Below are 64,248 nucleotides of genomic sequence, written 5' to 3'. Positions count from 1 at the left end.
TTTATACAGTTTTTTTTTTTGTCAGTAGCGTTTCATTACCAGATAAAGTCAAGCACAAAACAAACATGCTGTCTTAATCACCCAAAGTATAGGTACATGGTCATTATTTTACATTTTGAAAATCTTGAATGATTTCAAGAATGAGCTTAATGGTCCTAATGTTTTATCTGTTCTCCAGACAGTGGATTTTTATGTTGCTAAATGCACAGTTGCAATGCAAATCTCTCTTGTCTGGTTTAGTCGGTCCTTGGTTATTCTGTTCAGCCATTGGGATCAGGTCATCCCTGCCAGAAAACTCAGCTAGGGGCTTGACGTACATTGCAGCAGCAAAACTTGATCAAGAATACAACCTCAGCCTGCTGATTGGTGAGGGAAGGAGCAGCAGTACATTGAAAAGCCCTTGCCTTGTTTGTTCAGCAAGGTCCAACATCACCACATACACCTTTTTATATTGGCCTGAAGTTCAGGTTTAAAGCCCAATTGTAGTTTCATATTAATGAAATTAGGTAAACTGAGGATGCATAAAAATATACATTTTTAAATGTCTTAATTTTCCTTGATTTTTATTTGGATGCCAGTACAAAATTGAGGATTACTGCAGGGGGCAGGTTGCGCTGCTGTAGACAGACTTTTGTACATAAACAGAGATGTGGTATTGTCATCCTTCTCACAGATCCTGAATTTTGAGCTAGCTTTGGAGTGAACTGAACAATTGTAAGGCATTTTGGGACATGCATAATATACAAACTAGGGGTGCAGAAAAGTATATATCAGGGCAACCTCTGCTTTTGTGTCAGAGGACTACTCCACCTGCTCATTACTATTTATCTTTGAAAACCCAGGCTGGTTGTAAATCCACTGCTGATATCTAGACTAAATGGCCTTCCCATTGGCTAATGTCATTGTTTTGTAACCAACAATATGACCACACTAAAGTTCTAAGGCCCATGTGGACTTGCCACAGGTAAACAACATAAACTAAACGTGTAGTTCAGCTGGCCCCATCCAGGGAGCCAGGCTTCTTGGCTGGCCATGAAGCAAAGGGACATTTGATGGCGAACCCGAATTTAATGGTAGCATAGTGATGAACAATTAGAGCTGCGCTTAACACAGGTAAGGGGCCTGCTTTGGTTGTGCTGGTGTGGAGAGGATTATGCACATGCTCCATGTAAAAAGGCAGCTAAATTGCTAACCAGGAATGGGGAGTGCAAGTTAGAAAGTTTGGCACTGTAGACCATGGGAACAGATGAGTGGCTTATGCGCCCTCTAGGCAGCCAGCAGACACCCTGCAAAGGTCTCTCCACAGGGATTCTCCTGATCTGGAGGTTCAGTTTTACACTTCCAAGAACTGTGGAAAGACATTGATTGGCTAATTCAGAGTCCAGTCCAGAAGGTGCAGCTGTTGGCTCAGGAATCTTCTGGCAGGGACAACCTTTTCTGGTTGTTTTCTAAAATGAGAATCATGATTTTTTTTGCTTAGAAGATAGATCACAATTCTCGTGGCGTAACATTATCTGTCACTTTTAAAACCCCCAAAAATTGGGCTAACTTTACTGTCACACACCCCCCCCCTTTTTTATTAGTTGAAGTGTATTTTTCCAAAATATTGCAGTAATTGCCATTTTATTCCCTACGGTCTCTGCTAAAATATATATGTTTGGGGGTTATATATATATATATATTTTTACTTAAACAAGTGTCAAGTAAGTGTCAAGTGAAAAAGATTTAGACTTTAAAGGGGAGTTCCAGCCAATTTGTATGTTTATTAAAAGTCAGCAGCTACACTTTTTGTAGCTGCTGGCTTTTAATAAACAGACACTTACCTGCTCCAGCGACGCGCCGGCCGGGGCTCCGCTCCTCTAATCCCACCCACCCCCGGCATCTTCATTCTCAGTGTGGGCACCCGGCCGTGACAGCTTTCGGCTTCACGGCCGGGCACTCACTGCGCATGCGCGAGCGGCACTGTGCGAGCGGCGCGGCCCGGCGCCGTGTAATTGGCCAGGAGATCGCCTAGGACCTGTTACGTGTCCTAGGCGATCGCCTACAGCAGCCCCTTCCTGTAGGCGATTAAGCTTAGTCGCCTACAGGAAGGAGGAAGTGGGACAGGAAGTCCCACTCTTCCTGAAGCCCCCACTCCCCCCCCCCCCCCCAAAAACATTACATGCCAAATGTGGCATGTGAGGAGTGGGATAAGCGGAAGTTCAAATTTGGGTGGAACTCCTCTTTAAGTGGTTAAACTTCCTGAATTTACACACAGAAGTTTGATCCAAGAAGGAAGTGTTTATGTACAATGTTTCCTATTAAAAACTAATCAACAATATCTGGGCAGTCTGACAAGTTTCTCCACTTCACTGAAAGAATCTGCAAACTCTGCATTGGAGATCTCAGGGGGGTTGAATCAAGATCATGTGTTTTTTGTTTTTTTATTAACGATTAATTGTGCAGCTCTAGTTGAGAACCAGTGTTCTACACACAACGCACCTTTTTATTGCAGCGTTTTCACTTTGCACCTCAAGTAGCCCCAACAGGCCATGTTTTGGGAAATTTTCTTAAATAAAATGGCTGTCCTAAATGGCACGCCATTAACATTAATTTAAAGGAGAAGTTCACCCTTTGACAAAAAATAATAAATGCACGTTTTTCTGCTGGTAAAGTCCGTTTGTTTTGGGAGCCTGGAATGCATTGCACCAGTGATCACTGATGCCGTGCAGGTCTTGTGCGAGGAAGATGATACATTCTGACAGGAAGATGCCATTAAGGGTGAAACAAGTTATGAAAGGTGAACTTATCCCTTTAAAGTACCTGTGCAAGGTGAAGGAAATCCTGAAATGACCTGTTTTGGGGTACTTGAAGATGTTTGGGAACCACTGCTTAAATGCATCCCAATGCACAAGTATGAAAACGCATGCACTGTGTTGCATAGAATGGGAAGGCCTCATAAGAAGCAGTAATTGTGAAGGAGTCCTTGGTGCATATCCTCCTATGAGCAGGGTCTATACTCCAGATATCTGCTGTGCCCTCCAGTTTGTCGCCAAAATGTGTGTAGCCTAAAACTTTTAGGTTCTCTATTGCTTTTCTAATGTGCTCTAGACCAGTGGTCATCAACCCTGCCCTACAGGGCCCACTAACAGGCCAGGTTTTATGTATTACCATGGGGAGATGCAGACTAGAATACTGCAATCACTGAGCAGCAAATGCTATCACCTGTGATGTATTTCAGTTATCTTGCAAACCTGGCCTGTTAGTGGGCACTGAGGACAGGGTTGATGACTACTGCTCTAGACAAACAGAGGAATTTGGTTGTAGTGGGTTTTTATTTAGGGAGGCCATTTATGTATTGTAAGTGGCCAGTGTAAAATTAACTGATTTAAGAGCTTTTTGTTCTATGAATGTATGAACATTTTTTTTTCCCCTGAGCTCCTAGACTAGACTGTTGTGATTTCATGAATCTGTTTTCTGAATGTAAAGGGCTTTGTGCACATTTTAGACCATGGGTTTTATGTTCCTATATTTGGGGTGTAACCTAAAGCATGGTCTCGTGCTTCCTCCCCCTTGCCCCACTGCTTTCCTGAATCGCGTGCCACTTCTCCCTGCAGAAGCACACTGTCATCCAATGTTTGTAAACAATACTACACATCCCATGCCGGCGATCGCTCCTCACTCACCACTGTAATTGCCTGGTGCTTCCGCCAGCCAGGTCTGCACCTTCATATGGACCTAATCCTGATAATTTGGAGGAGCCTGAGCATTGCACTTGTGACACACTGATCAGTTGCAATGCTATACAGGCCTGAATGTGAGAATTTAATAAATGCACATTTTTAATTCTATTAATGTGAATGCATTTATTTTTGCAAAATGTAAAATCAGATGGTCCGTCTATTGCTCAAATGTGTCTGTGACTGGCCAGAGTGAGTTGTATATTGTACAATATTGATATTGTTACCCATATTTTGCTGTTTTATGTAAATAAAATTGTTTTCTAACAAAGATTGTGTTTTGGTGCATTTATCCCCCCCCCCCCCCCCCCAACCATCATAAGCTTCTTGTTTTTAAAAATGTAAATGTCTTGTGTGAGAACCTGTACAGAGAACCCGGATGGGCTTCCCTTTGCCATTGTGGGTTTTTAATTGTTTCCTACAACGGTTGCATTCAATGCATACCTTGAATGATAACTGTTGGTTACCAATATGGTTATGTTGACTTTTCACAGAATTGTCAAGCCATCAAATGGCTGATGTCATAGCTGATCAGGTGCAGCACCACGGGAGCTGAAGATCAAATGGCGGCTAAAGCCTCGTACACACGATCGGATTTTCCAACAACAAATGTGTGATGGAATGGTTTAGTCTGATAATCCGACCATCTGTATGCTCCATTGGACAATTGTCGGAATTTTCAACAAAAAAATGTGGGATAGCATGCTCTCAAATTTTCCGACAACAAATGTGTGCCATTAGATTATCTGATCATGTGTACACAAGTCCGTAAAATAAAATCCAAACGCGCATTCTCTGAAGCAATGCTAACCATAGCACAACATTAGCAGAAGTTGCCCAAAGGGTGGCGCTAAAGAGCTGAAACGCTACGTCATTTTGTGTATGTTGGAAAAGTTCTGCCATCTGTATGCATACCAAGTTCACGGCCAACACCCTTCGCACAAAATTCCACAGATTTGTCCGATGGAAATCCAATCGTGTATACAAGGCTTTAGATGGTCCCCATCCTTGGCTGTAAAGGATAGGGAGGGTTTCATTTCACTTTGTTTCTGAACTGATCTATTGGCTTTAGTACTTTCTGTGGCTCATATGCAGATCCAGTTTGACTGGCTTTAATCCAAATACCTTCAATAATTTCAATTTCAGGGTGCACCAAACTAACAGACACACACACCGTGCCACTAATGCATCTCGTCTCCCCCCACCACCAACCTATTAAGCCTTCCTTCTGTGGCTGTACACACACAGAACAATAGTTTGCAACCAGCAGGGAGCATAAGCCTTGTTCTGATGGGGTGTTCCAGACTGCTGCTCCAACAGAGAAGCTGTCCTTAAGGCTACGTTCACACCAGCCCGCACTGCAATGCAGGTGTGGGAATTGCACTGCTCTTGTGAGATGTTTGGGGCTGCCATTCTTTCGGAATGGCACCCATTCATGATGTGTAGAGGGGTCGTCTCATACTGCCAGGGAGGGAAGACTCGTACTCCCGGCTCGCTTAAACCAGCAAGCACGGAACATCTCTTCACGCCTGCTGCTGTCCCGAGGCGGCAGAGAACGAGTGTGTATGGCGGGGAGCCAGTCATAGGGGTCAGGCAATCTTTGCACTCCTCATCAGACGGGGTTGGAGACTAGGTTTTCCCGCTACGTGCTCTAGGTCTCTTCCAGTGCCATTGCTAGACTCCTTCCTCTGCAGCCACCTATCGGGTGATTTCTGAAGACTATTGGTTCCACTAAATCTTAGTTGGGGGTATCAGCATAAAGAGGGCTGAATACAAATGCACGCCACACTTTAAGATATTTATTTGTAAAAAAAATTAAACCATTTATCATTTTTTTTTTTAGTATGTGCCACTTTGTGTTGGTCTATCAAATAAAATACATTTAAGTTTTTTTTTTTTTTTTTTTTTTTGGTTGTAACATGACGAAATGTGGAAAATTTCAAGGGATATAAATACTTTATGAAGGCACTGTAGTTCAACAAATACATAAATAATTTTATGAATGAACAATATCTCCCGGAATGTGTTTTTATTATGATAAATCTTCCAGTGCCGTTACAGGAATCTGTAAACCACAACAATATGGCCACACAAAGTTGTAACTGCAGGAGTACTACATGCGCTTATATTATGCCCCTTTAAAAATGATACCTCTTTGCTGCTGGGGAGTGAGGGCACTGCCCTTCTTCCTGTCCCCTATTTTCATGTGTCACATGATATGACTAGAGCCAGAAACAAGCAGTGGTTGTTAAATTGCAGGACACAATACAGTCTGAAATACGACAGCCTCCCTATAATGCCCCCATCATTCACCCCATCCCCCATGGAGCACCCTTAGCTCCCATGTATTAGTGTGTAGCCCCGAACCTGGTTCTGCCCCCTGCGATGAGATAACTATTGTCACCAAAGTCATATTAAGCCAGTCCTCTTATCACTACATTAGAGTACTGGCCTCCTTTGAAGTTGAGGCAGCAGGTAGAGGGGGAAGAACTGTGTGTAGTAGACGCACAGACTGTCAGATGCAAGTAACAGATGCTGGAATGAGCCGTTTTTAGCTTCTAGTGCCCCACGAGACCTATGAAACGGTGACACCCCCAGGAAAAAAAATCTTGGGACAGTGCTTCAAAATCAGCTATGGGGAGAGGAAATGAAGGTGGCTGCTATTGGGGGTGCTAGAAGAATGTTTCTGGGTGCTACACTACACCCATCACCCCCCTTGACCCTGTCCATGAGAGAAACCAGGCAAACATTCTGCCTACACCTAATAATACATTGGTTTTTAAGTGGAGTGACCCTTTAAAATACCTTCTTTTAGACTCCGTTCTTTATATTTTCCATTTGGGAATCCAGAGTTCTCTAGAATATATACAATATTTGGTAGAAAAAAGAAAGGGTGGATAATACAATGGACAGTGTAATGTGTTGCTTCATTTTATTTGAATTATAATACACTGTAACAAATGTCATTGAAAACATATTGTAAAACAATTTTAATATAAATTTTATGAAAAAATTATTCAGCATAACATTAGCATTCTTATACAATAGAAAACAATGTACTTTTATTTCCTGGGTTCAAAATTGGTCTCTGATCTCTAGGGGGTGTTAGGTGGTTAGAATAGAAAGTCAGATCAGTAACCACTGGCAACTAAAAAAAAAATACAGACAAGTAACCTTTAAATGGGAAAAAAACACTTCTGTTCAAAATAAAGTAATTCAATTCTTTCTAGAAGAAAATTTTGTTTTGTGCACCCTCCGGTGATGGTCATGTGATCAAAATTCAAGGCGTTTTCTCTGCAAACGTTCAGACTGGCCAATCATCCCCTTCAGTTCATCAGGAATCTGTCCAAATTACGATCTATGGGCAGGCTGGTTGAAAAGATGTCAAACCACCAATCCGCTTCAGTATAACCAGCCTGTCTGTCTTTTTTTTTTTTTTGCCCAGTCATTGCCCGCGGCTAAAGTCACAAGCAGTGATCATTGTATTCCGGTGGGGAAGGCTCCCTGCCAGCAGAACCCAAAGGGGCTGCAGAAGGGATTCCCCAATCAACATTGCCTGTGTTGATGCAATTTTCTTTCCTTCAACCACCGGTTGAAGGAAAGAAAATTGCTTGATGTATGGGCATCCTTAGACTTTAAATTACTCCTTATGTATGAATCCTAGCAATGGAAAAACAGGTTGTGGGTATACTGCGCTGCTTAAAAGAAAGTGAAACCAGCTGCCAACACAGCTAATGTAGACAAATCAGCAGGACAAAAATAGTGGAAAATAGTGTAGCGCTATGGTCAATGATATCTGTGAAATTCAAAACCACTAATTGCTCCTGTAAAGAGTATATAATAGCAATAAATTCACATGTAAATTCCTGCATGGAATCTACTATTACAACGAAAAATAAATAAATAAAAGTCCAATATGTGTATTAAAGTCCATATAGACGAATCACCACGTGAATAAAATTGAGGAAAAATCTTGATGTTGTTCCAAATATGTATATTCAAATATGAGTGATCACCACCACCGATGAGGATAAATGGAGGCTTACTGGAGCTGGTGGACTTGAGCTGACATACGTCACTACAAGTCAGATTAGGCTTATAGTACTAATGTTGGTACACAGGATCTGGTGATACGGACATCCAGGGCCCTGGTTCAGCTGTTAGTTCAGATATACCGGTATGATAAGGAAGCCTTTGATCCATATAGCTCCACATGAGCCGGGTAATTCAAAAGAAACAAGAGAAGAAAGATAGCCACATAGCGTAATCCAGTAAAAAACTATGTGTTTTAATTGAAATAAAAATCAAGTACACTCACATGTATCCTGACATAAAATCGCGTGGCATATAGGTTTGAGGCGGCAGTGGAGACGACCCAACGTTTCGCGTTAAAAACACATCATCAGATGATGTGTTTTTAACACGAAACGTTGGGTCGTCTCCACTGCCGCCTCAAACCTATATGCCACGCGATTTTATGTCAGGATACATGTGAGTGTACTTGATTTTTATTTCAATTAAAACACATAGTTTTTTACTGGATTACGCTATGTGGCTATCTTTCTTCTCTTGTTTCTTTTGAATTACCCGGCTCATGTGGAGCTATATGGATCAAAGGCTTCCTTATCATACCGGTATATCTGAACTAACAGCTGAACCAGGGCCCTGGATGTCCGTATCACCAGATCCTGTGTACCAACATTAGTACTATAAGCCTAATCTGACTTGTAGTGACGTATGTCAGCTCAAGTCCACCAGCTCCGGTAAGCCTCCATTTATCCTCATCGGTGGTGGTGATCACTCATATTTGAATATACATATTTGGAACATCATCAAGATTTTTCCTCAATTTTATTCACGTGGTGATTCGTCTATATGGACTTTAATACACGTATTGGACTTTTATTTATTTATTTTTCGTTGTAATAGTAGATTCCATGCAGGAATTTACATATGAATCCTAGCAAGACTGTTGGTAAGAGAATGGCTAAAGCTCCAAGTGTTTGATGCCAGCTCTCTGGCGAGTCAAATGTACGTATGTAAGACAATAAAACGCTAGATCTGGTATTTCAGGTATTGGATGACTATTTTTCAGGCTAGATTTAGAAGGTGTCTTTGCTTTCCCAATAATGTAGAATATACTTTGACAGTAGGATTCCTCAGTAATCATGGAAGGGAGATTTGTATTGTTATGCAATCACTTTATTTTTAATACTTGCAATAATAAAAATACAACACCAGCCTTTAAGGCAAACGCATGGCAATGCCAAACGTATTGAACTGATCTATGCCTGACAAACCAGAAGTAACCGCCACCCGAGTGCCCGTGTCGTGCATCGATAACCAGTCATTATCTCCAGAAATGCACCATTGGCAAAGTGTAAGCAGTGGAAGGTCACCTTTTTGCATATTTGATTACCGAACTGGCAACTTTACCTCCACCAAGGTGTCTGGAATCCCCGGTACTCAAATCTCTGAAATCCCAAAACAACCTTCTTTTTTATTTTATTGGATTAGATAATTTTGTAATTAACCACCAGAATTATCAAAACCTCCAGAGGTCTTTCATGTTAATGACTGAATACAAACGTATCTATTATGTGGAAAGCCAAAAGGCAGATCACTTTTTTGCATACCAATTTCTTAAGGATTCTGGGTGGCAATACACAATCGGCTCAGACAAATAAAGATAAACTAAAGCCTGAGCTGACAGCACATACCCTTTTTTATTGCCATAGGTTTACTAATCCTGACCCTAAAGTCCAGCTTTCAAATTATTGGCTTGTTGCCCTAAAACTGCCCCAGGTGCCTCTAATTTTATTGTAGCTAATATATTTTTATGAAATGTGTTTCGGCCACACTCTGATAATTCAGTACTGCACATATGTCAAGGTGACATTTCCACCGACTTCAATCGTGTCGATCTGGTTGGCAGGCAGACGATGGACATAGTTGAAAAGCTTTGATCCATTTGAGTAGACACCCATTACTCCTCCCTCATTCCTGATTTCCATCTGTAATTAAAAGTGACTGTTTAGTTAAGAAGGTCCTCGGATGGGAAATCCAGTCTACTATGTGTTTTTCTCACCTGGAAGTTTTGCCCTTGGCAGAAAGGCATGTATGCGAGCTGCCTCTCTTCAGGACCCCAGGCGCCCCTGTTCTGGGTGTTCCTTACTATTGTACCTTCATTAAAGCGAGGGTTCATATGCAGGTGGATATTTCTCGTTTTGTTATTCAGAAGGTTGACATGAAATCTACAAAATTGAAACGGTATAAAGTAAATGACAATATACTCCTTTTACATTAGTGTTCTCTGCACACAGAAAAAAATAGTGAGAGTTTTTCAAAGAAACTAAGGGTATGTGAGTAAGCAACCTAAAAGGAACATGGAGTTGTTTTGTTCAAAATGTGGAGCTTTTTTTTTTTTTTTTTTTTTTTTTTTTTTTACATTTGTATCTCTATTTACAGCCTATTGAGAAAACCTGCAATTTACACACACAAGTAGATGATTTATCAGCTGTGACTTATACCTCATCTTAAAGGAACACTAAAGGTTTGTTTTTTATTAGATCAATTGATTGCTGTAAGCTAGAGCATTTAAATATCACTTACCTCGTTTTTCCTTTTGACCTCCAAAATACAGTAATCCAGGTTTGAAAATGCCATTTCCTGTCTCTCCTCTTCTTGCTTTCCACCAGCATCTGAGCTGTTTTGCATGGTGGAAAGCAGAATGTGCTCGCCCCCTCCCTATGACTACAGCCCTGCGTGAAGATGCTCTCTTATCCCTCACAGGCATGGAGGCTAAGCCTAATGGGAACTGTAGTTCCCATTAGGCCGTGATGTAGCAAGAATGAATGCGCACCGCAAACCAGGAAGTCAGTGAGAATAATGATTCAGGAGTGACGGAGGTGAATAAAACAGCTCGATTTCAACAGTAATATTATAATGCAAAACATTACTTTTTACTTTATCAGCTACTGTCAGACTTTAATTTAAGAGGAAAATATTTTTGTCTTTAAAACCCCTTTAAATAATAACTTCACTTTTAATAAAAAAAAAAATAAGCATTGGGCTCGTTCTATATTCCTCTGCTGTGATTCCCTGTAACAAGTTGGTTGTCGCTTCCATTTGCCCGTTTTTGCTCAGAGCGTTCCTCTTAAAATTCCACATCTCACAGCTACAGTTATAAGGGCAGTGTATGGTCTATATCACAACTAGGATGCCTTGAGAATCTATAGCACTTCGTTTTTGGCACATTAATGTAAACCCTTTGCTGCCTAGAACCTATGCATAGCTTAGATATAACAATCTCTTAGGTGTGCTAATTTGTTTGTTATAGGGGCTGCTTGTGAATGCTCCTGGGCACCTACTTTGTTATTATCTGTACTGTAACGTGGTATATTTTGCAATAAAATATTTGCATTTATTTATTTTTTTTGAGCCTATAAAGCATTGTAGCAGTGATCAGCAGATTGCTGGTGCCATGCAGGTCTCCTGCAAACCTGTCAGTGTGTCTGTGTGCCCGTACATCCCCTGCGGGCAAGTGGATACACTGACAGGAAGAATCAAACTACCATGGCATCCACAGCACCATGGTACTTCCTTGAGAACTGCAAGCCGACATCCACAAAGAATGCCGGGACTTGTAGTTCATTCACACACACAGCTCTGTGTAAGAATGATGTGGCCGATTTCAAAAACTGACAGCTAGTCTGGGGATCGCCTCCCCATACTGATGTGAGGGGGGGGGGAGGAAATCGGGCAGTGGATGCAGCGTTGGAAACATGTTCTACCCTAAAAATGGGTGGAACGTGTAACATATTCCCAAAACTGAACTTGTCCTTTAACCTGAATCTTCAGTCTGTTAAAAGGAGACACAGGGCAAGCAGAAACTGATGTGCTGTCTCTGTAGCTACCTCCATAGTGCTTTCATAGAATAATCAAAACCCATAATCCATTCTAGTTTATATTCTTTATTATGATTGAAAATAAATACAAATGATCTTTTTTTTTCTCTCTCTATACCATTTCATTTGGATTAGTGAAACAGTGTAATTTAAGTGCTTACCTAAACATCTATTCAATTTGGCCACTGCACTTTATAATTATGGGAGATTGTACAATTGGATTATAACACGTAGTGTTAAAACATAAGTTGTCTTTCACATAAAGTGCACCTATGCTTTCTGCCTTACCCCCTGACCTAAAGTAAATCACCCACCTCCATTCAAGAGGCATACTGACTTAACCACTTCAATACCGCCATATAGTCATATGACGTCCACAATGTGCCTCTGCCATCCTGGGTGAATGTCATATGACTTCCTTGGGCCACCCGGCCACTAGGGGGCGGGCGCGACCACTGCGTCCTGCGGGTTCTGATGTGTGTTCCTGGCGGCCACGATGTCGCCAGGTAGCCACGATTGGCGGTTAGAGCCAGGGACGTGGATCTCTGTGTGTAAACAGAGCTCCACGTCCTGTCAGGGAGAGAGGAGACCGATGGTGTGTCCCTTGTACACAGGGACACCGATCAGTCACCTCCCACAGTCAGTCACCTCCCTCTACAGTTAGATTCACTCCCTAGGGAACACATTTAACCCCTTGATCGCTCCCTAGTGTTAACCCCCTTCCCTGACAGTCACATTTATACAGTAATCGTTGCATATTTATAGCACTGTTCGCTGTATAAATGTGAATGGTCCCAAAATAGTGTCAAAAGTGTTCGAACTGTCCGCTACAATATCGCAGTCACAATAAAAATTGCAGATAACCACCATTACTAGTAAAGAAAAAAAATCATAAATCTATCCCCTATTTTGTAGACGCTATAAATTTTGCGCAAACCAATTACTATACGCTTATTGCATTTTTTTTAACCAAATATATGTAGAAAAATACACATCGGCCTAAACTGAGAAAAAAAAAGTTTTTTTTTTATTGGATATTTAAAATGTAAGAAATTGTGTTTTTTTTCAAAATTGTCGGTCTTTTTTTGTTTATTTCACAAAAAATAAAAGTCGCAAAGATGATCAAATACCACCAAAAGGAAGCTCTATTTGTGGGAAAAATAGGACGTCAATTTTGTTTGGGAGCCACGTCACACGACCGCGCAATTGTCATTCAAAGTGTGACAGCGCTGAAAATTTGCCTGGGCAGGAAGGGGGTGAAAATGCCCAGTATTGAAGTGGTTAAAGACCTTCTATGGTCACAGCATACATTCCCATTTTATAACATCAGGGGTGTGTGTGTATATATATATATATATAAGGAGATGCAAAATGGCATCGAAAGCCAAGACACAAGCTGAAATCTATCAGTAATAAGAATCCTGTCCCTTGTCAGTGCAAATTAATATCAGTTGGTTGAGTCTCAACTGATGGCCTATAAAAAGGTGTCACACAAGAAACAACTCATGATGGGTAACAGCAAAGAGCTCTTTCAAAACCTTTGCAACCTTATTGTTGCAAAACATACTGATGGCATTGGCTTCTAAACTTCTGAATGTTCCAGTGAGCACTGTTGGGGGCCATAATCCAGAAGTGGAAACAACATCATTTCCCTATATACTGGCCACGACCAGGTGCTCCTTACAAGATTTCTGACAGGATTGAAAATAATTATTTATCAGAAGATTTGTCCAAAAACCAATAACCACTTGTAGACAGGTTCAGAAAGACCTGGAATTAGGTACAATTGTTTCAAAGAAAACAATAACTAATGCGCTCAACAACCATGGCCTGTATGCACGCTCACCACACAAGAAAAAGCATGTTGAAGCTTGTTTAATGTTTGCTGTGCAACATTTAGACACGCCTGTGAAATACTGGGAGAATATAGTCTGGTCAGATGAGACCAAAATTTAACTCTTTGGATGCCATAATACACACCATGTTTGGAGGTCAAGTGGCACTGCACATCACCCCAAAACACCCCCATACCAACAGTGAAGTTTGGAGTGGGGGTGTTTTTTCAGTAAACGGTACTGGCAAACTTCATGTCATTGAAAGAAGGATAATGCTGCCATGAAGATAAAATGAGTGTGGACATTCCACCAATACAATAATCCCAAACAAAGCCAAGGAGACTCTCAATCGGTTTCAAAGAAAGAAAATAAATCGGCTAGAATGGCCCAGCCAATCACCCGATTTGAATCCAATTGAAAATCTATGGAAAGAACTAAAGAGCAAAGTTCATAGAAGAGGCCCACAGAACCGTCAAGATTTGAAGAGTGCGAATGGGCCAAAATCACACCTGAGCAATGCATGTGATTAGGTTATCCATACAGGAGGCATCTTGAAGCTGTCATTATTGACAAAGGATTTTGTACAAAGTATTAAAAAAAATTCAGTTAGTGAATATCTTTTCCCTGTTTCATTAAATTTTATTACACATAAGATAATTTCTGAACTTATTTGTTTTGGTTTCTATGTATGGATTGCATGGGTTGTTACCGACATGTGGTGAAAATGTAATGTCAATAGCAACTTTAGAAATATATTTACCTAGAAAAATGGTCATGTGTTCAATACTTATTTTACCCGCTGTATATCAATACATACAATCATTTTTGACACTCTAAGCTTAGCTGAAAATTCTTCCTTCATGCTATGAGTGCCATCTGCTTGCCATCTCTTTTCACAACTTCTCGGATTCCCTGCATGCTTTGCAGCGTCTCCTTTGCTGTTTAAATTCTAAAGACTACATATCCCATGGTACCTTGCTGCTTACAAGCTGTGATTTCTGTACCAACATCGCCTCCTAATACTCCGCCTCAGCACCTCTGTAGTTCAGAAGGCAGGCTGTTTCATGTATGACACTGTTTCAGATACTTTCCAACTCTTCATGAGATCTAGAGCAGCCTTTCTCAACCAGGGTTCTGCAGAATCCTCGGGTACCTCCAGAGGTTGTTATGGGTTCCTTGAGAAATTAGCAACTTCTGACACCAATTTTTTTTTAGCTATCTGTAAGGGAGAAATTCTTACAGCTGTAAGGAACATTCCTCCCCGTGACCTTCACATTAATGAACTGTACATATAGAATTATTAGCAGAGGTTCCCTGATCCCAGAAATGTATTTCCAGGGTTCCTGTTAAAGGTTGCGAAAGGCTGGTCTAGAGGGTTTTTGGTGAAGACTTGGAAACCTTAGGCCAGACCATCACATGTTTCCAAAGAAAAAAAGAGATGGTACACTGTAAGAACGCACCTGTCTGCACCATAGGGCACATTTCCTGTAAGCACAATGTTTCCAATATTGGCAAAACTTTTCGGGAAAGCAGCTTGAAAAGGCATCACCTAGACAAAATAAAAACCAGTTTTAATCACTGTATGGAGTTTTAAAAGGTTATTCTATCCTAAACTAATATCTTGCTTCATAATGGTGAGTCCAGTTACCTTCTGGATCCTTATATCCTTCATTTTGTCCAGCAGGTAGATCTCCCTGTATAAGTATGTGACCGCTTAGCTCTCTACCATGGAGCGTTAATGGGCCTAATGCAATACCCATCCACCTGCCATATTACTCATCAGGAAGGCTCTACCAGATACAATCCAGATATTTAACCCACCCAAATCTATCCAAAATAAAAGCTAAAGTGGAATTTCAGCTTCATCCTAACTAGCCTTAAAACCCATGCTAACTAACCTTTGTAAGAAAGATGTATATACAGTACTTGCCTATTTTCTGGCCGCTCCAGTAAAGTCATGTGAGGGGAGAGGAGAGAGTGCTCCGACAATGGCTGGTATTGCCTGGGAGCAGTGATGTCACCCATAGGCTTCAATGGCCCATCCATTGTCGTTGCTCCCTCCTCTCCCGCCACACTGGCTGAAACATGGGAGCTGGATCATGTTAGCAGACCAGAGCAGCCTGAAAATAGGTAAGTATATATATTTTTCTTATACAGGTTAGTTCGCATAGGTGCTAAGGGGGGGGGGGGGGGGGGGCGGGAGATTTAGGGCTAGTTAGGATGAAGCTGGAAATCCACTTTAATGCTATGATATTCTGTTATTGAGAATAGTTATACAGTATCCCACAAAAGTGAGTACACCCCTCACATTTTTGTAAATATTTTATTATATCTTTTCTTGTTCAATATTTTTATATTGAAATTTTTCAGGAATATGATAGTATGGCTACAAACATTCAAATGAGATAAGTACATTATGAATATCAGTAAAAGAAAGATCACGTAGAATTGGTTGAACTTGAACAAAACAAATCAATAATAGGTTGATACAGTTGGATCTCAAAAAGACTAGTACAGAGGGACTCTGATAGTCCAAAGGAAACGTTGAACATGCCTCCGGTCCACCCAACCACCCCTACTGGGAACAAACTTTGGACGGGTGGGGGCATATCCCAGATGATTTTATTTTCTAATTTAATGTCTTTGTGAGGTATGAAAAGGGAAACAGATAACCAATTCCCACGCAGGGGATATGGACATGAAACATAAAGGAGCTCACGCAAAAGTACATGATAAAATATATATTATAAGGGTACAGATTATAAACTGACACCGACCCACCAGCCAGGGCCGAGGGCCAGTGCGTTATGCCTGAGCCTAGAGACCCAGGGGCTAAGGCAGACAAGGGGAAGCAGAGTTGTCTGCTGAACGGGGGGGGGGGGGGGGGAGAAAAATAATAAAAAACTGACGAAAATATGAGAAAATAACATAAAAAAACAGAAAAAAAAAAAAAACACACACAACGGTCGGGGGAGGAATGGAGGTGTAGAACAGTACAGCAAGCAAGACACCCAGAAACAGAGAAGGGGTGGAAAAGAGACAGGAGGGTCCCCCAGGCTGGAGATGGGGCCAAATTAAATTTAGAGTCCTAGACTAGTCGGGTGTAGATTAGGGAGTGTATAGGACCACCAAGGGGCCCATACCTTAAGGAATTTTGCATTAGAGACGTGGAGGACGCTGGACATTTTTTCATGGATCATAAGGGTCGTCAAGGTATTCTTGACCTCTGGAAATGAGACAGAAGGTTTCTTCCAAGCCCTCGCTACCAAGCCCTTCCAAGCCCTCGCTACCGTTTGGCAGCGATAAATAAGTATGTGGCTAGTTACTGCTGGTGAGAGACCAGACCCGGGATCGGGCAATGGAGTAATGCAAATTTGGCCTGCTATCCTCCCTATTTCATGTTCCCTTCTGTAAGGACCCCAAAGACCCTTGACCAGATTATTATATCTTTTCATGCAACAACACTGAACAAATGAAACATTGCTACAATGTAAAGTAGTGAGTGTACAGCTAACAGTGTAAATTTGCTGTCCCCTCAAAATAACTCAACACACAGCCATTAATGTCTAAATCGCTGGTAACAAAAGTGAGTACACCCCTTAGTGAAAATGTCCAAATTGGGCCCAAAGTGTCAATATTTTGTGTAACCATCATTGTTTTCCAGCACTGGACCCTCTTGGGCATGGAGTTCACCAAAGTTTCACAGCCTGCCACTGGAGTCCTCTTCCACTCCTCCAAGATGACATCACAGAGCTGGTGGATGTTGGAGACCTTACGCTCCTCCACCTTCCATTTGAGGATGCCCCACAGATGCTCAAAAGGGTTTAGGTCTGGAGACATGCTTGGCCAGTCCATCCTCTTTACTAAAGTGGAGTTCCACCCATAAATATAACATTACATCAGTAGTTTTAAAAAAATGTCATTAGTCCTTTACGAATTTTTTTATTTTTTTTAGATGCCTTCAAAGTGTTGTTGCTAGGCAGAATAGTTAATCTTCCCACTTCCTGCACCTAGGTGCTTAATGCACCGCACAGACTCCTGGGAATGTAGTGGGTGTAACTTACCAGGAGTCTGTGCACTCCCCAGTCTCAAAGAATCATGTGACTTGGACAGCACAGGTGCTGAAACCTGATCTGACACTGCTTGTGCAGCAAGTGCGAGATCTGCAAGGCTGAAATCCAGGAAGTCGTACAGTCTGGCTTCATGATGCCCACACTTAAGATGGCCCCAGTCAATTTCTATTTTATAAAGTGTCTAAATGCTGTAACAACCTAACAAAACGGACCTTAGTTTACAGACTAACTTTACTAGAATGCATTAAGCTTGTGTATTACAGGGGTATTTATATTTAAAAAGTGAAATTGTGGCCGGAACTCCGCTTAAGGATGAGCTCTGGCGTGTTCGCATAGAACACGTGCAGAGCCCGCCAGGAAGTGAGCACAGCGTTGTGCTAATCACAGCCAGGGAGACATTGTCCCGATGCTCGGCTGCAGGGATCGTGAAATGTCTCCCTGGCTGTTATTAGCGCAGCGCCGTGCACACTTCCTGGCAGGCTCTGCATGTGTTCTATGCGAACACGCCAGAGCTCATCCTTACTCTTTACCCTCAGCTTTTTTAGCAAGGCAGTGGTCATCTTGGAGGTGTGTTTGGGGTAGTAATCATGTTGGAATACTGCCCTGCGGCCCAGTCTCTGAAGGGAGGGGATCATGCTCTGCTTCAGTATCTCACAGTACTTGTTGGCATTCATTGTTCCCTCAATGAACTGTAGCTGCCCATTGAAGGCAGCACTCATGCAGCCCCAGACCATCATGCTTGACTGTTGGCAAGACACACTTGTCATTGTACTCTTCACCTGGTTGGGCCACACACGCTTGACATCATCTGAACCAAATAAGTTTATCTTGGTCTCAACAGACCACAGGACACGGTTCCAGTAATCCATGTCCCTAGTCTGCTTGTATTCAGCAATCTGTTTGCGTGCTTTCATGTGTATCATCTTTTCGAGGAGGCTTCCTTCTGGGATGACAGCCATGCAGACCAATTTGAAGCAGTGTGCGGCGTATGGCCTGAGCACTGACAGGCTGACCCCCCCTCTCCTTCAACCTCTAAACCAATGCTGGAAGCACTCGTATGTCTATTTCCCAAAGACAAACCACTGTATTGTGTTGGCCACCGTGCTGCAGCTCAGTTTGCAGGGTCTTTGCAATCTTCTTATATTTTAGGCCATCTTTATGTAGAGCAACAATTCTTTTCAGATCCTCAGAGAGCTCTTTGCCATGAGGTGCTATGTTGAACTTCCAGTGAGTATGAGAGAGTGAGAGCGATCACACCAAATTTAACACACCTGCTCCCCATTCACACCTGAGACCTTGTAACACTAACAAGTCACATGACACTGGGGAGGGAAAATGGCTAATTAGGCCCAATTTGGACATTTTCACTTAGGGGTGTACTCACTTTTGTTGCCAGCGGTTTAGACATTAATGGCTGTGTGTTGAGTTATTTTGAGGGGACAAAAAATTGACACTGTTATGCAAGCTGTAGACTCACTACTTTACATTGTAGCAAAGTGTTATTTCTTCAGTGTTGTCACATGAAGCAATAAAATAAAATATTTACATAAATGGCAGGGGTGTACTCACTTTTGTGAGATCCTGTATATGACATTAAAATGATAGCCACATGCAGCTCTTGTGAAAGGAAGCCTTGGCCAATGGAAGAATGGATTCAAGTGGATGCTGATGGTTATGCATTTGAGTAATGTTTACAATTTTGGTGGGCCTGATTGGCTGTAATGTTGGTGGGAGGGGCCAATACTCTACTTTGTGATGTTCTGGGGGTTGACAAAGTGAACATAAATATTTCTAGCCATCCTGTTGTAGTTGTTCCCACACTTCCTGCTCAGCTATCTTTGTCACAGCTTTATTAGAGGTCAGTTGCAGTTACTGATTCATATCCTCAGCTGGGTTTGTGGGGAAGTTGAATCCCTGTACAGCACTCATGATGAGGACATTTAGGCTATGGTGATGTTATAATTTAGGTATGCTGACATCATACCTGTGACTAGCACAGGTTTGACTAGTAATGGATCATGATATGTATTATGCTGAAAAAGTAAATTTGTACTTATTGAATAAACATGGGTTGTTGGCCAATGCACAATTCTTGAGGTTTTGATTGATCGTTATTATTAATATGTTTTTTTGCAACTATCTAGGACCGTTTTAAAGAGCGAGGGCCACTTAAGCAACTTGGTAACTGGTCGCGGGCCACAATGAGTGTAGCGGGCGGATGGCAGGTCCATGTCCACTCTGCATATGTAGAGCAGACAAGGATGCAGGCTTCTCTACCCTAAGGGCCCTCCGATCCGCCCAGACAGAAGGGGACAGATCCCCTTCTGTTTTTTGAAGCAGATCGAATTGCAGAGAGGTGGGTGTAAACAGACACAAGTCTTTTTACATATGCCGCGCTATAGAGGTGAATGGAGGGTCCGATTGGCTGCGCCTGAAAAACAGACAGGCAGACCCGATCGGACCGATCGTGTGAAAGGGGCCTAAGGCTGCTTTCGCACTGATGCACAGCGGTTTACCTGCACCTCAACTGACCTCGATCTTCACTTTCTCAGGATTCCTGTAGCTGGTTTCTGCTGTTCCCAAGGCGGTTATGGCTGGTGGCTCCTGCCGGCTGCTCTCCAGGGCTGGTGCTGGTACCGCTGGTTGGTACTGCTGACAGGTACTGGTAGTGCTGGCTGGTACTGGTAGGTACTGCTGGTTGGTACTGGTACTGCTGGTGGGTACTGGTACTGCTGCCGGGTAATTTTGGCTGGTGCTGGTACTGCTGGCGGGTACTGGTACTGCTGGTTGGTACTAGTACTGCTGGCACTGGTATTTCTGGCTGGTTTTGGTGACTGGAACTGGTGAATGGTACAGCTGCTGGCTGCTGTCCCAGATCACGGGTTCCCGTGCATTAATTTGACAGAAGCATGCGGCTGCAGTAGAGAGCATGCTTCCTGTCATAGGCGGAGTACATTTGGTATCACGCCGCCTGTGAAGGAGCCGGCGCTATACAGGAAGCATCAGCTCTGCTTCCTGTAGCGGCAGCTCCATTCTTCACGCTGATGCTCGGAGATGGTGGGTCTGGAACCTGCGATCTGGGCTTACCGATCCGCCATCTGAAAACAAGACTTGGCATGCCACATCAGAGGGCACCCCTGGTCTAGGAGGATGCTCATTCAACAAGAATGGAATAAATCTGTAGCATGCAATACTAGTGCATATTTAGTATGTGAAAGCTAATGTGATTGGTAGAAATGGGCAAAACCCAAACTATCACTGAGTTTGTTACACCACCCCTGTGTCCCCAAAATATGTACCAAGAATAACCTAAACATACTGGATTATGCACCATTGTGGGTCCTTTCTGTGGCTGGAATGATAAACAAAATATATTATTATTGTCAAAGAATATATTTTTAAATGCTCAGGCTACTATAGATGAAATGACTTGTTATACAATTTTAACTTTATTTGTCATTATAAGAAAATGCAGTCACCTTTTGCATACAACATAAAAGCTTACCTTGGCTGCCCCCATCACTGGAAAAGCCACACTTGGTACCTGGAACAAATATAATTTATTATTATTATTATTCAGGATTTATATATCGCCAACAGTTCGCGCAGAGCTTTACAATATAAAGGAAAACAATAGAGCAACCATACAATTTAATACAAGAGGGATACTAGGGCCCTGCTCCTGCGAGCCTACAATCTAATAGGAAGGGGCTGGTGGAACAAAAGATAGTAACTGTGAGGGATGAACTGATGGGAGAAATTGAAGATTCGGTTATTAGCCAAGCCAGGATTTCCTGAAGAGATGAGTTTTCAGGGATTGCCTAAAAGTGGACAAGTAGGAGATAGCCGGACATATTGGAGTAGTGAGTTCCAGAGAATGGGAGAGGCTCTGGAGATGTCCTGAAGACAAGCACGGGAGGAGGAGACAAGGGCGCTAGAGAGCAGGAGGTCTTGCAAGGACGGTTTGGGTGATATTTTGAGATAAGATTGGTGATGTAACTAGGGACAAAGTTGTATATTATTGTTAGTGTTTTGAATTTTATTCGCTGGGCAATGGGAAGCCAGTGAAGTGATTGGCATTCCATCCTCTTTAGCAAGACAGTGGTCGTCATGGAGATGTGTTTGGGGTCATTATGTTGGAATACTGCCCTGTGGCCCAGTCTTCCTTCTGGGATGACAGCCATGCAGACCAATTTGATGCAGTGTTCGGTGTATGGTCTGAGCACTGACAGACTGACCCCCCACCCCTTCAAGAAATGTATCTGCAGGTCCCCGCAGCACCAATACCCCCACTTACCTTTTTTTTCTTTGTGAGAGGATTGTCTGTAGGAGACAGACAAGGGCCTGAAATGTAAGGCCTGAGCTGCAGTCATGCATGTGTAAGCCTGGAGGCTAATGACCAGTTTTTAAGATAGGTTAGATATCTGTACTATATTTTTATCCGTTTGCGCTTTTTCTTTTGTATTTAATTGTATAGATACCTTTGTACTAATATAAACTTTGTATAAAAAAAAACTTCTTCTCTAGTGGCTATTCAGCCCTAGTAAATCCATTACCTATCCAGTCCACCACAGGGAAGTTCTCATGAAATTGCTGTCTCTGGCCTTTCTGCGTGCCCTCATCGGTAAGCGATTGTATCTTTTTATTCCCCCAAATATTTGTTTTTCCTTGTACACATATGTATTATCTATTGGTGGTTAACATTTACACTCTATTACTCTATCCAAAGATTGTATTCTTTGTTCCTCCTGAAGATGCTGTTTAGAGCCACGAAACATGTAGAGGATGTTCGTGCACTGAGAAATATTACAACTTCTATGTTTCCATTACGGAGTATATTGAGTGTAATGTCAACTTTGTATGGTTTTAGCTATACTTATTAGTTTTTGTCATAAATTGTATTAGGATACTTTACTATGTTTTAACTATGTATTAATAAAATTCATATTTTTTACTTGATGTGTAATCTGTTCAAGGTACCGAGATAGTCTATTGTTTTTCCCCCTTCTTTCCCCTCCCTTGCTTTGGAGACTTTTTGTGGGGAATAGTCTCCTTGCACTTAATTATCACTCGTCTGCATTAGGGCGGGGACGTGATGTGACACCACTGGTTGCTAAATGCCAGGCGATGCCACCCTAGAAACCAGTCGGTAGTAAAACTATATGTGGAGCAAGCTACAGGTCTCGACTGCCTCTGGGTTGGCCTTTTTTGGGGTGGCTTTTTTGGGGCATTAAATCAGAGGACCAGTCCGCACCTGTTCTCTGCAGTCCTCGGCGGGAGGACTTCTCTCTAGCGACCCTTCTGCCTGGGGTCAGTGCTACCCCCCTGTAAAATGTCACCCAAGGCAAACGCCTTGTGATATGCCCCTGGGCCCAATGCCAAACATTTTTTGACTTTTTCCATCAGAAATTCCGACCGTGTGTATGCCCCATCAGAGTTTTTCCATCAGATATTCCTAGGAATTCTATCGGAGTTTAGATAGAGAACATGTTCTCTTTTACTCCGATGGAATTACGTCGGGATTCCAATGCGAGTTTGGCCGGGCAAAAGCCTGATCATGTAACACAGCTCCGTGGGGATCTATAGCTGTTTTTAAATAATATTGTATCATGAATATGATTAGTTATCCATTTCTCTTTTTTTCTTTATTGTAATTTGTTTTTTTTGTTCATATCCAATTTTTGTCAGTAAAGCTTTTTAGACTTACCATGGGTGCTCCATACATTGGCTGAGTCTAAAAGAGGAAGAATAATACAGTCAGTTAATATTAAGAGGGGGGGGGGTGGTATTATAATGAATCAGGTTTGCATTATCTTAGTAAGCAAGTTAGTTGTTTTTATTAAGCACCATGATTCAAAGGCAACATGGCTTGGTTATGCTTCATATACTATACTGTCCATTCACATATCATGCCACCAGTGAATTAATCTTTACATTGCAACACATGGCAGCTCTTGTTATTTATTAGGTTGTGTAAACATATTATAAAATACTGCTATAATAGTTTACCATTACAGTGGGGAAAATAAATATCTAATCCCCTTCAGATTTTGTAAGTTTGCCCACTTACAAAGAAATGAAGGGCCTCTTCCCGACAACCCCGGCCATTTGTTGTCGGGGTCTGCGGGCAGGGGGGCCCATCGTAATCTGGAAGCCCCTTTTAACAAGGGGGCCCCCAACCCTATGTGAATGAGTATGGGGTACATTGTACCCATTCACCCCCCAAAAAAAGTGTCAAAAATAAAACGCAGTACATAGGTTTTTAAAGCAATTTATTAAGGTAGCTCTGGCGTTGCTTCCGAATTCCTCTCCCCTCTTCAGGTCTTCTCCGCTAATGTCTTCTAGCCCTCTCCGGTTCTTATCCCTCTGTCTGCTGTCTTGTTCCTCTGTCGGATCTTCTCTGCTGTCTTCTCCCTCTGTTCTTCTGATGTTGACTCAACGCTTTTTCATTCTAATGCTGGGTGTGCACTTATATTGGCATTGGACGGGGTCACTGGAGGCCCGCCCCTTATGACATCACCACTCGTCATGCCCTGGGAGGTGACATCATAAGGTGCAGGATGATGTCACCCGTGACCCCGCCCCATGTCAATATGAGTAGTGTCATTTCAAGCACCCAGCATTAGAGCGGGAGAGAGCGCTGAGTCAACATCGGAAGAAGGACAGAGGGAGAAGACAGAGTAGAAGACCTGGTAAAAGAGCGAGAAGACGGTGGAGAAGACCCGGCAGAGGCAGAAGACAGCGGACAGAGAGAGAAGAACTGGAGAGGGCTAGAAGACATCAGCGGAGAAGACCGGGGGGAGGAGAAGAAATCGGACGTGATGTCGGAGCTGCCTTAATAAATTACTTTAAAAACCTGTGTACTACGTTTTATTTTTAACACTATCTTTAGTATTCACATAGGGTTGGGGGGGGGGGGGGCAGGATCTGGGGGGCTCCCATATTCTGATAAGCTACCCGCAGACCCCGACAACCAATGGCAAAGTTGTCGGGAAGAGGCCCTTGTCCTCATCAAAATGGGGACAATGTGCTTTGGGGTGTTAAGGGCATGTGGCCTGGTATGGTTCTGGGGGGCCCTCGCTCGTCCCCAACCCCTTTCCTGACCTGCCAGGCTGTGTGCTTGGATAAGGGTCTGCCATAGATTTTGGGGGGACCCAACTCTGTTTTTTTGACATGGGGGTTGCCCTTAAAATCCATACCAGACCGAAGGGCCTGGTATGCTCTCGGAGGGGGAACCCATGCTGTTTTTTTTTTATTTGACGTGGAGTTACCCTTCGAGATCGTCAGAGCACAACTCGCATGCCAAAGTCAAATCAGTTAGGACGGCGATCCGACTTTGACCAGACTTCAGTGATATTCAATGGGCTGAAGTAGGATCAAAGTCCGACCAAAGTAGTGCAGGGAGCATTTTTTTAAAGTTGGACTGACTTATGTTGGACCAGTTAAGATGGCTCTCATAGGGAAACATTGATTTCCACACGTCATGTGACATGAGCTCCCAATGTTGGAGCGTTTGTCGTACAAGTGTGAACTCGGCCTCAAACCTCAACATCATGGGCAAGACCAAAGAGCTGTCAAAGGATGTCAGAGACAAGATTGTAGACCTGCACAAGGCTGTAATGGGCTACAAGACCATCAGCAAGAAGCTTGAGACAGCTGTTGGAGTGTTTATTTGCAAATGGAAGAAATAACCATCAATCGTCCTCGATCTAGAGTTCCATGCAAAATTTCACCTCATGGAGTAAGGATAATCATGAGAAAAGTGAGGGATCAGCCCAGAACTACACAAGAGAAGCTTGTGAATGATCTCAGGGCAGTTGAGACCACAGTTACCAAACAAACGATTGATAACACAATACGCCGCCATGGATTGAAATCCTGCAGCACCCACAAGGTCCACCTCCTTACGAAGGCACATGACCAGGCCCGTCTGAAGTTTGCCAATGAACATCTAAATGATTCAGAGGATAGGGAGAAAGTGCTGTGGTTAGTTGAGACCAAAATTTAGCTCTTTGGCATTAACCTCGACTTGCCATGTTTGAAGGAAGAAAAATGCTGACTATGACCCTAAGAACACCATCCCTACAGTCAAGCACAGGGTGGAAACAATATGCTTTGGGGCTGTTTCTTTGCTAAAGGTACAGACCAACGTTGGTGGTAAAGAGCATAGGCAGTAAGTACAGGCAATAATGGGTGCTTACTGTACTGTAGGGGTGTGGGTTTGGTCTTTTTTTTTTTTTTAGTTTATTTTATCAGCCTGTCTTTTAATAGACTCCACTCAGCTTTTTTTTTTACCCTTTTTAACACTTCTGAGACATGAGGGTGACAGATCTTACCAACACAGCTCCGTGAGGATCTATAGCCATTTTTAAATGAATATACAATTATCCATTGCTATGTTTTTCTTTATTGTAATTTATTTTCCTGTTTATATCCAACTTTTGTCAGTAAAGCTTTTCAGACTTACCATTTGTGCTCCATACATTGGCTTAACCTATAAGAGGAATAATAATATAGTCAGTCAATATTAAGAGGGGAGTATTATAATGAATCAGGTTTGCATTATCTTAGCAAGCAAGTTAGTTGTTTTTATTAAGCACCACGATTCACAATGCAGATTTTGTAAGTTTGCCCATCTACAAAGAAATCAACAGGCAGTACTGAACTACTCTCAGAGCTGATAACATGAAGCCTCCCATTCTCTGCATAGATCTCAGTCTGTCCAATTCAAAAAAATTATTTTAATCTTACCGAAAATCTTGTCATCTGATAATAACATCCTGTGCTACACTGCTATCAGCTACATTGTTCTACATAATCCTGCCAATCTACATTATAGACAAAAGGATAGGGGGAGGTTCCAGTAATAATTTCATGTTTCTGTCGCCCTGATACAGAAGGGTGCATGAGCGTTGTCATGCTTGGACTGGAAGTGTGTTACTAACAGAATCCCCAGGTGAAAAAACAACAAAAAAAAAAAGCCAAAAAAAATGTAAAACTCTAATGCCGCGTACACACGATCATTTTTCGGCATGGAAAAAAACGAAGTTTTTCGGCATGTAGAAAAAAAACAACGTTTTTCCAACTTCATCATTAAAACGACGTTGGCCGCACACCATCGTTTTAAAAAAATGCTCTAGCAAAGCGCGGTGACGTACAACACGTACTACGGCACTACAAAGGGGAAGTTCCATGTGGATGACGCCACCCTTTGGGCTGCTTTAGCTGATTCCGCGTTAGTATCTATTCACACAGATGGTGAGGGATTATCACTTAATTAAGCTTAGGACACAGCACAGTTAACCCTTTGCAGGTCCCCGTAGCTATTGTGTCCCACTTAGGCAGCGCCAATACCACCACTTACCTTTTTTTTGTGAGAGGATTGTCTGTAGGAGACAGACAAGGGCCTGAAATGTAAGGCCTGAGCTGCAGTCATGCATGTGTAAGCCTGGAGGCTAATGACCAGTTTTTAAGATAGGTTAGATATCTGTACTATATTTTTATCCGTTTGCGCTTTTTATTTTGTATTTAATTGTATAGATACCTTTGTACTAATATAAACTTTGTATAAAAAAAACGTCTTCTCTAGTGGCTATTTAAATTAGGCGCGCTCCCGCGCCGGACCTACTGCGCATGCTCCGTTTCAAAATTCCCGCCGTGCTTTGCGCGAAGTGACGTCATTTTTTCGAAACGGCGACGTGCGTAGGGTGCTTTCGTATTCCCGGACGTCTTACGCAAACGACGTTGATTTTTAAATTTCGACGCGGGAACGACGGCCATACTTTATACAGCACATAGGTGTGCTGTGTAAAGTTAAGGCACCAAAAACGACGACTAACTTTGCGACGGGAAACTAGACTAGCAGCGACGTAGAGAACGCGAAAAACCGTCGTGGATCGCCGTAACTCCTAATTTGCATACCCGACGCTGGTTTACGACGCGAACTCCCCCAGCGGCGGCCGCGGTACTGCATCCTAAGATCCGACAGTGTAAAACAATTACACCTGTCGGATCTTAGGGCTATCTATGCGTAACTGATTCTATGAATCAGTCGCATAGATACTCTGAGAGATACGACGGAGTATCTGAGATACTCCGTCGTATCTCAGCTGTGAATCTGGCCCAATATGCTTTGTGGCTGTTTCTTTGCTAAAAGGTACAGGCCAACTTTGGTGGTAAAGAGCATCGGCAGTAAGTACAGGCAATAATGGGTGCTTACTGTACTGTAGGGGGGTGGGTTTGGTCTTTTTTTTTTTTTTTTAGTTTATTTTATCAGCCTGTCTTTTAATAGACTCCACTCAGCTTTTTTTTTACCCTTTTTATCACTTCTGAGACATGAGGGTGACAGATCTTACCAACACAGCTCCGTGAGGATCTATAGCCATTTTTAAATGAATATACAATTATCCATTGCTATTTTTTTCTTTATTGTAATTTATTTTCCTGTTTATATCCAACTTTTGTCAGTAAAGCTTTTCAGACTTACCATTTGTGCTCCATACATTGTCTGAGCCTATAAGAGGAATAATAATATAGTCAGTCAATATTAAGAGGGGAGTATTATAATGAATCAGGTTTGCATTATGTTAGCAAGCAAGTTAGTTGTTTTTTATTAAGCACCACGATTCACGATGCAGATTTTGTAAGTTTGCCCATCTACAAAGAAATCAACAGGCAGTACTGAACTACTCTCAGAGCTGATAACACGAAGCCTCCCATTCTCTGCATAGATCTCAGTCTGTCCAATTCAAAAAAATTATTTTAATCTTACCGAAAATCTTGTCATCGGATAATAACATCCTGTGCTACACTGCTATCAGCTACATTGTTCTACATAATCCTGCCAATCTACATTATAGACAAAAGGATAGGGGGAGGTTCCAGTAATAATTTCATGTTTCTGTCGCCTTGATACAGAAGGGTGCATGAGCGTTGTCATGCTTGGACTGGAAGTGTGTTACTAACAGTATCCCCAGGTAAAAAAAAAAAAAGAAGCCCAAAAAAACTATGTTTTTCGGTATGTAGAAAAAACTAAGTTTTTCCAACTTCATCATTAAAACGATGTTGCCCACACATCATCGTTTTTTAAAAATCCTCTAGCAAAGCGCGGTGATGTACAACACGTACGACGGCACTATAAATGGGAAGTTCCATGCGGATGGCGCCACCCTTTGGGCTGCTTTAGCTGATTTTGTGTTAGTAAAAGACGATTTGCGCTTTTCTGTCTGTTACAGCGTGATGAATGTGCTTACTCCATTATGAACGGTAGTCTTACCAGAACGAGCGCTCCCGTCTCATAACTTGCTTCTGAGCATGCGCGGGTTTTTAACGTTGTTTTAGCTCACACACGATCATTTTTTACAACCCGAAAAACGACATCGTTTAAAACGTCGTTAAAAAATGCAGCATGTTCTAAAAAAAAATTGTCGTTTTTCAGAAGCCGAAAAATGATGTGAAGCCCACACACGATCGTTTTTAATGACATTTTTTTTAAACGAAAAATTATCGTGTGTACGCGGCATATGGACTGCTAATCTGCAATCTATACAATTTTGTATTTCGGGTTTAGATATGCTTTAAACTTTATATTTAGCCTGCCCTTGCTCCTTCAAATAATGCTCAGTATATCCGATAATGTATGTGTTAAAATGTAAATAAGTTAAGGAAACAGTAAGCATGTGTACTGCACCACTACATATAAATCCAGGTTTAGCAGCCAAAACCTAATTGCAACAGCATCAAGAAAAAAAAGTATTATGTTCCAGTACAATACAAGTAACCTATATCAATGCAAGCACCCTTCTTGCCTGTTTAAAGTGCTAGCATTGATGGATAAGCATTATTCTTGCCTGTTTAAAGTGCCAGCAGTGCGGGTTAATAGCTTAAAGTGTACCTGTTATTTTGTAACAAACAATATGCAGAGCCATAGTCTATGGAGCTTAGATATTGTTCAGATTTTTTTCACTCATTAAGAAATTGGTGTATGTTGGAAGAATGATGTTAAGTTATTCCAATAGTATTATGTTTGACCACCATTACAGCTGACCCCAACTCTTCTCATGGGCATTGAAGCAGACTGCTCTGTAGAAGAGTAATGCCCCGTACACACCATCACTTTATGTGATGAAAAAAAATGACGTTTTTAAAAACGTCACTTTAATTGACCGTGTGTGGGGGAAAACGTCGTTTTATGTCTTCTAAAAAACGACCCAAAAAAATTGAAGCATGCTTCAATTTTATGTGTCGTTTTTCAAAACGTCAACTTTTACTTCACAGAAATTGACCGTGTGTAGCAAAAAACGTCGTTTAAAACGACGTTTTTTCACCCGCGCATGCCCAGAAGCTACTTATGAAGCGAGCTTCAATGGAAAAACGTGGTGGAACGTAACCTCGCTTTGCTAGAACATTGTGAGAAAAACGATGGTGTGTAGGCAACTTCGTCTTTGAAAATTGAAGTTTCAAAAACGTCGTTTTTTACTTCACAGAAAATGTTGTTTTTTTTCATCACATAAAGTGATGGTGTGTATGCGGCATAAGGTGTCTCTCACCAGTGATGTTCAAAGATGCCGATGGAATAAAAGCATACCTGGGAACTTACCAGAATTGACCCAGCAATGATGGAAATTATACTTCAACTACCGGGATACTACCGGAATCATTACACCTCCGTAATCCTTATCCCACTGCTGCTGACCCAGACTTTTCTGACATACAGCGTGGATGCAGTGTGTATATAGACTGTAAATTACCCAACCTGTACCCCTGCACTATGTATGTTACTCATGTAACTCATGTTATGCATAGTGCAGGGGTGTGAGGTGGCTAAAGTACATTTTGGGCCCTATGGTGAGCGGCTGCCAGTGCCACCTGGTGCTTTTTTTTGGTAGGGGGCAGCAAACAACCACCACCCCACCCCCGGAGGCCAGGAGCACCTCAAACCCCCCAGTCCACCCCACCTGCTTGCTGTCTTAACCCATCTAGGTGGCAGGCATCAGACAGCGGCTCCTTTCCTCCATAGCTGCGATCGTGCGACTTCTCCCCTCCTCCTAGGCGTCCAATAGGATCTTGGCACCCCCAGCCCACCCTATTTTGAAGCCTATTAGAGCCTCTGGCTCTAATCGGTGCTTCAAACCCCCCCCCATTGGAATCCATGCTTCCGGTGTCCTGAAAGGGGCCGGACGCAGGCCCGGATTTACTCCCTTTGCCGCCCCAAGGCCGGGTCCTTCAATGCCGCCCCTGTCTGCGCAGTACAGGGGGGACATTATTAGCTGGGGGACTTTTTTGGCAGGACACTGGGAAGCAGGGGGGGTGCTGCTGCCGAATATGACATTGAGAGGCGGAGGGGATGTTGCTGTCAAAAATGACATTGATCATTGGGCGGGTGGCATTGAAGGACCCGGCCTTGGGGCGGCAAAGGGAGTAAATCCGGCAGGACACAGGGAAGCAGGGGGGGGTGCTGCTGTTGAATATGACATTGGGAGGCGGGGGGGGGGGGGGGTGCTGCTGCCAAAAATTACATTGAGAACCGGGGGGGGGGGGGGGGATGTTACTGCCAAAAATGACATTGATCATTGGGGGGTGCTGCTTGGGGGGTGCTGCCGCCGAAAAAAATTACATTGAGATGGCCTCCTCTTCCCTCTGTTTTCTCTCCTCTCACCATCCGTGACATGACGGGGGGGGACTCCCGAAATGAAAGTGTCCTCTCCTCTCAGCTGCAGTGCCGCCCCTGCACTCACTGCCGCCCCAAGGCCTGGCCTTGTTGGCCTTGTCTGGAATCCGGCCCTGGCCAGACGTATGGATAGCAGGGGGGGGGGTGGTGCACCGTGTGCCCTTAATGGATGGGCCGCCCCTGGTGACTGTCCTGCTGCTTAGTGAACACAAAAGGCTGTGCACTTGGCATGAGCACCATTCAGAGAGTGATTTTCATTTATTGAGAATGCATTTTCTCAATGCATTCAAATCATTACACTCAAAACAATGCAAGACTGTGCTAATGGGTAAAAATAAGTAAAAAGCTGCTAGCACACTCTTAGATACCCATAGCTACAATATCAACATTTATTGAAAACAATTCTGTGCTAATTATAAAATATGGGAATAAATGCCCCACTACATAGTCAAACACTAAAGCATAAACCAATAAATATACATAAATCATCCACAGTAAATCTAGAATAAGGCTCAGTTCACACTGCTGCAACGGCAAAGTCGTACGATTTTGACTGCTACTTTGCCCTGCAACTTCCTTCCAAATTGATCCAACTCGGATGAGATTTGGGAGCCTGTACAAGGGCTGAAATCGCACCCAAGTCTGACCAAAGTAGTGCAGGAACCTTTTCTAATGTTGGAGCGACTTGTGTAGTATTAGTTAAGACAGCTCTCATAGGGAAACATAGAATTTGACATGTCATATGACTTGGGGTCTCACAAGTCGGATCCCATGTCGCAGCAATGTGAACCGAGTCTAAACCATAAATTAAAATAAAAGGGTATTAATGTCAACACTGTATAAAACAATGTCCTCATGAGCTGCAAATCTTCTTGTGAACTGTCAAAGTTGTTTGAAAGTGGGCACCAAAGATGGTGAAAAATTTCCACCAAGTATCAGAAAACACCAGATACGTCCACCTCCACCAAGTGCTACACGCAGAGGCTTACCACAAGGATATGACCCTTTAATAAGAGAAGTCGCATAGCACTTAAAATGATCAGACTCCAACAGTAAGTATTGCCACTTCCACCACCAGAATTACCGGTATGTCACCTCCAATTCAAAGAACTATACATGGGAAGACAAGAGTCCCAGACACTCCGCATTGTGTAAAATCACTTGTAAAGTTTATTAAAATCAGTATTATCTACTCACACGCATCGGAGAACATTGCTAGTGACGTCACCACGTATCGGAGAACGAGGAAGCGGTATATATTAACAGGACACACCAGGGGCGGACTGACAACTCATGGGGCCCCCGGGCAATAGAAGATTATGGGGCCCCTCTGGCTTACAGATGGCCACCACGCCAGGAGGCAGTGCAGAGGCAGGGCAGCTAAAATCTTGGGATATTCACATTAAAAGCATGTCAGTTTCGGACATATCAGGGACAGATCTAAAAAAAACACAGATTTTTACATACTGTCCCTGGTTTTACTGAGCCTGGCAACCCTGATGGGGCCCCCTAGTGGCATGGGGCCCTCGGGCAGTGCCCGAGTGACTCAATGGTCAGTCCGCCCCTGGGACACACACATATATACGCGGAAGTGGGACTATATTACTCCTACAGTACTGTTTTCTTTTATTTATATGAGTAGGTATTACTGATTTTAATAAACTTTACAAGTGGTTTTACACTATGTGGAGCATCTGGCCTTTTGTATTCCTATATTTATTTATTTTTAAATCAGAGGCGACATACTGTATACTGTGAATGGAAGTGGCTCTAATGCTGGCTTACTGCTGGAGTCTGATAGTTTTAAGCAGGGCCGGCCTTTGCGGTGTGCGGACAGTGCGATCGCACAGGGCGCCATAACAACATGGGCGCCTGGCGACCGCACAGATTTTTTAATTCGCCTGTATATTAAGTAGTGGGAGGGGGGGCGTGCCACACACTGGGGGTGTCAGGCTGGCGGCGGCGCCCCCCCCCCCCCGCGACTGAAGAGGACCTTGGCGGATGGCATGGCATGGCTTTGCAGGGGGGGGTGCCGTGCAAGCCGCATCCCAGCGAGCCGTCGGCACACCCGGGACCTGGCGGCAGTGATCCCCCTTCTCCTTAGGCAGCTCCGCGGCTCTGAGTCTCGGCTGCCTGTGACTGTCTCAGTCACGCAGCCGAGCGGTGAAGCAGCCTCCCCCTTGCCTGTACTGTGCTGTGTGTGTGTGCAGCACGCGGCAAGCAGGTTATCTGAGCCTGCTTGCTTTACAGGTCTGAAGGGGGGGTCGTCTGTATTTTAGGGGGGGGGGTTTCTTTATTGTATTGGTTGATCTGTATTGTAAGGGTTGGGGGGTGTTTTCTGTATTGTGTGTGTGTGTGTGGGGGGGGGGGTTCTTTATTGTTGGGGGGGTCTGCACTTTAGGGGTTGATCTGTATTGTAGGGGGGGTGTTTTCTGTATTGTGGGGGGGGGGGTTCTTTATTGTAGGGGTGGTCTATTGTAGGGGGGTGTTCTGTATTGTGGGGGGGTTCTTTATTGTAGGGGGGTCTGCACTGTAGGGGCGGTCTATTGTAGGGGGGGTTCTGTATTGTGGGGGGGTTCTTTATTGTAGGGGGGTCTGCACTGTAGGGGCAGTCTATTGTAGGGGGGGTTCTGTATTGTGGGGGGGTTCTTTATTGTAGGGGGGTCTGCACTGTAGGGGCGGTCTATTGTAGGGGTAAATCTGTATTGTAGAGGGGGCTCTGTATTGTAAGGAGAGATCTGTATTTTAGGGGGAGGGGTATGCACCATGCGGGGGTCTGCGTAACATGCAGGGGGTCCAGAACTGTTAGAGGGGGTGTCTGTGTTACATACAGGTGTCTGGGGCTGTGTGATGTAAAGGGGTGCAGGGTGCTGTGTAATGTAAAGGGGTCCAGTGGTGCAGGGTGCTGTGTAATGTAAAGGGGTCCAGAGCTGTGGGGTGCTATGTAATGTAAGGGGCCCAGAGGTGCAGGGTGCTGTGTAATTTAAGGGGCCTAGTGGTGTAAGGTGCTGTGTAGTGTAAAGGGGTCCAGAGGTGCAGGGTGCTGTGTAATGTAACGGGGTGCTGTGTAATGTAAAGGGGCCCAGAGGTGCAGGGTGCTGTGTAATGTAAGGGGCCCAGAGGTGCAGGGTGCTGTGTAATGTAAGAGGCCCAGTGGTACAAGGTGCTGTGTAGTGTAAAGGGGTCCAGAGGTGCAGGGTGCTGTGTAATGTAAAGGGGTCCAGAGATGCAGGGTGCTGTGTAATGTAAAGGGGTCCAGAGCTGTGGGGTGCTGTGTAATGTAAGGGGCCCAGTGGTGCAAGGTGCTGTGTAAAGGGGTCCATCCAGAGGTGCTATGTAATGTAAAGGGGTCCAGAAGTGCAGGGGGCTTTGTAATGTAATGGGGCCCAGAGGTGCTGTGTAATGTAAAGGGGGTCCAGAGGTGCAGGGGGTGGTGTAATGTAATGGGATCCAGAGGTGCAGGGTGCTGTATAATGTAAAGGGGCCCAGAGGTGCAGGGTGCTGTGTAATGTAAAGGGGTGCAGGGTGCTGTATAATGTAAAGGGGCCCAGAGGTGCAGGGTGCTGTGTAATGTAAAGGGGCCCAGAGGTGCAGGGTGCTGTGTAATGTAAAGGGGCCCAGAGGTGCTGTGTAATGTAAAGGGGTCCAGAGGTGCAGGGGGCTGTGTAATGTAAAGGGGCCCAGAGGTGTTGTGTAATGTAAAGGGGTCCAGAGGTGCAGGGTGCTGTGTAATGTAAAGGGGCCCAGAGGTGCAGGGTGCTGTGTAATATAAAGGGGCCCAGAGGTGCTGTGTAATGTAAAGGGGTCCAGAGGTGCAGGGGGCTGTGTAATGTAAAGGGGTCCAGAGGTGAAGGGTGCTGTGTAATGTAGAGAGGTCCATTGGTGCAGTTGTGAAGAGGGGGTACACAGTAGTGACAGAGATATAGAAGGATACAGGGGGCACAGTGGGGTGTTTTTACATTTAACGGGTGGGGGGGCAGATATAGGATCCGCCCCGGGTGCCAAATGCTCTAGGTACACCTGGCAGGCCACAGGCGTATTCTACCGGAAAGATGGCATGGCGGCTGTCCTTGCCTTGCTATGAGGAGCTCATATGCCATGCGCACTAAGGGGACAAAGGAGGGCAAAAATCCACAGAAGCAGGCAGCAGATGTAAAAACTTTTTTCTGTAAGTAAATTATTTTTTTATAAGTGCAGTGTACTGCTTAATGTCTGTTTTGTATTTTCTTTTTTAAATAGGGTGTTTCTTAAAGGAACTGTAAATGCAAATGTTAAAAAATACTTTAATACTTGTAATTATGTTTGATATTTGATAGTAAATTTACAGGTAGTGTTATTATACCATGTGATTTACTTTATATGTGGCGTTATTATAGAGTGTGATATACAGTATATGTGGCGTTATTATAGCGTGTGATTTACTTTATATGTGGCGTTATTATAGCGTGTGATTTACTTTATATGTGGCGTTATTATAGAGTGTGATATACAGTATATGTGGCGTTATTATAGCGTGTGATTTACTTTATATGTGGCGTTATTATACCTTGTGAATAAAAGTTGTATTTTTATCATAGCTTGTAATCTTTTTGTTGGGAACTTAACGGAATGGAAGGCTTTAAATTGAACTGGTATTGGAGAAACGGGTGTGGTTACCGAGGGGTGCGGTTAACAAGGGGCGTGGTTACCAAGGGGCGTGGTCACTAAGGGGCGCTGTAAAGCTTTCTCGCACAGGGCGCCTAAAGGCCTAAGGCCGGCCCTGGTTTTAAGCGCTATGTGGCTTCTCCTATTAGAGAGCCATATCTTTGCGGTAAGCCTCTGTGTATGCCACTTGGTGGAGGTAGAGGTGGACGTAACTGGTGTTTTCTGATACTTGCAGGCACTTTTTCATAATCTTCAGTGCCCACTTTTCACACAAGTTTGACAGTTCACGACAAGATCAAAATCATTCTCTGATTGGGCAAGACAGAGAGGTGGGACGGTGACATTACAATTTCGACTTCGTCCAATCAGAGAATGCTTTGCACTTTGCATTCATTGAGAAAGTGTGTTCTCAATGAATGCAAATCATTCTCTGAATGGAGACAGTGTTCACCCTGTGCAGCACTCAGCACAGAGCCCAGAAGCTAATGGAGATCACTGTAGTAGTGGCGACTACTACAGTGATTTCCAGCTTCCACAGGGATTGCCGAGACAATGTAACTATTCAAAAATATGCATACCTGGAATTCAGCTTTAAATACCTATACAATCTAATGGAAAAATGTTTGTTTGAAATGATTTGTCTGGGGACAGGCACTCTTTAAATTCAGCACTTCCACAGGCATGCGCACAGGGTGTGCCAGGTGTGTCTGGGCACATCCTAATCACCCACTGTCTTGAATGACATACACATTATTGGGATAAATCTTCTCCCCCAGCAGTTTCAGGCACTCCTGGCTCTCAGGGGGACTGCAGGAACATCCCCATGATGGATGCTTGCTTTCTTCCAGTACTGCAATTTAGTTTGAGTGGTACATATATATGAGAGTACATATACAGTATCTCACAAAAATGAGTACACCCCTCACATTTTTGTAATTTTTATTATATCTTTTTATGTGACATTAATGGCTGTGTGTTGAGTTATTTTGAGGGGGACAGCAAATTTACACTGTTACACAAGCTGTACACTCACTACTATAATTGTAGCAAAGTGTCATTTCTTCATGAAAAGATATAATAAAATATTTACAATTATGTGAGGGGTGTACTCACTTTTGTGAGATACTGTATATTTATGTATATACACACACACACACATTGTTAGTTTGAGCTTTGAGGGTACACACCCTAATGCAATAGGCTACGCACACCTATGAACACTTCCAAAATACTTTGGAAAAGCCACACATATCCTCGGCCATACTGTCCTCCTTCACAACATTATGTTTCCTATAGGGTTGTCCCGATACCACTTTTTTAAGACCGAGTACAAGTACCGATACTTTTTCCCCAAGTACTCGCCGATACGATACTTTTTTTTTTAATGTCATGTGACAGTTTGACAGATGGGGACTGATAGGTGGCACTGATGGGTGGCACTTATGGGCACCGACTGGTGCTGATGGGTACTAATAGGTGGTACCGACTGGTGGCTGGCACTGATTGATGGCACTGATAGGTGGCACTTGTGGGCACTGATAGATGGCACTGATTGCACTGATAGGTGGCCCTTATGGGCACTGATAGATGGCACTGATAGATTGCACTTGTGGGCACTGATAGATGGCACTGATAAGTGGCACTGGTAGATGGCAGTGGCATCTATCACAAGCGCCACCTATCAGTGCAATCATTGCCATTTACCAGTGCCACCTGATAGGTGGCACTGATAGATGGCACTGATATATGGCACTGATAGGTGGCTGGCGAAAAATAACACAGGACTAAAAAAAAAAAATCTATGCTGCAACGCCATTCTTGGTACACCCTGCACTTGGCTGCAGTAAGTAGCAGCAGACATCTTGTTATACCCAGCCCATATAGCTCGGGATGGGTGTAACAAGATGTCTGCTGCTGCTTACTGCAGCCGAGTGCAGGGTATACCAAGATGGGCGTAGGGGCGTTCAGCTGCTGACGAATAAAGGCTTATGAAATCATTCTTATTTAGTTCAACTGTGCTCTAATTTAATATGCTGAATGTGCGAATTACTGTAACCTCTGTCAATGTACAAGCATACACACAAAAGTAAAAAAAAAAAAAAGCAAATTTTACTTGCCGAGGACTGCTCTGCTGTTCGTCCTGCTCTCCGCGCCTCTCAGCACGCTCTCAGCCCACTCTCAGCCCGCTCTCAGCCCGCTCTCCGCCCCCTCTCCGCCCCCCTCGGGCAAATGCTCAGTATCGGTATCGGGACAACCCTAGTTTCCTACTAAATCACAGTTGCACAATAAATGAGAAAGAACGTTGGTGCATCTACCACTGCACATGCATATACTCACTGAACATGGAGTGTATGGTGGTGGAGCAGGAGTCATCTCCGCCTAAAATTATAAAACAATGGGCATTAGTTTTAGAAAGCAACTCCAAGCAGATTTATACAATTATTCTGTCCCCGGCACCGGCATCTTAAATGTGAGCACCTGGCTGTGACAGCTTGCAGCTTCACAGCTGGGCCCCGAAGAGCATGCACGAGCTGTGCTGCGTATTGTGAATGGTCCCGCAGTCTTTGGGACCTGTGACGTATCGCAGATGAGGAGAACTTCCGCTGAGATTGCCTAGAATCGTGGAATTGGGAATCGGGTACCTGTCAAACCCAAGTACTGTATCTGTTGGGAGGAGGGGAGGAGGTCTTAAAGCGGAATTTCCCCCTTTGGATGAAACTCTGCTTAAGTACCAGAGCAAACTTCCTGAGCTAGTGCCCGTGATTTGTAGGTCCCGTTCCAGTTAATATATATATATGTATATATATATATATATATATATATATATATATACACACACACACACGATTCTGCAGGTGACCCAACAACAATCACTGCCAATGGTGAAAAAACATTCAAGAATTTATTCATGTGTAGAAGTTACCATCTTGGTTTTTTTTTTATTACCCTGCACATGCCTGGATAGTTGAGGGGAATGCATTTTCACTTCATTACGCTTCACAATGCAGTAGATCAGTCCTTGTTGTGACTATGCTATATAATGCTTTATTTGTCACTGAAAACATACTCAAAGGTGGATATAAACTGTAAAATTTGAAATGCAATTTTTAAATGGTTTTGACTTGATTTAATATAATGTGTTTTTAAATCACCCTCAAAGGTGCATGTGCTGATGAGTTGGTTCCTGGAAAGAATGCACGATCTTTACGCCTTCATGATTTCACAAGCTCTCAGCTATTTAGAGAAACATATCTTGCCCAACATCCATATCTGTGTGCAATATCTGAAATGTGTTTTTCCTGTTAAGTTTGTCAGAATTCAGTCTATGCGGCTGAACTCGAACTGCAGATTCAGACAAATACTGTATATGATATTTTGAGATGAAATAAAATGTTCTTATTCCAGCGTATAGCTTTGTCAGTGGTATGAATAGATATATAGGTGTCTTTGGTATTTTACATTGATTTGTATAGTGTAATTGAGAATATTCATAAAAAATGTAATGCAAAAAACACATCTCTACATGTACAATCTATACATGAAAACACTGAAGAACAACTTCACTTTTCATGCCAATTTACTGCAGCAGTCGCTTTCGGACACAGCCACCGGTGTGCGCTGTGGAGTACACAGTGCTGGTGAACCAATTACAGAGTATCACACAGTTTACTTTTTTCAACATTATTGGAATGTTACAAGATGACTTTCATGTTTATTTACCATTGTGCATTCCAATGCAGTGATGTGTGTTATGAAGCGCTGCAGTGATAAAAAGTACTGCATTTTTATTAAACACCATCGCAACATAGTGGTGTAGGGCTGCTTTCACACTGAGGAGCTTTGCAGGCACCATTGCGCTAAAAGTAGCGCCTGCAAAGCGCCCTGAAAGAGCCGCTCCTTCCTATCCAGTGTGAAAGCCTGAGGGCTTTCACACTGGAGCGCTGCGCTGGCAGGACAGTAAAAAACGTCCTGCCAGCCGCATCTTTGAGGTGCAGTAGGAACGGTGAAAATACCAATCCTATAGCGCCCTTGTCCATTGAAATCAATGGGGCAGCGAAGCCGTACCGCCTGCAAACTGCCACTGCAGCGGTGTTTTGCGGGCGGGTTTAACCCTTTTCGGGCGCTAGTGGGGGTTAAAATCTCCCCGCTAGCGGCCGAAAATTGCGGCAAACACGACAGTAAAGTGCCGCTAAAAATAACGGCGCTTTACTGCCAGCACACCAAGCGCCTCAGTGTGAAAGTACCCTAAACTAGTGAAGTTGTCCTGTACTCTTCCCCCCCAACATAACCACTTTCCTGTCTGAAGCCCAGGTAGTATAATACTCCATCTCCTATGATCTCCCCAGGCCCCAAACAGCTACTAATGCTCCTCTCACTTTAATTATAATAATAATAAACTTTATTTTATATAGCCCCTTTAAAAAGGTAGCTTCTCAAAGCACTTTACAGGGAAAACACAAGAAATGCACAGGATAGCATAAAGGAAAAAACGGGACAATTATTGGTAAGTTTGTGTAAAGAAAAACGTTTTTAGATTTGGTTTGAATACGTTTAGAGAAGATAGCAGCATAGCAGGAGAAGGCTTGGTCTCCCATCGACTGTAGGTGAGTAGAGGGGACACAAAGAAGACCAGAATTTGAGGAGTGGAGGTTACGAGAGGGGAGCAAGTTCTGAGAGATAATGGGGTCCCAGGCCATAAAGAGCCTTATGGGTGAGCAAGAGGAGTCTATGCAATACCTGATGGGTAGCCAGTACAAGGACTCCAGGATAGAGGTGATATGATCACTTGTACCAGACCTAGTCAGGATTCTGGCTGCAGAATTTTGTACATATTGTAGTCAATTAATAGTGGATTTAGGTACAGAATGAAGTAGAGCATTGCAGTAGTCAAGTCGGGGTAACACAAATGTATGGATCAGCTTTTCAGCTACAGTGTATGATAGCATAGGACATAGCCGAGGAATGTTTCTCAAGTGGAAAAAAGATGTTCTGACATTTTGTACATGTGAATCAAAAGGTATTTAGCATCAAATATTGCCCCACGATTTTTCAATTTAGACTGAAGCTTAAAGGATCACTAAAGGAATTTTTTTTTTAGCTAAATAGCTTCCTTTACCTTACTGCAGTACTGGTTTCATGTCCTCATTGTTTGTTTTTGCTTTGAAGTAGCTGTAATTCTGCTGTGATCTCCACACTTCCTGCTTGTCTGGCTCCTTATGAAAAAACTCATGGGAGCTTCTCACTGTGGTCTAAGCTGTGTGTCTAAAACTCCTCAGAACCAATCAGATTCATTTTAAAAACAAAACACTGCACTGGATTTGTTTGTTTTTGTTCTGTGGGTCTCTTTACTTCACAGAGACATGAAACCAGTTTAAAACCGAAAGTGAAACTAGAGGCACATTATATGATAGAAAAAAAAAAAAAAGGTGTTAACTTTCTGTGTACTTCCTGTTTTTTGTGGAGAGTAGTGTGGTGGATTTTGCACATATGTGAACCATCAATGCGATTCCAGAATGATTTACATTGATGTCTATGGAGACTAAATTCGCAACGCAACGCTGTAAACTCGCACAAGACCCTATTTTTAATCGCATCGGATTCGTAGAGGAATCGCAACGCATGTATGTGAACCACCGTCATTGAAAACAATGACTTTATGGATGACATGTGAATTTAGAATGTTTGACGCATCACATTCGTTATGAACTCGCATCAGTGTGAACCGGGCCATACTACGCCAAAAAATAAATTCTGATGAAATGGTTGACTCAGATGTTACCTGAGGTAGCCTCATGGGAGGCTATGGTGAACGCAGCTCTTCCGCTATACAAATTAACCTATATTAATAGGGGATGCCCCTGGAAGTTTGAAAAGGTATGGGGCCAGATTCACAAAGAGATACGACGGTGTATCTCCTGATACACCGTCGTATCTCTGAGTTTCGTCGGTCGAATCTATGCGACTGTTTAATAGAATCAGTTACGCATAGATATGCCTAAGATCCGACAGGTGTAACTGTGTTACACCGTCGGATCTTAGGCTGCAATTCCAGGCCGGCCGCTAGGTGGCGTTTCGGTTTATTTACGCGACGAATATGCAAATGAGGAGATACGCCGATTCAGAAACAAACGACCGCCCGGTGCTTTTTTTTTACGTCGTTTGCGTTCGGCTTTTTCCGGCGGATAGTTACCCCTGGGTCTATGAGGCGCAGCCAATGTTAAGTATGGCCGTCGTTCCCGTGTCGCGATTTAAAATTTTTACATTGTTTGTGTAACTCGTCCGTGAATGGGGCTGGGCGCCATTTACGTTCACATCGAAACCAATGACGTCCTTGCGACGTCATTTAGCGCAATGCACGCAGGGTAAATTTGCGGACGGCGCATGCGCTATTCGATCGGCGCGGGAACGCGCCTGATTTGAATAGTACACTCCCCCTAGCCGCGGAATTTGAATTCCGCCGGGGGATTTACGATATGCCGCCGCAAGTTTTGAGGTAAGTGCTTTGTCAATTACCCACTTGCCTCAAAAACTTGCGGCGGCGGATCTTAAATCAGATAGGTGACGCGGATCTAAAGATCCGCTAACCTATGTGAATCTGGCCCATGGACTTTGAACTGAGGCGATTCTTCCATTCTCCTGTTACTTAAATATATGGATTCTCCGTGTTTTATCATGCTGAGTCTGTCACTATTTATTTGGTTATTACTGCTTTGATTAATGGTATTCTGCATTCTGTGTGTACATCTTCTTGCTGTTTACTGAACTGGACCATGTTTTTTGTGTTCCGTTATACTGTATTGCTGAAGATTGCAAGAAAGCAAACCCGGTTTTGTAAAAAAAACAAATGTAATACACCAGAGACCGTCATTTCTAGCATTTTCAAAAGGAGCTTAGTAACGGCAGCCCCATACCTCTCTGAGTACAGGTTTTATAACACTGATGCAATAGGGATACTTACAGGTGATGGGTGAAAGGTGACACAGCTGAGGCTGACATCTCCCTTAACGCTAAGGGACTGGATGCCTTGAAAAGACACGCGATGACGATATTCTAACAGGAACTGCCCATTTACTGTGACCTGAACAGTAAAACAAAATACAAAAGTAACTAAACGAGTTGAAATTTTGAAAAAAAAAAATGAAATTTAAATTTTTGGATCTCCCGTCACTCTTTGTTCTGGGGAACAGTGGTCACCTGGACAAAATGAGGGGACAAATCTTCCTAGAGGGGACATAGTCCGCAATAAACGTATCAATAGATATGCCAACGTAACTGCTTCGTGGATTTGGCCCAATGCCTTTAACTTTGGTACACTCACCTGAAATGCATGTCCTACCACGACAATGGCTACATCAAAGTAGGCATTCCTTTGGAAGGGCATGTGGTGCTTCCTCTCCTCTGAACCCCAGTTGTTGTTCTGCATAGTGTTACATACAATGACGTTGCCCTCATCAAACCGTGGGTTGAAGTGAAATGCGATGTCATTTTTGAAGCAGTCAAAGTTTATAGCAAAGCTGTAAAAATAAAAAAATGGATACAGGGTAACCAGTTTCCCCATACTTGGCTAGAAGCAAAGGTAAGCTTCTTGTGATACTGAAGGATGACGATGAGATGAAATGCATACAGTAGTAAACTTCTTGGACCACATTTTTTTGCCACAAACTGAAATAAAAAAAAAAAATTTTTACTGGAACATTGACTATGCAATTTAGCATTCTGAAGGTGTGACACAAAAAAAATAATTCACCTAAAAAGTAAAACATAAAAACATGGGGGGAAACTGAAGCACTCAGAATTTGGTACATAGTAACCAATCTTCTACCTTAAAGGGGTTGTAAAGGTACAATTTTTTTCCCCCTAAATAGCTTCCTTTACCTTAGTGCAGTCTTCCTTCACTTACCTCATCCTTCGATTTTGCTTTTAAATGTCCTTATTTCTTCCTAGAAATCCTCACTTCCTGTTCTTCTGTCTGTAACTACACACAGTAATGCGAGGCTTTCTCCCTGGTGTGGAGTGTCGTGCTTGCCCCCTCCCTTGGACTACTGGGGAGTCAGGACGCTCTCTATGTTGCAGATAGAGAAAGGAGCTGTAACACATCCTGACTCTCCTTCGTCCAAGGGAGGGGGCGAGCACGACACTCCACACCAGGGAGAAAGGCTTGCATTACTGTGTGGAGTTACAGACAGAAGAACAGGAAGTGAGGATTTCTCAGAAGAAATAAGGACATTTAAAAGCAAAATCGGAGGATGAGGTAAGTGAAGGAGGACTGCACTAAGGTAAAGGAAGCTATTTAGGAAAAAAAAATTGTACCTTTACAACCACTTTAAGCAGAGGACCACACAAAAAGTGAACCTCCGCTTTTCAGAACCCTCCCCCCTTCCGGTGTCACATTTGCCACCTTTCGGGGGAAGGGGGGGGTTCAGATACCTGTATAATACAGGTATTTGCACCCACTTCTAGGAATAGACTCCCGCGGGAGTCACTCCCCTCCCCTGCTGTCTTCTGGGAAACACACTGGTCCCAGGAGACAGCGGGGACCAGTGAGGACGCGTCGCTCGCGCATGCGCAGTAGGGAACTGGGCAGTGAAGCCGCAACCCTTCACTTCCTGATTCCCTCACCGAGGAAGGCGGCGGGGGCAGCCGAGAGACGAGCGATTGCTCGGCTTCGGCTGCTGACATCGTGGGCAAGCTGGACAGGTAAGTGTCCATTTATTAAAAGTCAGCAGCTGCAGTATTTGTAGCTGCTGGCTTTTAATATATAGTTTTTTTTTTTTTGGTGGACCTCCCCTTTAAGCTTTTCCGATTAAGTTTTGACAATAAGCGCAGGTTCACACTGGGCTGCGGGAGTGAAGCCGTGCGAGTTCAGATCATTTCACTCCCGCTGGCAGGCCCAATTTTGGCCGCAATTATAGATTTCTGCACAGATGTCAATGTAAATCGCAAAAAGTAGTACAGAAACTACTTTTTGAAGCAAAGTCTCACCGATTAGGACGGTGTTATTGCCGGCAAATGCTGCCAATTAAAAAATCACATGTTAAAAAGCAACAATGTGAACCAGAGCTAAAACCTAGAAGCTGATTGGTAACTATGCACAGCTGCATCAGATTCTGTGCGCACCAATTTTAGTAAATCCCCCTATGGTTACATAAAAATAAAAAAAAGACCCTGCTCTTCAAGGGTTCGTTAGAACCACAGCAACTGTGCTACCCAAAGTGCATTGCATCATGCACAGTCTTCTAGGGGGAAGCTACTTAAAGGAAGGGGAGGCATTCTTTCTCTTGTGACGGCAACTTCTAGCAAGCAGGAAGCCTGTGCTGAGGCCTACTTCAAGGAAGCCTAGGCCTCAGAAGCCTGGGCCTACAGTCGCCAGCGCGGATCGCCCATCCTGAGAGGGGATGCTTGACGCAGTGTTTGGCCTACGTTCCAGGACAACCAGTGTCGCCTGTCCACCAGCACTTTGAACGCCTGCGCGGAAGACCAGAGACTGTCAGTTGCGGAGAGGCCGGGAACCGGACACTGCAGACGGAGAATACCGAAGAGGCGAGACCTCATTGGGTGAGAAGGGCAGCTTCTGCCCAATGATATAATAACTGTATCGTAGGAAGCTGGATCTAGTAGACTCACCATTGTTGCTTGGAGGTTAACACACCACTTGACCACTTGCAGGGATACGCTGCATCCGGCAGTGACTGTGCATTAAAGGAAATTGGCGTTTGTGTTGCCAACACGCCATAACATTCGTTTTCAGTTTACTTATCCCTATTGGATTACAAATTGTTTACGCGCACCAACTAATGCTAACAAAGACTTCAGTTAACCGGAAAGGAACGATTGGAAGACTTTGTCTGATCAACTAAGTTACCATAGTAGAACACGTGTCCAAGGACTGCCCGTTAGGGGGAGCTAAAGAGTTATAGACTCACATACATAGAGTAATTACTTTATACTTATTTTGTACAGTATTGTTGTTCCTGAGAGCCGGGTGAGGCCTGGTGGAGAGGTACTTCAGTGCTGACAGTACTGTACTGGAGAGGCCCCTCCGCCGCGTTCTTACACAGGTCTGTACTTTGGTTCGTGATATTTAAACCTGTTCCTAATATTTATCATTGACTCTTGCAAGCAGTCAACTGTATTTGTTTAACTCTGTTTTATTTATCTTTTCTTGCCAAGTAAATAATTGCTTCTTGGTTAATCAGAAAGTTGTGTGTGAAGTTTATCTATTGCCCTATTGGACAGGTGGGCAGTACAAGGTAACCATAATTACAATTTCTTTACTGTGTATATCATTGTTGTTCCCAACTACCGGTGGGTCAGCAATGGCACTGTGGTCCAGTTGTGCCAAGGAAGGGTTTGAGCCAAATATTTTGGGGTTGATAGGCAGAATACAGACCAAAAATATAATCAGCAGCTCCTTCGGGGGTTGTGCTACATAAGCCACTAGATTAACTTGAAAGCCAGGAACTTAGAATTTTTTAGAAGACGTCAGCAATGGCAACCGATATGTTCCCTGAGTTTACTTTAATACTAATTCTGCTTTTGTTCAGTAACATACCTCTTGGCATGACTGTGGACTTGTCCTTGGAGAGTCACTCTCTTTCCATCTGAGATCCCCCCAAGTATGGCACTCTGGAAGGGAACAACCTGCAAAAAAAAGGAGGAGAGGTGTCAAAACAATCAATTCAATTTACAAAATTCCAAGTAAAATGACATGCTCTGTGTGTTCTGTAATCCCGACCTATGCTCTGTGTGTTCTGCGCTCCTTGACCAATAGCAGAGTAGGCTTGGGTTTTAGTTGGTCCCACTCCTTTAACCACTTGGCCCCTGGAAGATTTACCCCTTTCATGACCAGGCCAAATAAAATGTATGTCCTTTTCCCAGCTCGGTTTGGCCACACCCCCTCTCTCTTGATTGGCTAACTGACTTTGATTGACAGCAGTTGCTAATGCTGTGTCTCAGCCAATCAGAAGAGAGAGTCCCGGACGGCCATGGCACTCGTGCACATCACTGGACAGAGATGGGGCTCAGGTAAGTGTAATGCCGCGTACACACCATCACTTTATGTGATGGAAAAAAACGACATTTTCTGTGAAGTAAAAAACGACGTTTTTGAAACTACAATTTTCAAAAACGACGTTGCCTACACACCATCATTTTTTCACAATGCTCTAGCAAAGCGAGGTTACGTTCACCACTTTTTTCCATTGAAGCTCGCTTCATAACTAGCTTCTGGGCATGCGCAGGTTTAAAAACGTTGTTTTAAACGTCGTTTTTTGCTACACACGGTCAATTTCTGTGACACAAAAAACGACGTTTTGAAAAACGACACAAAAAATTGAAGCATGTTTCAATTTTTTTTTGTCGTTTTTCACAAGACATAAAACGACGTTTCCCCCACACACGGTCATTTAAATTGACGTTTTTAAAAACGTTGTTTTTTTTCATCACATAAAGTGATGGTGTGTACGTGGCATTAGGAGGACTGAGGGGGGCTGCTACACACAGAAGGTTTTTCTTAATGCATAGAATGGGGAAGAAGTGTTTTTCCGGTGGGTCACATGAGCGCCCAGCGGCACTGTAAATAAGGTATTTATGGCAATAATTTTACACAAAGACACACACTAAACATGATATAATCCTGTAACACCACAGATTGCAGGATCTCTTAAAGTTGACTTTACAACCACTTTAAGAGCTGCACCCACGTTACACTTCTGACATTTAACCTAATTGTTTATTACTATGCTTTTGTTGGGGAAACAATCCAGATGCTGACTCAAGCTTGCAGATGCAGAGATGACAGTTTCTCACCTTGTGACTTGCTAGAAAGTTACTGTACAATGGTGAAGACTAGGGTCGTCTTTAAAATTGATTAAATATCAATTGAACCCTGGGCAAACATTTTCTTGGGCCCTCCCGAATCTACTTATCAACTATTTTCAGGCAGTGTGGGCTCAATGGAAAGCTGCTTTGGGCCCCACAACAATGACTGTGCCCTGGGCAGCTTCTCCTTTTGCCCTGCTTAAAGATCGCCCTGGTGAAGACTGAACACTGGGGGAGAGGAGACCGGGGAAATGCTCCTATCTGCCTTCAGACGACCTATGATATTAGTTTACTTTATTTGTTTATTACTCACTTTTCTACAGCTCAAGGGTTGCTTTTTAAATAAAAGGTGGACCATTTCTGAAAAATTGCACTGTTGCTTTCTTATGTGACATGTCAGAATTGATTCACGCAGACTTATAGGGTTGCTAAAATATCTACTTTAAACACACCATTACAGAACATTTTTATAACAATTATATCTAGCTTGCTGATAATTGGCCTTAAGCCTAGGTTCACATTGGAACGATTTGTCATGCGATTTGAGTGATCAAATCGCATGACAAGTCGCAGCTTATTGGAGGCAATGGCACTGTTTTAATTGGTGCAACGCAGATTTTGCAGCGCCACACCGATTTGCAAAAGTAGTTCCTGCACTATTTTTGGCGATTTCAGGTGCGACTTATAGATGCATGAAGCTCCACAGATGTCTATCAAGTAGCACCTGAAATCGCGCTGAACTTGCTACTTTAAAATCGCACTACTTCAAGTGAAGTAGCTTGATTTCAAAGCAGCATCAATGTGAACCGAGACTTCAATATGGTAGTAATTTGTTTACTGTTATCTGTTCTCTTATCAGAGAGACAGAATAGCACATATGGTTATCAGATAACAACCTCTCTATCTATGTGTCTACTGTTTTTTGTATTTATTTCCAATATGAACTGGAAGTCGTATTCAAGAGTATTTGTGTTCATATATGTGAAAGACTGAGCTCGCCCCACTTAACCTTGAGTATAGTTACATAGTTTAAAAAAGGCATATGTACACCCCAAAAAATAAAAAAATAAACCTTGCACCATCATAACCCTGAATGCACAGATAATCTAGAGAAAGGAAAAAAAAAAGAAAGAAAGAAAAAAAAAAACATTTTAAAAGTGTCAATTAATTTGCTCCAACAGGGAATATACTGTAATATCTTCCATTCCCAAAAGTCAATTGGATACTCTCTAGATCAGGGGTCTCCAAACTTTCTAAGCAAAGGGCCACTTTACTGTTCATCAGGCTTTAGGGGGGCCAGACTGTGGCCATCGGGAGTAGAAAAGGGTCCCAGCATCAGTTAAAGAAAACCATGCCCCACCTTCGGTGTCAGTGAGAGGAATTGTGCCCCATCACTTGTGTCATTGGGAGGAATTGTGCCCCATCTTTGGTGTCATTGGTAGGAATTGTGCCCTGTCATTGGCCCCCATTGTTGATGTCTGTAACGGTATGGCCTGTGGGACCCAGAGGCTCTTGAAGGGTGTGGGGTACTTCTGTGTCAGCTTCACCAATGACTCTTGGGTCTAGGGTCATCCTATGTCCACTAGGGGCATAGGATGACTGAGAAATTATATCATGGATTACATGAGATGGGACAGTAATGATAATTAATGTATTGCAGGATATCTTGAAATATTACAAGTTGTTCATTCTGAACCCAACAGGTCAATAGAGTGTCTCCTTCAATGTGGAACATAGACTGTTGAGGTGCCAATTAAGTCTGCTACTGTTAAGATGTTAATCACCTCCAGCTACCTGGCTATAGTGATGAAAGCTTGCTGTGATTGCATTCTATTGTCTATTGTGTTAATTAAGCCTGGCTCCTAAGATATTTCATGGTGCTATGCTAACTAACCCTGTATTGTGTGAAAGTTCTATTGATGATAATATGTGTTGAGAATTAACACAATCTAAAAGGTCAGATGTCTGATTTATGTTTACCAAAGGAATGTGTATTGTATTGAGGTAAAAAGAGTTTATCGCGGAGTCGGAATGTCTGGATAAATGACTAGTAATTAGCTCATGTAGATTATCTGAATGTCATTATCCAAACTAAAGGAATGTGTATTGAGCTCCGTGTGTCATGTTGTGGGTGGAGTTAAGCCATTGTTTCTTGGGGCTTCTAACTGTATAAAAACCTGAGTTTTACCATTAAAAGATCCTGTCTGTTTGGAACCAGAGAACAGAGCTGTGTGTGTCTCGTTCTTCTGGGGGAAATCCAATGGGTTCTGTCTGCTGGATTGTGGAGTGTCGGAAGCGGTCTTGGGTTGGTGGAATGGAATATCGTAACAGCGTTAACCCCTGACCGTTACAATATCATTGGGAGGAATTGTGCCCCATCTTTGGTGTCATTGGTAGGAACTGTGCCCCCTCATTGGGCCCCATTGATGTTGTCATTGGGAGGAATTGTGCCCCATCTTTAGAGTATTTGGTAGGCATTGTGTCTATTATTGGGCCCCATTGTTAATGTCATTGGGAGAAATTGTGTCCCATCTTTGGTGTCTTTTTTAGGAATTGTGCCCTGTCATTAGGCCCCATTGTTGATGTCATTGGGAGGAATTGTGCCCCATCTTTGGTAGGAATTGTGCCCCGTCATTGGGTCCCATTGTTGATATCATTGGGTGGAATTGTGCTCCATCTTTGGTGTCTTTGGTAGGAATTGTGCCCTGTCATTGGGTGTTGCTGTCATTATGAGTAACTGTGTACCTTTGTTGGTGTCAGTGAATGAAATAGTTCCCTAAGGGCCAGATAAAAGCAAGCAAAGGGCCGCATCCGGACCCTGGGCCGCAGTTTGGAGACCACGGCTCTAGATGAACATTTTACAATATTATTTCTTATAAATACAAAGTGCTACCAGCCACTTGGATACATCCTGAATAAATATCTTAAAGTATAATTTCTTATAAATATTAATAGCAAATAAGTTACTCCCTGGATCAACATTTTACATTGTTATCACTTTACCTATTAATAGCTAGGTATAATTTGTGCATTTAGAAGCCTTCCAGCCCTTTTCTTAAAGCAAAACAGTAAACTATAACAAGCTCCCATTGAGGACTATTCCACATTTTAACAGCTTTTACTGTATAGAACACTTTCCATATGTGCACATTAACCAATTCAGTCCCGGAAGGATTTACCCCCTCAATGACCAGGCCATTGTTTGCGATACGGCACGGCGTAGTTTTAACCGACAATTGCACGGTCGTGCGACGCTGCATCTAAAAAAATCATGTCCCCCCCCCCCCCCCACAAATAGAGCTTTCTTTTGGTGGTATTTAATCACCTCTGTGGTTTTTATTTTTTGCACTATAAACAAAAAAAGGCCGACAATTTTGAAAAAAAAAACAATATTTTTTATTATCTACTATAAAACACACCCAATAAATAAAAAAATAATAATTTCATCATCAATTTAGGCCAATTTGTATGTTACATATTTTTTGTAAGAAAAAAAAAAGCGTATATTGATTGGTTTGCACACAAGTTATAGCATGTACAAAATAGGGAATAGATTTATGGCAATTTTTTTTATTTTTTTATTTTTTACTAGTAATGGCAGTGATCTGCGCTTTTTAGCGGGACTGCGGCGGACAGATCGGACACCTGACATTTAAAAAAAAATTGGGGAACCAGTGACATTATTACAGTGATCAGTGCTAAAAATATGCACTGACATTGTACTAATGGCACTGGCAGGGAAGGGGTTAGCATCAGGGCCGATCAAGGGGTTAAATGTGTTCCCTCACTGTGTGTTCTAACTGTATAGGGGATGGGCTGCCTGGAACAACACACATAGCAGAAAGACAGGATCTGTGTGTCATCCCCTGTCAGAATGGAGATCTGCCTTGTTTACTATGGCAGATCCCTGTTCTGTCACTGCGGGGAACAATCGCGAGCGACCGGCACACATTGAGTCTGTCGACCATCAAATGCAGCCTCACCAGCGCCCATCAAATGCAGCCTCACCAGGGCCCATCAAATGCAGCCTCACCAGGGCCCATCAATGAATGTTTGCTTGCTTTCATTTATTCGCAAGTCGGAACACAGACACAGTCCTCCGCCGCCGCTGGGCCTCTGACACTATGTGTGAATATAGTGGCGGCTGCCTACTGATTCTGAGACTTAGTTGCTTGCTGCAGAGAGAAGAGAATAGGAACACCAGTGGACAGGCGCCCTAGGCGGCTGCTTAGTTTGCCTAGTGGTAGCACCAGCCCTACCATCTTGGCTCAGGAAAACCGGCTCTACAGCTCTACTAACACCTAAAAAGTTGACACCCCTAAAAACTGACTACATTTGACATGCTTAATTAACATTCATACAAACATAAAGAACTTTAAACTGCCCAGGGGGCAGATTTTTGGTTTTCTATTCATGAGTTTACAATCATGAGTTTACAACCGAAGTCGTCCGGGCTCGGGAAAGCTTGTATCCGCTCGGCCGGGCGGCGCATGCACAGATACGTAATGGCGCCACCCGGCGCCATTTTTGAATAGCCGATTGAGTCAGGAGGACTCAGGAGGGACACTTTGGCAGTGACACTCGCCATAGGCAGAGGCAGAGGACGGAGCCGTGACAGCACAGCGGCCATCATTTTTACTGGCACCCGATGCCCATATCGGCAATTTTTAAGCTGTTTCGGCATGTCGCCAAAACAGCTGTTTTCGGCTGATATGTATCGGCACCGATATATCGGTGCATCCCTAGAAAAAATCAGTTTATTCTGACAGTGGGGAAGTCACCCCACCATCAGAATACAATAGCTCAGCGGGGAGGTCTCCCCCATCCACATTGATCGTGATGGAGCTTTTTTTTTTGTTCCACCTGCTAGTTCAATGGAAAAAAATGGACTTACCGTATTTATCGGCGTATACCGCGCACTTTTTTGCCCTGAGAATCAGGGCAAAATCTCGGGTGCCGATATACGCCGATACCCGCTTTCCCGCGCCGAGTTTGAATACTGCGCCGACATATACCGAGCGCAGTACACTCGTGTATAGTGGGGCAGTCTCGGCTCTTCTCGCACTGACGTCCTGGACGTACAGGACGTCAGCGCAAGATTAGCCGAGCCTGCCCGACCATACATGTGTACTTCGCTCTGTATATGTCGGCGCAGTATTCAAACTCGGCGCGGGAAACGAGCGGGGAGGACGCGAGGACGCCGCAGAAGGAAGCCGGACCCGACGAAGAGGACACCCGAAGCCGCAGACGGACGCCGGACCCGACAAGGCCGCCGATGGACGCCGCGCAAGACACCAAAACTGTAAGAACAAAATATATTTTTTCCACAGGAATTTCGGGCAACTTTAGGGGTGCGCGCTATACGCGGGAGCGCGCTATACCCCAATAAATACGGTATCTATGGTTTAAAAGGTAAAGATTGACATTGTATGCTGATATGAAATCAGATCCAAAGTAACCCAGAAAAGTGGTCCGGCACTTACCCACGGGGCTGTGGTCTCCTCTTTTGGTGTGCGGGCAGCAGCCGCTGTGGCTCCAGTGTCCGCTCTTTCAGCAGCTTCCTCCACCGTGTCTCCTCTTCCGCCAAAGCGCTAGGCATCCAATAGGATCGCCTGATGCACAGACCTGCCTCTTTATTGGCAGAGAGGAACTTTAGTGTGAAAATAGCGAAAATTTATTTGCAACGGTCACACAACTTAGTGGCCTCGGAGCGCAATGCTTTGTGCTCTGAGGCCACCCTTTTTTGAAGCCTATTAGAGCCTCTTGCTTTAACCAGCTGCTTCAAAAAAACACCCCACCCTTGATTTGCAATCCATGGTTCGGCGCCATTGATATGTAGATCAGGGGGCTGGATGCATGAATAGGGGAGGGCTCTATGGACAGGCCGCCACTGACTCCCACATGGGGCTAAAACATGAATGCATCATGTGGATCATCTTGCATATATCAGCATTCACTCATTCATTTTGCAGGTAGTTTGCCCAATCAAACAGTACATCCAGACCATCTTATAAGCCAAACATCTTGTATGGACTTTATTCTACAATATAGTTGGATGTCACGTTACAAACACAAGAATTGTACTTTTAATCAAAAATCTATATAAATTTATAAATAGGTTTAAGGCCCGGTTCACACTAGTGTGATGCCAGACTATTCAAATCACATGTAATGTCTTTGCAATGCGATTTCAGCCATACAAACGGTATGGCTGAAATCGCATCACATTCACACCAAAATGGTGCAGGACCCTTTTCTTTTGGTCTGCCCTTGAATCGGATCGCATAAGTGTTCACACTTCTATGATCCGATTCCCGCACCATTTTACAGCTCGCACTGCGATCTGCTGACCAATCTGGGGGTGTCGTTAACTTTACTTTGACATCCGCAGCAATTAGCAGATCTCATTGTAAACCACGGTGCGATTCAGGTGCGATGCAGGAACCCACACTGGATTTGCAGGGTTCTCGCCTCGCACTAGTGTGAACCAGGCCTAAAAGTAATGGTGCCAACACTGAACCTTGGAGGAACAGCTCTAACAACCTTACACCATCCAGATTATAAATCATTAACCTCTACGCTATGAAGCCAATTTTATAATCATTTACAAAACAAAAGGTTCAAAGGCTATAGGCCTTACAACTTACACATTATCATTCTGTGGGTAACTGTCACAAATGATTTCTTAAAGTCAGAATTCAGCATACTGTATTTAAAGCCATTTCCTTGTCCAAGTATCATTGCCAGATCTTAGACAATTAATGCTATCTCTTTTTAGGTGCGGTTTTTGGCTTCAGACGTTTTTTTCTGAAGGCAGTAAACTCAGTTGACACCTGCTGTAGGGGGGGAAGAAGCGGAAAATATAGGTGGTTGGGCTACGTTTTTACTGCCCATGACCATGCCCCCTCGCCCCCAAGATGCAAGGGAAGCTGTACAGGGGTATATGCATGCGGCAGTTTCGCCCAGAGGCGATTCAGTTCCCATGTGTTGCGCTATATAAGTTTCTCACTCACTCACTCACTCAATGCAGAAAATGATCTCTGTCATGTTCAGCAGGCAGTACCACTCACTGAATACAGCCCATTCCAGTGAGCAGGGCCATGCCACATCTACATACAATGCACATGGTTGTGGCGTGGCGGTGCGGGCATTTAGGGGATAAAAAAATATAAAAAATAAACACCATTTAAGTGCTAAAAAGCGCTTGCAATATAAAAGCAAGTAATACATATAATGAATGCTATCACAAATAGTATAGATTAATATTAATAATATTAAAAGTGCTCAGTTCATAGCAATGTAATATCTGTGTGCAATATTCCACAAATTAAGTAGACAGGCCATAGAAGAGAGAAGATAACACTTGTGTCTTGCCACCAGAAATCACCCCCTGGCATGCTGTATCACCACATGCCCATGTGAATCAGTCCGCACTCACCAGATAGCATTGTACAACAAGAGAAGTCAGCCAAGTTTTGTGGTCACTCAAGGACCAGCTCATGCCACTGAATGGATGCCTGGGGTGGTTATCCTCTTCTTGTTGTCAAACGGTCAGTATTCCATTGACTCAAAAGGCAGGGACCAAACAATTATCCCATAGTATGTAAAACTGTTGATTTATTTGTAAAAAATCAAGCACATACAAAAGTTGATTTAAAAAAAAAAAAAATATGCAAAAGGAACGTTTAACCGATCTGCCTAGTCAAACTGGGAAGCAGCCTAGAAATTTGTGTGAAAAGAGGAGGTACTCACTAACTCATATGAAACCATTGTATTGGCCACATCCCTCAAGCAATGAACAAAAAAGAGTGCAACTCCCCCTAGGTGGGACTTTCAAGGCCAAACAAAGTTTAGAAGTATAAAATTGTTTAATAGAAATAGGTACACATAATGGCACTTGATAATAATAAACGCAGCAAGCACCCAATGTGCATATAAAAAACACAAATATACAGATACAAAACAGTAAAACAGCACATATGCCACAAAAAGTGGCAGATAAACAAACACTCTCCTAGTTGATGATTCATAAATGTCCGACGCGTTTCTGGTAATAGACCTTCATCAGGGTCCACGGGTGAAGAGTAGTACAATCGTGGTTCTTTTTACACAAACCAAGTCATTTCATGGATATTTACACAAACCAAGTCATTTCATGGATATAGACCAGGGATATGCAATTAGCGGACCTCCAGATGTTGCAAAACTACAAATCCCATCATGCCTCTGCCTCTAGGTGTCATGCTCGTGGCTGTCAGAGCCTTGCTATGCCTCATGGGATTTGTAGTTCTGCAACAGCTGGAGGTCCGCTAATTGCATATCCCCGATATAGACCCTTCCTGGCTGCATGAATATATAGAGATAGGGTTACGTCTGAGCGTTCCTCAAGCCCAGGGGGATAGGGAATAAGTGGGCCCAGGAGCTTTCCGGTGTATTAATACCACCAAGTCGCGTCCTGCCCAGATCCAAATCCAAAAAGCCCTGAATCCCTGTTGGAGTCTTAATAGACCCACTGGCTCTCTAGGTCCAAATACAGATGTGCCTGAACAGAGAGCTGTTACTTATTAACAAAGCTGAAGATGTAGAGGAGAGGAGGTTCCTGGTGGTGTTGATATGTTGCTCCTGCATGATCTGAAAGGTAAATGTAAGGGCTGTTTACATTCCTTACAGTCACCTTCACATGACTCTACCTTTCGTCACATTTCCTAGGAACAGGAAGAATGCTGATTTTATTGTTTCCCTAAATATCCAATACACTCATGTGATCTTGGCTGCTCACATGCAGAGAAGTAGGTGTTAATTGATCGTTGTCTTTGTACCACCAAAAGAAAGCACTATTTGTGGGAAAAAGAAGAACATCAATTTTATTCGGGTACAACATCGCACGACTGCGCAATTGTGAGTTAAGGCGATTCAGTGCCGTATCCCGAAAAATGGCCTGGTCATTAAGGGTGTAAAACCTTCCAGGGCTAACGTGTTTAACTGACAATTGCGCGTTTGGACGACACTGTACTCAAATGAGATGTCCTTTTTCCCTACAAATAGAGCTTTCTTTTGATGGTATTTGATCACCTCTGCAGTTTTTATTTTTTGCGCTAGTAAAAAAAAAACATTTTGTTTACTTTCTGCTAGAACACATATCCAATAAAAAAAATGTTAATAATTAACTTTCACTTTAAGCCAATATATATTCTGCTACATTCTTGGTAAAGAAAACTCCCAATAAGCGTATGATGATTAGTTTGTGTAAAAGGTACAGCGTCTACAAACTATTTTTTTACTTATTTTATTTTTATTTTACTAATGAGGCAGCAATCAGTGATTCAAGGCGGGACTGCGATATTGCGGCGAACAAATGGGACACCTAACTGACCTTTTTGACACTTTTGGGGACCAGTGACATGATAGTGGTCAGTGCTAAAAATATACACTGACTGTACTAATGACACTGGCAGGGAAGGGGTTAACATCAGGGGCAATCAATGGGTTAAATGTGTTCCTAGGGAGTGTGGAGAATAGGGCACTCTGAATAACAAGGAGACTTTAAAGCGGAGGGCCACCTAAACAAAAAATATTAAAAGCCAGCAGTTACAAATATTGCAGCTGCTGACTTTTAATAAATGGACACATGTCCAGGGTGCCCGCAATGTCGGCAGTCGAAGACGAGCAGGTTATACTTACCTGCTCTATGCACGCTCTTCTCGGGTGCCTCTTTGCTGCTCCTGGCCCATCCCTCCTATTCAAGTTACCTCAAAGCAAGCAGCTTGCTATGGGGGCACAGAGCTGCTGTTCGGTCCCACCCATCTCTCCCCTGATTGGCTAACTGACTTTGATTGACAGCTGCGGGAACCAATGAGGGATAGTCCCAGATGGCCCAGGATTTGTGGACATTGGTGGACAGAGATGGCGTTCAGGTATTAGGGGGTGCTGGGGAGGCTGCTACGCACAGAAGGCTTTTTATCTTAATGCATAGAATGTATTAACCACTTCAGCCCCGGACCAAAATGCAGCTAAAAGCCCAGGCCAGGTTTTGCGATTCGGCACTGCGTCATTTTAACAGACAATTGCGCAGTCGTGCGACGTGGCTCCCAAACAAAATTGACGTCCTTTTTTTCCCACAAATAGAGCTTTCTTTTGGTGGTATTTGATCACCTTTGCGGTTTTTATTTTTTGCGCTATAAACAAAAATAGAGCAACAATTTTGAAAAAAAATCAATATTTTTTACTTTTTGCTATAATAAATATCCCCCAAAAATATATAAAAAAAAATTTTTTTTCCTTAGTTTAGGCCGATACGTATTCTTCTACATATTTTTGGTAAAAAAATAAATAAAAAAAAGCGTTTATCGGTTGGTTTGCGCAAAATTTATAGGGCCAGATTCAGGAAGCTATTGCGCCCGCGCAACCATAGGTTGCGCGGCGCAATAGCTGTTTTGCTCCCGCGTAGCGAATGCCCCTGATTCAGGAACATCGCTACGCGGACTGCAGCCTAGGATATGACAGACATAAGCCTCCTTATGCCTTCATATCTCAGGCTGCATTCTTGCGTTGGCCGCTAGGGGGCGCGGCCATTGTGATCGGCGTATAGTATGCAAATTGCATACTACCACCGATTCACAAAAGTTGCGCGGGCCCTGCGCACGCAAGGTACGGAGTTTCCGTACGGCGACTTTAGCGCAAGGTTGCTCCTGCTGTAGCAGGGGCAGCCAATGCTAAAGTATAGCCGCCCTTCCCGCTCGTGAAATTTAAATTTCACGTCGTTTACGTAAGTGATTCGTGAATGGCGCTGGACGCCATTCACGTTCACTTAGAAGCAAATGACGTCCTTGCGACGTCATTTGCCGCAATGCACGTCGGGAAAGTTTCCCGACGGAGCATGCGCTGTTCGCTCGGCGCGGGAGCGCGCCTAATTTAAATGATTCCCGCCCCCGGCGGGATCATTTACATTAGGCAGCCTTACGCCCGGCTATTTAGCATATCGCCCGCGCAATTTACGGAGCTACTGCTCCGTGAATCGCGGGCATATCAAAATATTTGCGTGGGCGCAGAGCAAAAATCGTTGCCCTTTGCCCACGCAAATATTGCGCGGATCTAGCTGAATCTGGCCCATAGTGTTTACAAAATAGGGGATAGTTTTATTGCATTTTTATTAATTATTTATTTTTTACTACTAATGGTGGCGATCAGCAATTTTTTTCGTGACTGCGACATTATGGCGGACACTTCGCACAATTTTGACACATTTTTGTGACCATTGTCATTTTCACAGCAAAAAATGCATTTAAAATGCATTCTTTATTGTGGAAATGACAGTTGCAGTTTGGGAGTTAACCCCTTCAGCGCCCCCTGTGGTTATGTTTCACCTAGTGTGTGTTTACAACTGTAGGGGGGTGTGGCTGTAGGTCTGATGTCATCGATTGTGTCTCCCTATAAAAAGGGATGACACGATCGATGCAGCCGCCACAGTGAAGGACAGGGAAGCCGTGTTTACATACGGCTCTCCACGTCCTTCAGCTCCGGGGAGCGATCGCGGGGGGGGGGGGGGGGGTTGGCTAGAAACGAATAGCCGCCCCCTCATCCCGGATCGCTCCCAAAGCTACCGACCGCCGCATGTAACGGGGGGGGGGGGTCCCGATCGGCTACGTCATTGGATTTGATTGACAGCTAGGGGTGCAACGGATCAAAAAACTCACGGTTCGGATCATTCCTCGGATCAGGAGTCACGGATCGGATCATTTTTCGGATCGGCAACAAAAAAAAATCTCCCCCACTGTAATATCCACATGTCCCCCCCCCCCCCACCAACTATAGTACCCCCTCAGTGCAGACACCCCCCCTCCTCTCAGTACAGTGACCCCCTCCTCAGTACAGTGACCCCCCCTCCTCACAGTGATCCCCCCCTCCTCACAGTGATCCCCCCCTCAGTACAGTGACCCCCCTCCTCAGTACAGTGACCCCCCCTCCTCAGCAGTGACCCCCCCTCAGTACAGTGACCCCCCCTCAGTACAGTGACCCCCCCTCAGTACCGTGACCCCCCCTAAGTACCGTGACCCCCCCTCAGTACCGTGACCCCCTCCTCAGTACAGTGACCCCCCTCAGTACAGTGACCCCCCTCAGTACAGTGACCCCTCCTCAGTACAGTGACCCCCCCTCCTCAGTACAGTGACCCCCCTTTCTCAGTACAGTGACCCCCCCTCCTCAGTACAGTGACCCCCCCTCCTAAGTACAGTGACCCCCCCTCCTCAGTACAGTGACCCCTCCTCAGTACAGTGACCCCCCTCAGTACAGTGACCCCTCAGTACAGTGACCCCTCCTCAGTCCTCAGTACAGTGACCCCCCCTCAGCTAGTACCGACAGGCACTCCCCGAGCGGTGTGTCCGAGTGCGGGCTCCTCCTCTGTGGGTGTAAACAGAGGAGGGCCGCCGCCGGGTGTACCAAGATGGCCGCGGCTCCGGAGCTAGGCCGAAGCCGCGGCCTTTCCTAATGTTACGGCGGCGGCTCCGGAGCTAGGCCGAAGCCGCGGCCTTTCCTAGCGTTATGGTCGCGGCTCCGGAGGTAGGCCGAAGCCGCGGCCATAACATTAGGAAAGGCTGCGGCTTCGGCCTAGCTCCGGAGCCGCCGCCGTAACATTAGGAAAGGCCGCGGCTTCGGCCTAGCTCCGGAGCCGTGGCAATCCGCGGATCACAGTGTGATCCGATCCGATGGGGGTGACCCGTTCGGATCACGGATCAACTGTGATCCGTTGCACCCCTATTGACAGCAGTGGTAGCCAATGGCCGCGCTGCTGTCGATCTATCCAATCAACGCCGAGAAGCAGTGGAGAAGAGGACGCAATAATAAAAACACTTGGCAAGTTTTTTGAAGTTGTAATTTTGTGTCACAATTTTTTGAAAAATAAAGAAATTTTAATAATTTTTAATTTTTTTACATAGTGTCATCACTCATCAGTACAGTACAGTGTCATCATATTATTGGTGTGGTGGTGATCAGGGATACTGACTGGTGACAGTATATAAAAATCTAAAAAATAATAATAATATTTTTTTTTACATACTCTTATCAGAGTAGTTCAGTGTCACCATAGTGACACTATACTACTCTGGGGGGTCATCAGAATTTTTCTTTTTTTTATTATTACATTGTGATTGCTTGTTACAGTCATGATCACTGCAACAGCAATCATTTGAATTGTAAATCTTTTTTATACATGACTCATTGTTTACTATTGTGATGCTGTGATTAGCTCACAGCTATCCATGGTTCAGGGTGCTGTGATTGGCCCGGGTACAATGTGATGTCTGGTGACCAACCGCAGAGATCACACACAGTAGTAAACAATGATGTCATGAATGCATTCTATTTATGATTATTGTTTACTATGTCATGTGATTGCACAGCAATCAAGTGTTATCTGGGCAGCTCACAGCGACCCAAAACCAAGCACCGCAATCTGGTGTGTCTGGTACGCAGAAACGCTCAAAAGCAATATGCATAGATGTGAATCAAGCCTTACACGGGTGTATGCATAGGTATGCCTAAAGGAATGAGCCCTAAGACCCCTTTCACACTGAGCTGTGTTAGTGCTAAAGCGCTGCTTGTTTTAGCGGCGCTTTTCAGCCACTAGCGGGGTGCTTTTGATCCCCCGCTAGCGGCCGAAGAAGGGGCTAAACACCCCCCTGTTGCAGCGCTTCCGAATCGTTTTTCAGGCTGATTCGGGGTACTTTGTCGCAGTAAGTGGGCTTAGCACTATATGACCATATAGTGTGACCAAACCCCCGAATTTTGGAATATGTTCAGGTGTTTTTAACTAGCCTTGCAGGATAAATGTCATTTTTGCATGTGTGCGCTATAATCTGTTTTGTACTGTCTTTGGTCTTATAGCAGCACCATCTTAGATGTATAGCATTTTTTGGGTGTGTGCCCCCCGAGTATGTCTTTGTATTTTGTATAGACCCCGACCAGGTCTCTTGGGCTGGAGCACCCCTCCCCCTCTTCATTACCTCACATTAGTGGCCACCAGTGTATAGGAGGGATCACTTCAGTTTTCCCATAGAGGAGTTTATCTCCCAAGGTTGAGACCCAGGTTCTTTCATTCTATTAACAGGTTAGGACCCACTAATTTGGGGTACTTTGTCGCAGTAAGTGGGCATAGCACTATTCAGTGTTCCCCAACCCCCGGTCCGCGGCCCACTAGCGGGCCGCAGCCCTTCTGCAGCCGGGCCGCGAGTGCGAGCAGGCGGCATGAGACTTTTCTTCCTCCTGCCATCGCTCTGTAATCCTCACAGAGCCGACAGCGGGAGGCGGAACAATTCTGGGTGGAGGGCGGAGCTGCCCAAGGTTATCAAACAGGCGATTGGCTGCTAGGACTGTCCTTCATCCTAGCAGCCAATCACCTGTTTGTTACCTCGGCCCTCCATCCAGAACTGTCCCGCCTCCCTCCCTGCAACGCCCACCCTCAGTCTCCTGTCCCTATCCAGACATGCTGTGCACAGTCCTCTCCACTGCCCACATCGGCACCGCCTCCTTCGGCACAAGCAGGGACTAGTGTGACTGTGATCTCTCGGCGGCATGGAGAGGGTGTGACAGCAGCAGGGACATGGTCGTCTGGTGTCTGTTCTGTGTACCTGCTGGATCGGATCAACGGCTGCCGACCGAGTGCCCGACTCCTCCCACCCATGGCCCGACTCACTGAGAGACCATACACCAGAGGGTGTGAAAGGTAAAGAAATAAGTCACACAGATGGACACTGATGAAGGTGACAAGTGAAGTTACTGAGGGGAAGGTTATACAGGGGAACGTGGGTGGCAAGTGACATGGCTGCAGGTGGCAGGCTGTGGGTGACAGGCTGTGTGGCAAGTGACATGGTGGCAGGTGACATGGCGGCAGGTGGCAAGTGACATGGCTGCAGGTGGCAGGCTGTGGGTGACAGGCTGTGATGGCAAGTGACATGGTGGCAAGTGACATGGCTGCAGGTGGCAAGTGACATGGCTGCAGGTGGCAAGTGACATGGTGGCAGGGGCAGGCTGTGGGTGGCAAGTGACATGGCTGCAGGTGACAGGCTGTAGGTGGCAAGTGACATGGCTGTGGTGGCAGGCTGTAGGTGGCAAGTGACATGGCTGCAGGTGACAGGCTGTAGGTGGCAAGTGACAGGCTGTGGTGGCAGGCTGTAGGTGGCAAGTGATATGGCTGCAGGTGGCAAGTGACATGGTGGCAGGCTGCAGGTGACAAGTGACATGGCTGTAGGTGGCAGGCCTGGAGTGTGGGGGGGGGTGAGGACTGTAATGTGGGGGGGGCCTGAAGAAGTTAAATTGGGGTGACCAAGAACTGTCATGTGAGGGGAGCTGAGGATATTAAAGTGGAGGTTGGGAATGTAATGTGGGGGGTAGGCTGCTACTGATTCTGCATTATGGTGGGTTTAACTATTTAATTCATTACTGCAATGTAATAGAAATAATGCGCTGACAAATTGCCCGCGAAAAATCGCTTACCCCCCGCATGCCATCCCCAACCGGGCCTTGGCAAAATTTCTTCCATGCAGCCGGTCCCCGGTGCCAAAAAGGTTGGGGACCACTGCACTATATGACCATATAGTGTGACCAAACCCCCGTATTTTTTAATATGTTCAGGTGTTTTTAACTAGCCTTGCAGGATAAATGTAATTTTTGCATGTTTGCGCTATAATCGTTTTTTTTCCGAATCGCTTTTTAGACGCTTCTCGTTCCTTGCAATGGGCAAGGGCGTTTTGGGAGCCCAAACTGCCCCAAAGATGCTGCTTGCAGGACGTTTCCTAATGTCCCGCAAGCATGTGTGAAAAGTCACACTGAAATGAATGGGGAGGCGATTTTCAGGCGTTATTTAGAGGCTATTTCTAGCGCTAAAAACACATAAAAAAACACCTCAGTGTGGAAGAGGTCTTATAGTGATTCTATTACATATGAAACTAGATTACATTGCAAAACCGTACAAACGATTTCCTGTTCTATACACACGGTCAGCACTTTGTAGTATGTGAGCAGACAGCAGAGATCTGCCTGGGGTGTCAATCATCCAGTACTGACACCTTCTTGTACATAGAGGGTAATTATTCATAATCCTACATCTTTAGGTATTATTGGTACTGCAGGAGGAGATTGTAAAGACATGCACTCACATTTCCTTTTCTCATTACAAACTACTGATCTGGTCATTATTTGAGTTTACAAACAGACAAAAGTTGTACTAAAAACCAGTAAAAACACTAAGTAATGTAATAAAATCAGCTACTTACTGGATTGTAAATTGGTGCATAGCCTGCCATCTGGTCTGTGTGCTGTTACACGTTCAATGACTGGGAGTGAGAAGTGAAGCTAGTTTCGTTTTCCTGTGAAGGAAGTAAGGATCTAGAAAACAACATGGGTGGGAGTGTCTGACCTCATCCATACATATTGTATAGGGGCTGTCTGAGGGAACCATCTGCAAGCAGAAAAATCTGCATTACCAGTCAGTATTTTTACACACACACACATAAAATAAAGCTAGAATTTGTATGCATGTGTACACAGACGCACGTATATGTTCAAATATAATAAATAGAATAAAAA

At 44.0% G+C, this 64,248-nt stretch overlaps 1 protein-coding gene across 6 annotated transcripts; it reads right to left on the bottom strand.

Moving 5' to 3' along the window:
- Positions 1-8,899: 8,899 nt before the first annotated feature.
- On the bottom strand, positions 8,900-64,042 carry LOC120913565 (galectin-9-like). 6 transcript variants are annotated; one of them, XR_005743541.1, is made up of 14 exons: positions 63,936-64,042; positions 46,400-46,488; positions 43,166-43,361; positions 42,806-42,925; positions 38,185-38,226; positions 28,021-28,047; positions 26,002-26,028; positions 23,242-23,268; positions 21,040-21,078; positions 20,854-20,886; positions 14,922-15,010; positions 9,808-9,973; positions 9,520-9,733; positions 8,900-9,486 (listed from the first exon to the last, which is right to left on the bottom strand). XR_005743541.1 is itself a non-coding variant. In XM_040323582.1 (13 exons), the coding sequence occupies exons 1-13, from the start codon at positions 63,963-63,965 to the stop codon at positions 9,590-9,592; spliced, it is 1,029 nt and encodes a 342-aa protein (XP_040179516.1). In that variant the 5' UTR covers positions 63,966-64,042; the 3' UTR covers positions 8,900-9,589. The 6 variants fall into 6 exon arrangements, 5 of the variants coding, with proteins under 5 accessions (XP_040179516.1, XP_040179518.1, XP_040179517.1 ...); XM_040323582.1 differs by having other exon boundaries at positions 8,900-9,733; XM_040323584.1 differs by lacking the exon at positions 20,854-20,886 and having other exon boundaries at positions 8,900-9,733.
- Positions 64,043-64,248: the final 206 nt, after the last annotated feature.

Source organism: Rana temporaria, chromosome 9 (genome assembly GCF_905171775.1).
Source record: "Rana temporaria chromosome 9, aRanTem1.1, whole genome shotgun sequence".
NCBI classification, from domain to species: domain Eukaryota; kingdom Metazoa; phylum Chordata; class Amphibia; order Anura; family Ranidae; genus Rana; species Rana temporaria.
Note: the sequence above shows the minus strand (reverse complement) of the source record. Positions and strands in the feature narration are given on the sequence as shown.

Bases quoted from the DNA above. Each gene is read 5' to 3' on its own strand.
- LOC120913565 (XM_040323582.1), bottom strand. From the start codon at position 63,965: ATGGCAGGCTATGCACCAATTTACAATCCA. The intron at 46,489-63,935 runs GTAAGTAGCTGA...TTTTTTTTGCAG, and splicing joins ATGCACCAATTTACAATCCA to GTTGTTCCCTTCCAGAGTGC. The intron at 28,048-38,184 runs GTGAGTATATGC...TTCCTCTTATAG, and splicing joins CACCATACACTCCATGTTCA to GCTCAGACAATGTATGGAGC.